Source organism: Lonchura striata, chromosome 7, assembly GCF_050655825.1.
Source record: "Lonchura striata isolate lonStrDom1 chromosome 7, ASM5065582v1, whole genome shotgun sequence".
Taxonomy (NCBI): domain Eukaryota; kingdom Metazoa; phylum Chordata; class Aves; order Passeriformes; family Estrildidae; genus Lonchura; species Lonchura striata.
The window spans coordinates 24247035-24301488 of record NC_140709.1 but is presented as its reverse complement, the minus strand read 5'-3'; the positions used below and the strand labels follow the sequence as shown (position 1 = coordinate 24301488).

Below are 54454 nucleotides of genomic sequence, written 5' to 3'. Positions count from 1 at the left end.
CAAAGCTGGGACCAGAGCCCAGCTCTTCTTGCTGCCATTCCAGACCTGACCTGGGGCCATTCAAACAGTGTCAGAAAGGTCATTTCCTTCTTTTTGTTGTTTGGGACATAAAAGGCTCTCAGTCCTGTTAGTCCTGTAGTGGGTCCTGTATAATTGCAGAGTTCTTCTTTAGTTCTTCTTGCACAGCCTTATTGAGCTGGAGTCATGGATCCTGTCTGAAGTGTTTCTACAGAAAATGGAACCAAAGAGGACAGGATATAGGGATATAGGTGGAGGGAAAAAATGGCTCTTAAATATGAAGAAACACTAGTCAACAGATCCTGTTCTCAGTAGGTCATCGTGGAAGACATCAGATTGACAGCGAAATCACTGTGCAAGGCATAGACAAAAGGCTCTGTGTTTTTCTATATTCAATATTTTTTTGGTTTTTTTGTTCTTTGGGTTTTTTTTGTTTGGTTGGTTGTTGTTTTTTGTTTGTTTGGTTTTTTTTTTGTTACTCAACCCTTTAAAAGAGACTTGCATCAGTGGAATGTTAAAGTGAGTGTAAAACTTTTGTATCAAACAGTTAATACAAAATTACAGTGAATTCATTTAAAAATCTGCCATTGATTGAAAAATCAAAATAATCTCTTAAGTGTCACATTGAAGAAACATAGTTTTCCTTCTCCACCTTATTCTGTTTTATGCCATAGAGTTTGCATGGTCTGAAAAGTAAAAAGGATGGTATGAACCATGCTGATTTCAGCCAAAACTCTGGGAGTTATTCACAAGGTGGATTTGTGCAGCTTGCAGTGCTGTCGCTCACTGACTCAGACTGAGCCAAGCGCAGGTAGGCTGTGACCTGTCCTGTCTGCAGGTGACAAAGGGGGATGTGGCACTTCCCATGGCTCAGCTGGGGCTGGGACCCTGCTCCCAGGCCTTGCACATGCCTGTGCTCCTCACTCCCACACTGAAATGTGTTTTAATGCCTCCAGAGAGCAATGATCTTGTGTAGAGAGAAATTGTTCTGGCTGCTGTGACAAGGCAACCTCAGACCAAAAGCAAAGCAATATTTGAGTGTCACATATCCAGGGAATACAGGGAAGAGTGTCTTTGCATCGTTCTTTAGACAGAGTCACCTCTGCTTGCTTTGCTACCATTTTCTATCCACATCACTGCATGTAACTCTACCAGCAAGGGTTAAAACTGTCCTTAACCAAAAGGATCATTTTATATGAACCCTCTGTAGCAAGACAAACCCTCTGTACAATAGACAATCTTGTCTAAATTAATGTATTATTTATTTTGTACCTTTTAAATCACTTTTATTTACAACAAGCCTTAGATACAGCTCACACGCAGTGGTAAAGCTCTGGCAGTACTGACGTCAGGGAGCTAACACATTTGCAAATTACATTTCTAAGTCATAGAAAATAAAAGAAAAAAAAGACTTTCAAAGATCAGTTTTGTCTCTGGGAAGAAAGGGTGACAGGACAGGTGTGCAGTGCCTGCAGAGCTCCGAGGGCAGGGCAGTGATCCGGGACGGGCTGGGGCAGCTCTGCACGGGCTAATGGCCCCACTCCTCTTCCCTCTCGCCAAGTCCCTCTTCTTCCTCTGGAAACACTGAGTCACTCTGACTCTTCAGATGCTTAATCCCTGAAAATACAGAAGTCATGGTTAAGGTTGCATTTTTCATGCATCAGGTATTTTTTTTTTGTGGAGGAAGAAACAGAAAACCAAAGTAAGGGCAAGTTTAATCCCCATATTTGCTCCTTTTTTCACAAACCTCTTCATTCAAGTCATGTGGTGGTGTATTTACAACAGAGATATTCTCTTCCTTGAATAAAGGTTCTGAACAGTATTTACTTCTTTTTTTCCTTGGTAAGCCTTGCTGAAGTTTGTGTTGAACACGATTGCAAAGCTGTCCTGAGGCAAAGAGAGCCTGGCAGAGCCTCTGTCCTGACAGAGAGGAGACTCCTGGCGCCAAAGCTGTGACAACACTGGATAATTTCTTACACGGAGAATGTGTTCTTTTGGCCTCCAAATACCACGAGGGGCTGGATGAAAAGGGTGAATACCTATCACAGGATATTTGGAAGTTGAAATATCCTGGTTTTGGTTATATCAAGTTTTTGGTTTGAGGAAAGCTATGAAGTACCTACTGCTGGCTGTTTTCAGCCAACAAGTGAAGTAGACTTTATTAACATGAATCAAATTACAGTTATTTCCCTGTCTCATGTTCAGTACAAGGAAGCAGACTTCAATGAAAGGGCCTAATCCCATCTTCTCAGCTCTGCCTTGGTGTGATAGAATTCTAACTAGAAAAGGAAGCAACATCAAGATAAAAAGATGACAGAAAGACCAGAGAGGAAGAGTTGCTATTTTCAAAAAACCTAAAGAGCAAATGTGCAAGATTAGTCTTGGGGTCCCCCAGTTTATGACAAAAAAAGTGGGAACATAACTATTGACCAAAAATGCATGATTTGAACAAAATATAAGCCTGAATTAGTCTATTTTCTGATGCCATTACTGTCACTGCATAAAAATATTTTTTATTTCATTAAAGATCATACATAGCTCTGACAACTATTTCTAACTGTCAGGAAAAACAGGCCCCTTTTATATCACTTCCTCTCTGTGATGAGGAGACATGACACCCCAGCTGCTTTACATAATCACTGCTAGATAATCAAACACCCCAATGTGCACCCTGCAAGTCATGACACTTATACTGGGACAGTTTTCAATAAGGAAATCCAGATTGCTTCTAATTGTGAATAAGAAGAATTGATGATGGTGTAAGTCCAAGAGTTTTGGGCCCAGTGTCCCTTCATCTGGAAGTTCCTACACCTCACTGTCAATGTCCACACCATACCTATCCAAAATACAGGGTAGATTTTTTTTTTTCCAAATACATAATTTGAAAAAAAATCTCAACATAAATTATTCCAGTTGCACAAAGTTACAAATAGCTGACAACAGTATCTTACAATGGCTGCACAACAACCAGCTCCACTTCTAACAGGAGCCCATCACTCTCTGCTGGGCTCTGGGCTCCTCTCTCTCTTTCCTTCCACACAAATGACAGCACACAGTCTCCTGGGAAACTGTTGTTCTGACATAAAACAAGGAAATACATTAATGCTCCAAAGCCACAATTCCTGTAAGTGTGCCCTGCAATAATCCAGCCATTTCCAAATAAGAATGTGATACATGAAGGTGCTTTGCTACTACCAAGCTCTTAGCAGCTCCTCTTTAGCAACACCTTTAACACTTTAAATATTATTTCACCTAATTGCAGGTTAATGCACATTTGTTTCTAAATTATGTTGTGTTTTTAAGGTAGATTTGTCTCCTGTTGTTTCCTCTGCACTTACAGAGCCATTTCTTACACAATTCACAGTACTCATCTAAGAGCTGCTGTTCAGTACTTCAGACAGGAATTGCTAGGAGCTAGAGCAAATTATTTTTTTAGGGAGCTTTTGAAATATGAGAAAGGGAAAGTTATGGACAGAAAAGAAGGCATACATGGTATGATGAAACCATGGAACTATATTTTTTGTAGGAGTGAACACTTTTGTCCATGTGGTTTAATTGCGATAGTAAATATGAAAATTGTAGGAGATGGAGAGGGATTACATCAGTGAGCATTACCCATTGATTTTTGTGTGGCAAGTAGCTATTGATCTTATTTAATGATTTTTTCATAAACTCCATTCTGCAGCCTGCCTTCACCTCTGCCAGTCATTTTATGCTACAGTGTCCCTTGGAAGTGTCCTTCTCCGACCAGTAAGTGCACAAGACGTCATGTACGTATATATAATCCTCAAGATGTTCACACAGCATCAGGTTGCCTGAATGAACTGACCCTTGGCGTGGCATTATGAAATAAGATGCTCATCTACACGATGGAATAGTGTAAACTGACATTGGGTAATGAAATTCCTGTCAGTAACATATGAACATGTATGACAGGAAACGCTGGTAACTGCCCTGAAAATATACATTTCCTGCACAAAGCTGCAGACTTTTACAGTGTAAAAAATGGCCTTGAGTGATAAAAGTACTTAGTTAAATCATAGCAATCATAGTCTTGGATTAAAAGCATATCTAGCCACATAAAATTGCAGTAGCCCAGAGTGGCTGCCAAGGGTGGTCAGAAGGCACCGGGGCTGGGCAGGTGCTCGCTGGCACATTCAGCCACAGCTCAGGAGCAGAGCCGGGGACAGCAGCTCCCCAGCGTGGCTCCAGTGGGGTTATTTGGGCTGTGCCCTCTCCTTTGGAATAGGAGCCATGTGACAAGCAGGCAGTGAGGTGAAGCTCTACCCACAGAGTGTATTGCTGGATCAGTTCAGCATCTCTGCTTATCTGAATTGCTTGCTGAAAGGTTACACTGTTAGAGGCTGAGTAAAAATTCATTATTCAGGTCACCTTAGCCATCTTTACAACCACAACTATGGCAAGGCTAATTTATCAGAAAGGCTATTTCCTTCTCATATTTCCAATCTTTGTACCAGAAACACAGCCCATGCCCTCAGCTTTCTCAGCTAGTAACCAAGAAGGACCAAAATGCTGTAGTTTGGGGATTATTTCTATTCGCTGAGCACAGTGTAAAGATGAGCATGAAATACAGAAAGTAAGATTTTACTCATAGCAAAAAAAACAAAAAAAAAAAAAACAAAACAAAAAAAAAAAAAACCAAAACAAAGCCAGGATATTTTAGAAGAAATTGTTTGTATGTAAGAGCACATCTAAGTTAGAAACATCAAGTTACTGATTCCACATAAACTGCACAAGATTTACAGTATCAGTAGCAAATAGGGAGGACTGCAAATGCTGATCATGGAGACACCCTGTCCCATCAGTGTCCCTCTTTCCAGGCAGTGGATTTGTGGGCAGTTTCCTGAAGAGCTGTGCCTGCACTGCCCTGCTGCTGCTCTGTTTCTCTCACTGGGTGCCCTGCCCTGCTCTGCCCTTTCCTGGGGATGGGGCTCGCAGGGTGACACCCACCCTGCTGTCCCCACGGGTTCCCAGTCCCCTGTGACCTGACCCAGCCCCTGCTCCACTGCGTCACGCTCTGCCTGGGGCTCCGCTCCTCACCTGGGATGTCTGGCAGCCAAATTCCCCTTCCAGACCAAGCACTGCCCCTTCTCACCACTGCCTGGAAATGCTTCATACTCACAATGTGTTCACACTTACCTTTATGCTACTTTAAAGCAAAGTCTGTCTGAACACTGCTAAAGCCAGCAGGACAAGAACTGGTTTTTCTCAAAGGGCTTACATCTCACTGCAGGCAATTTAATACAATTAATGTTGATAAATAAATCCATAATTCCAAACCAGTTGAGCAGCCATTCACAAACATAATTTGAACTGTCAATTCTTTTTAGATTAAGTCACTATTTCAAAGAATATTTGTAGAATTCTAGATTCTTATAAATTATGAATGAGAATGGGAAAATTTTGTGTCATTTTTGTAGTCACATCACATCCATGCTGCTTCATCAGCAGCTGTCTTTTAGCTTCTCTCCATCTAATCAAAGCACCAGCTTAGAAAGCTAAGTAGGGTCACAAGATTTGAAATAACCAAGTGCTCCTGAATTAAATATCTCCTGGAAAAAATTTTAAAAATATTCATGTAATTAAGGCAGCTCCCCATCCTATTTAACACTTCTTCCTTCACTCTGCTTCACTGCCCAAGGAAGGGTGTTGACATTTACCAAACTCAGGATTGAAGTCTGGTTGGCAGCTTGAATTCCCTAAAGTTTGAAGGGTTATTTAATTTTATGATTTGGAGCTGATCCTCTCCCTATCAAAAACACATTTCCAGATTTGCAGAAAGCAGTGAAAGGCACAGATAAAACAGGCTCATTTTCAATGTTTCAGAACTCAAATCACTTTGAAATAATCATGCAAACAGACCTGGCTAAAGAGGATAACAGCCAAATAAAAATGTCTCAGCCAGTGCTAAATTAATTGTTTTCTATTTTCCTTAGCAAAAATGAGAATATCAAAAGAAATATAGACTCATACCACTAAACAGAAAAACAGACTCTTATTTTTAATGGTACATCCTGGTTTGCATTTACCAGTTAAATATGTTCAAGTTATGTTTCTCTGATGTGTGTTCCTCACAGTGTCTTTTTCCCAATTCAAATTTTGATTTAAAATATGACAACAAAACAAATAAACAGAAAACATAAAACCCAAACAAACAACACAAACAACCAAACAGAAAAAACCCTCAAATTAATATCATTAAATCCAGCATCCACCACAGGTCTTTGACTGAGCTGGGTACAATGGCACAATTTGGCACTTGTGAAGAGCCAAATGAAGCTGGCAGGCCTTCCAGGGCAGCCTCTTCCATGTATAGGGATGGCCCCTCCAGTTACAGGAGAACAAGCAGCTGCATCAGGTCAGGGGCAACTCTGGGGCACCTAACAGCAGCCTGCCTGTACCAAGGAAAGCTACCCAGAAGATGAAGGCGTCTGGTTATGAATTGGAAGAGACTATTTTCTGACTAGATATAAGGAAGAAATTATTCCACTGAGTGTATTTAAGCACTGGTGTGATTTCCCAGCGAAAATGTGATGTGTCTCTTCAAAGAGTTGTTCAGTAGTGAACTAGACAAAGCACTGAACAACCTTGTTAAACTTGGTGCTAATTCTGCTTTATGCATCAGGTTGAACTATGGACTTTCCCAAGGTTCCTTGCAACCTAAATGACTATGTGATTTTATGAAATTAAAACTCAGTAAATGCATCTTACAGTTTATAACAACATAGTAACATTAACCGTGTGGGCTACATATTGATCCACCTGGGAACTTCAAATGACTCTTTTCTCTGGAAAAGTGATGCAGTGTCTAAGTGCCCCAGTCAGACTTATTTCAGGAATAAGATTCCTCTTCACTTCCTAAAACCATGGGGCCAGACTAAATCAATATTTCTGATTTTGGAAAGCATACAAACTCATAATTATAAGTCCACTGTGATTTATATATACATGTATGTGATTTTCTCAGAGGGGATGAAAATAATGGGATTAAAGTCAGTGAACCTGAAGCATCTCTTCCATGTGACAGATACACCCATAAGATCCCCAAAATCTCACAAGGAAATCACACCCTGGTTGTGGCTCAGTGCAGGGAACTGCAACAGAAAAATGTAATTCCTGAGAGGGAGGCCCAGAGCTGCTCCTCTGCAGATGAGTCCTGGCACTGCTGCTGAAATGGGTCATCTTCCGTTGGGGCCTGAGGGTGCTGACTGCAACTGCAATTCAAAGAATATGTTCAGCTGCCTGCAGATGTATCAGGTTAAAAAACCACTCTGGGCTAATAAAACCAAGGCCTATGCACCCTGTTTCACAAGAAATGCCTTTATTGCTCAGCTAGGCATCTGCTCAATGGGTGTATCATGGACTCTCTACACTTCACAAGATGTTTTGCCAGATGTTTCCAGAAACACCTGGTGCTCCCTGGGATGGAATGTGCTCCCTTCTGCTGGTCAGTGCCAGTGGGAGAGTCCAGAGCCCCTCCCTGCCATGAGCACCACAATCCAGCTCTGGCAGGCACAGGACACCATCTCCGCTCTGAAAAGCCTCAAATGCTTCCTGCTCTTGCCACCTCCAGAAGGTGAGGACCATCAGAGCCTGCAGGAGCAGCTGCCTGCCAGAAACCTCTTTTGACAGAATCTGAATAATTATTAAAAACTTTTCCTCTCTGTGATTACTTTTAGTTCAACAGAATACAGCTTCACTAGCCTCCATTCTCAGCACTTCCTGATTCATAGAAGTTTAGAAAAATTCAGTCTGATCATCTTCCAATGTTCATTGTCAGCTACACTGTCCAGTTTATTCAAACGCAAGAAATATGTGTTGTCTTCTCTCTGCCCCATTTGGAGAAGATGTCAGAAATACAGCTGTCATTACTGGTCATGGATAAACTCAAAACTTACCCCTGCACACACATCTCCTAGGCATTTTGACTTTCTTGATCAAAAATTTAGTTCTTTGGCTGGAAAGAAATTAAATCCTACTATATTTTTTTTCTTTTTTTTTTAAACAGCTGAAATACAGGACAGCATATATTCCATACAAGAGCAGAACAGTAAGAAAAATGCTATAGTTTCCCAGAACCCTATTTTGAGCTTTCTCTGGTTTCCTCTTTGCATAAATGACCTGTTCTCTCTCTCTTTCATCTGTACAATCAGTTCCTGAAACCTTTAATCCATTTTTACTTAATTGAGTGGTTTAGATAAGCTCGACTTGCATACAAGTCAGAGTTCAGTGCTTAAGCTTTCATTAGCAGCTCTTAAAAATCATTAACCCTATCCTTAATCCTACCTGCCTCTCCTCTCTCTCTACCATTCAGCTCACCAAAAATGATGCCCATTGGTTCCACCGTATCAGCCTTCTCTGCCCCATCTTCCATTTCCTTTGATCCAGTTGCCCTTGGACCCAGTCTCAGCTTTCTGGCCAAGTGCCCAGTGCTCTCTCTCTCCATCCTTTCCAGCTTGCTGATATCTTTGCCTCTGACAATTTTTGCCTTGTTTCTCCTTCCCCCTGGTTCTCCTGTTATTGTAATGCCTTTCTCCTTGCCATTCTCTGAGTCATTTTCCCTTCTGTCCAAATGAAAACTAGAGTGCATCTTCTGTGCAATCTTGTGGAAATCTAAGACAGCACCTCAAAGTGGTCAAAACCAAGCTCTTGATCTGAAGTCCTGTCAAAAACATTCATCTACCATGAACAACACTGTCACTTTCCCCTGATATTTAGGCTTACACATTTCTGATTTCCACTCTTCTCTAGATCCCCATACCCAATTGCCATCTGAGTCTTGCATGTTTTTTCTTGCTTAACGCCTCCCGTATAGTTTTTCACCATTTATCCAGACTTTGAAACTCTCCTTTTTCTGGGGTCTTCGCTACTACCACATCTCCTTCTCCAAGCTTTATAAATGTATCTTTTCTCCTGCCACTGCTTTCCCCCCTGAGTTCTCTCCATTGATTCTCTCCAAGATATTTCAGACTAATGGTGGCTATTTATGCTTTCAAGGAAAATTAAATGTCTTCATATATTATGGGCATCATCCATACCCATCTCAAATCAGGAAATTATACAGCTTTGCTTCTCAAATTGCTAGGCTTTTAGATTAGCATTTTCATTCCTTCTCTTAAAGTTCTGGAGGGATACAACTACCTGCCTTCATGGCTATATCCAAATCCTCAAAATCCTCAGTTATGGAATTTCAGAAACACCCTGAGAACATTTTTGTTGCCAGCCTGCTGAGACAAAGACTGCTGCTTCTATCCCTAACATTCTTTATCTGTTCCTGGCCTTTATTGCTACACCCTAGCTGGTAGTTCCCTGGTGCAAAAACCAGCTTCTGTTAAATGTTTGAACAAGGTTTATGTGGCATGGACCAAATTCCTGGTGTGGGTTCCTGGATGCTTCATTAACCTCAATTCGATATGACAAGAATTGTGTACAGAGATCGGTGGATGATTGCTGAGTATGAACAAAGAGCCAGACAATGGCTGATGTTTGTATGCAAACACAAAATGCATTTTACTTATCTTTCCTTGTGCTTCTTCATGCACACCTAGTAGAATGGCTTCAGTCTGACAAGCTGGCAGCTATTATTTCATGTGCTGATGCTCATGTTCAATAATCAAACCAGATGACCTGTGGCAGGAGTTAATCCTGCTTCCAAGCAGTTCTGGCAACAAGAGCCCAGCCTGTGGGTCCCAAGGCAGCCACTCTCTTGGGTGGTCTCTAAGCTACTGACAGTTCAAAGAATAACAAAAAGTTATCTATGACATGACAGCAATAAAACACAACAAAACACACAGTCCCAGGCCTTGGCCACTCCCATGTATATGAGTGAGTGAACAGAAAAAACACGAGGGAGGGAAGGCAAAATAAAAATAAAGGGTTGTGGAAAATTTTGGTTTTTTAGATGTTGGTAACTGTGAACAGTCTGCTTGATACAGCCTTTGAAAGTTTTATAATCTTTGTTGAGAGAGATTGAAAACTGATGCACTATGCAATGGTCTCAAGGGACTGAGTGGCACCCATGCCTGGGAGTTTCTGTTAAGCAAGGTTTCACAGAAGCTTGAAAACCAGCATGCAAGTGTGGCCCTTAGTCCTGTGGCCAATGAGTTTGAGCATAACCAGGTCTTTTTTTTATTACACAGATCTTGGTCCCACTCTTCCAGAAATTAATGAGATTTACTATTGTTAAAGAAAGAAGAGTCAACATAAATCACTGATGTTAAGTTCCAATTATAAAGACAAAACCCCAGCTACTTGCAATAAATTTATGTAAAATACTGTAAATTACTGTTGTATGTGGCTTTAAAGTTTGAGATATGAGATAAAAAAGCTGATACAGAAAGTAGGTGCACTAGATATTGTCAAACTCCTGTTTAGATTAGCCTAGAAAAAGCAAAGTCAGGCTGTCACTTTGTGATTTTACCATTGATGTAAATGGTAAATCAGCATTCAAACACCAGCAGATACGGGGGACCTCCAACGTTTAGAATGAAAAGAATCTGGAGCATTAATGTGGCAGTTTAAACTAGGCTGACATTATAGCAATATATAAATAATAATAAAAAAAACACCCTCCATGTGTTGTATTATTTTACACCTCAGCTCAAACCGAGGGGAAAAAAAATCTCATATGTGTTATGATTATGAGACGTTATTCAGCCTTGCAAGTTCATTTACTTTTTTTTTTCCTCTCTCTAATATGCATGACTAAACCAAAACAACTGATCTGAAGCATTGGCAAATATGACGGGTTTATGTAGGTCACATATTTGATCTGGAGCAGATCAGATCATCAGCATATTCAGCAGGTCACTATGGCCCCATAGAGGTTTGTGAATGATCATTTGGAAACCCAGCAACACAGTATGACTAATTTTCTAAATGTCTGCTGGTTGCTGCTAACTCTTCTCTTAGCTGGAGTCATACAATCCTCAGTTGTCATGGTGAGCCTTTTAAATGACAAATGTTGAGGCTCATTTGAGGCTGCTTTCAGTCAAAAGGCTCACTGTTAAACTACCACAATGAAGACTGTATGAGAGCAGCAAAAATCATGTTGCAAATATCTGGCTACTTTCCAGTTTGTTCTCTGAGACATCACTTGCTGCTCTCCATTTTCCCTCTCGGAATGGCCTGAAGCAGCGCTGGTTCCTTAGGAGTCGCAAGAGGAGCTTCTTGCACACAAGGGCTTTTGTTGGCCCTCCACAGGCTGGCCAGAACATGCACTGCAGAGAGGGTCAGCTTTGCCATGGCTAAAGGGCTGCACCTCCCATGTGCAGTAGCCTAGAGAGCAAACAGAGAGGTTTTTGTTGCCCCAGGCAACTTCTCCTAGTATGGAGAGATCTTGTTCCGCTTCTCCTTCCTTCCCTCGCTAGCCCTCACACTGCAGAAGGTAGAGCAGAAGCTCATGGAGTCAGCCAGCAAGTGGGTGACTTTACCTTTTGGAAAACCAGAAAATATTTCTTATCTGATTCTGTGGAGGATGGCTCTTGGACAAATACCTCAAAAACTTGATCAGAAAAACATGCAGAGGTGGCTTCCATGGCAGTACTGAACCCAGGCAGTACTGCAAGGCTCTCCTCCTCACGGCTCCTCTGCTGCTCTGACCAGGCAGCTGGGCCAGCAATCAGGAGAGGATTAGAGCTTTGCAGCTGACACTTTTCCATCCCAATTTTTCATAGCTAAAAGACAGACTTACAACTGCTGGTAAGTGTGCTTGAATTCAACTAATGCAGGCAGACCTTCAAAGGTGCTGTGCTTTGACAGGTCCTGGGAAGCTTGTTAGATAGTCAGAATGTCCTTTGAAAAAGCACTTGTCTGGAAGCCAAATCTTACTGGGCAATGTGTTTATTTGCTGGAATTGCTAAGCCCTCACTTTAGCATCAGCACCACTTTCTGCAGCTGTCTGCCTGAGAGTAGGTCAAAATCATAGGACTGGCAGGATTGTTCCCTTATGTCAAAGGATTACAGTAATTCCACCAAATAAAAGGCCACATTTTCAAACCTCTAATCAGCTGCTCCATAATAATAGAAGTCAAAAGCTCTACTACTGTCACAAATTATGTATTAGAACTCACTGGCCTTAAAAGTTTGCAAGTAGCATTTTCTAAACACAGCTTCTTTAAAATAAACCATCTTACACTTTCACAGGCAACTTCTGCCATTCTTAGGATTTATGACATGCCTCTCCAGCCTATGGATCCAGTTGGAGCCACTCTGTAGCCTGACTATCTTAAAATAAGCCAGGAGGCTAAAAGTGGGAAGTAAGTTTTACCACTAGAGAATCACATCAGCAAAGATTTGGGAAAGCTGATGCTAAAGACAGCATGAAACAATGCTCAGTATTTCAGCTACAGAAGACAAGTCTGTTTAGAGGTAGGGACAAGCCAAACTTTAGTTATTTAGAGGGCTATGTACAAAATAAAACAATTATATCATCCTACATGCTGTAAATAAATCAGGGAAAAGTTAAAGAGAATTACATAAATCTTAACTTTTGTAAGTTTTAACTTCTGCATTCTAAAATATATGCCATTGTTCAACATCAAATATGCATCAAGTGTAGCATTAGGTTGAAGGCTGTGCTTTATGCCAGAGGTTCAGTTATAAAAATAAGGGTCCTTTCCAGGCCTTGAAATCAGTGAGCATTCACAAAAGCAGTCCTCCATTTGTCTCTAGGAACAGATGCTATGTTCACAGCTACTATTCCTTTTACAAAAGATAAAACAAGAGAGTTCTGCTACCAAGACTGTAAAATATTAAATGGTAACTATTGTGTGAAGAAGAGAATCAAGTGTCCTAGTTTTATTTCCTCTAATCTGTTCCTGCCAAAAGTGGCAACCAAGAACATTTTTCCTTTTATAATATTTTTTTTATTTCTTGTGTTCTTAATGGGAAATTTCTAACTGGATCTCCTGGCCATTTCTCTTACTCTAGCACAGTTATGTCTGTATGTATTCTTGTTCCTAAATGTTGAAAATAGTTCTTCTTTTAACATATTTTATAAACAACTAGAAAAACAATTAGAAAAACCTTGTATTATTAAACAAGTGATTAATAGGCCAGTGTTTTGCTTATTATCCCCAATGCAGTTGTTTCATGAGTGGCATATAAATAATAGGCCATTACTATCTTCTTCATATTGCCCTAACAAGTCCTAATTTTTGCTTCTGAGACATTTTCCTAGGACACAGTATCACCCATCCAAACTGACACTAGAGAGCTGTCTCACTTAGAGAAGAAGGGAAAGTACTTCCACGAAACATGTCACCCTTTGGACTGAAAGGTGAAACTTGGATTTGGGCAGCTGTGGGATGATGTTCTCACTGTGCTGTCACTTCCATGTTGTGAAAGGTTTAGTCTGTGCCAATCAGCTCTCACCCAGAACATTCCCAGCTGGGTGTAGGCACCCATGATCATTTCCACTGGGCCTCTTGGATGACTCTCCTGAGCTGGGAGTGTAAAAGGGAGCAGCATTGTTTTGCTGCAAGGAACAATTTTAACAGAGTAAGGCTACAAACCCCTTGAATCAAGGGAGACAAACTGGGTTGTAGCAATTTATGGTGTTTTGCACAGTACTATAGGTAGGGTTTCACATCCTTAAAACAAATGCAAGCCAATTTAGTACATAATATTTATGCACAACCAGGGCACTTCTTTGATACAGAAATTCAGCAAAATCAAATTTCTAGCTTAGACATCAGAAAGCATCTGGCATAGTGTCTCTGATTGTTTGGGAGAGGAGAAAAGAGAACAGTTAAAGCTTTAGTTTGACATTTCTAGTAATATTTTAAATTTTAAATGTTTTCATTTTAACTTGTTCAGCTTATAGGTAACCTGAAACCCCACCAAATTATTATATTTAAGTATTTTTGATTATTGGAAAATTAAAACTCAATTTTAAGAAATACATTTTTCAACATTAAATGCAGTCACCACAAATTATTTGCATTGCAGTAGACAAAACCAGTCTCACCTTGCAGTTGCCGCGGGCAGCACAACATTGGGACAAAATCTTTGGTGGCTTTTTATTGTGTGAGTGACTTGAACTTGTGATAAACCTACCTCTTCTGATTTGCCTAAGGCATCAAAATACCCCAGAGCCAGCATCCAGTACAACCAGAAGGCAATTATGCCATAGAAACACACTATGTGACACTCAAAATTGTCAGAGCCTGAAAACAAGTAAAGCTCTCAATTTTCCTGGGAAGCACAGCACAATCAATTTAATTTGGGAAAATATAGACAAAATACAAAAAGGTAAACTCTCATCTATAGTTTCAGACACATTCACATCACAATCACAGATTCGTTAAAAATTAGTTTTTATACTTCTTATTTTAGCTCTTGCTAAGAGTGAGTTCAAATAAAACTCGGCCTCTAACCACTCATGGGAGGTGGGAAATTCTGATGGAATGCAGGTGAAATGTAGTAATAACCTCATATATTTTAAGTTGAAATTAGTCATATTTAATATAATTCTACTCTTTGTAAGGGTTCTTTCCATTCAACAGTGGAGCTGCACTAGGAGTCACCAGAGGGAGCCTGCATGCCAAAAATCCCACTGTCTTTAAAAAACTCTCTACTTTCAGCTTGCAAGGGAATTGAAAGCTGAATTTACATAATTTCCTCCTCATTGCTTAAAAAATACAACAAAATCAAATAAAAAAGCAGAGAGAAGGCTGCTGGCTCCCTTTGCCCCTGTCGGAGATGGGCAGCCCGTACCCCGGCCGTGTCTCCGCTGCCCCGGCTCTCCCGTTCCCTGGCCTCTGCTCCCAGTCCCAGCTGGCTGCCCCTCTCCATCTGCTCTCCAGGGAAGGTGCAGCCACGGTGTGCCCTGTGTCCCTGCCACCTGGAGAGATGCCATTGCAGGGAGTAGCCCAAACCTGCACAGCTCCAGGGTTTACCAGATGTGTGTGCACATCTTTCTGCTTGCAATGGTGCGCCCTGGGCTGGGGGAACCACAGCAAGCACTTCAGGGGAGTGTTTTCCTTCTGAGCAGTCACCAGACCCCACAACTCCATTAATTGCATTGTTAGAAATACTCTGTAAATTGCTCAGAGGCTGCTCATCATCTCTCCTGGCTATAAAAGATCCATGGAATAACACTGGTTGTTCTCAGGTTGTGGGAGAGCTGAAAAACCTGAAGTATCCTCCCTCCTTCCGTTTCAGGAAAATCTAGCAGCTACATCACATGAGAGCTTTTAAACAACATCCTGCTGGCCTGTGCAGCTCACAGGAAAATGAATCCCTTTTCAGATCCATATGCTAGCTGCAGTATTTCCTGTGTTTTTCTGGTCACAGTCACACACATAATTCATGTGAGTGTTCAGTCCTAGCTTCAGGCCTGAAAGGATGTGGTTGAAATCTTCAGGCTGCTCGTGTTCTTGTCTCCATGCCAAAGCTCTGGAGGATGGTTTTGGGAACTCTGTGTTCTTGCTATACTGGGCAATGTTGCATCTCAAGGGGCGAAGGAAGGGAGAAATTATGGAGGGGAGAAGAACCACCTGGCTTTCTGTAGAAAATTTTTGGGTTTTGATAAATTCAAATAGGCATCCACTTCAAAAGGAAAAAAAAAAATCAAATACTAAAAACCCAGAAATATTCCCACCACAAGAAATCCAGCACATATGGTTCCTGAAAATCAGAAGCATGGTTTCTCTATGTTTCTCTTAGCTTAACCACAGAAATAAGGACCACGTTGTTTAGAAACAGAGATATCACAGAGCTAATGTGCTGCTGGGACCTTGACTCAGATCAGGATGAAACCTGAAGTAGAAGAGCTAATGGTAAGTTACTGTCCCTGGAAGAGCAGCTTGTGGCCAGGAGCCACTCTCATGGAAATCATTGCCCTGATCCCAGGAGGCTGTCAGAGCAAGTGGTGAGAGCTTGGCTGATGGCTGTGAGCCTGCACCTACTTGTACATGCTCATAAAGGCCAGCACAGCTGATGGAATCATAGCTGGGAGGCCGTGGGATGATTTTGCTGTGTCAGGCTAATGCCACTGCTCAGTGCCTTTCATGTTATACAAATTCACTATTAACCTTGAGCTTGCCTGTAGTCATGCCTGTAGCCTTTTGAAAGCTTTGCCTTTTGCGGGTGGGGATTTTTATACATGAAATTTGACTGCATGGAGAGCAGCCATTAATGGACAAAGAGGGACTGTAGAACTATGCAGTTAGGTACAAATCCAGGGAAGGCTTTTCTTTTTAGGGTAAATCAAATGAGACAGCAGCCCAGATACTATGGAGACTTTTTAGAAATACACTCTTAGGAGAGGTCCCTCTGTATGTATATACTGCATCTACCTCCAGAACACCCCAATACAGACTGAGAAGCTCCTCCACTGCTCCCCAGCCATGACCCCAGCAATGCTGCAGGAGGAATGTGCTCAGAGCCAAGGGGAGCGAGGCCCTGGCACATGCACTTGCCCTCACTGTATGCACAATCCTGCCCTGCCTGTCTGGGAGATGTCAAACACTGAACAGGAGCAGCAATGTCTAATCCAGGCTTTCATTCTGCCATCTTGCTTGGGATCAAATTCCAGATTTACAATGCTTTAGATGAAACAGAGGGGCAATTATTATTTATTACAGTAGGGCTGGTTGGAGTCAGTGTCTGCCATGTGGCTTGGTTGTTAACCTCCAGCATAGAACATACAGCAAGGAAATAAAATTTAATGCCCTGTCAAATGGCTGACTTCATAAGAATCTTACATCTTCTCCTATAAAAATATTATCTTTTCTTCAAAAGCTGCTTCAATTCAGAACACAACACTGCCAAAAATCTTTGTAATTTCACTATAAATACATCTTGTAAAAAAAAGTAACCAGAACAACACATGCTGCCCTTCCCTGGATTTCTACTTTACACTTTAAAATATGTACTATGTCTCCCATATTTTGTTCTATAGTATTGTATGTTGCTAGCTCTTAAAAGGCTGACTTTTTAATGTCATCTGTTACTGCTTAGAAACTGTAGGATGTTTACACAGCCCTGTATTTAATACAACAATGCTTAATAACACTATTTATAAGTCATAAATGCTGTTTCACAGCATTTTTCTAAGATTAACTTATATCATAAAAATTAAGTTGTACCTTTAGAAGGAGGTCTGTTTAGCATTCATTGCACAAGATGAGAAGGAACTATCAGATATATGGATTTCACATTGAGCCAAATGAGGCCAGCAGAAATACTCCCCCAGACTTTGGTCTGTGTTGGACCTCACGTGGTAATTTAGGAACTGACATTAGTGCTCAACACAGCCCTTTCTTCTTCCCTCCAGGTAATAGTGGCAGATGACAAGTTATAACACAAACATCCCAGTTTTTCTGTGGAACAGATGTCAAGCTCAGTCTCCACTGGACACCTTGGTCTCTCTATAGGTACTGCAATATTTATTCAGCCAAGGCCAGAGCCATTTTGAAGTAGGAGCCGCCAGCTGTGAAATGAAATGTATTCAAAGCTGCCAACAGCAAGAAATTAAATACAGACTACAGCAGTGTCTGCCAACGTGTTGGGCAGTACCACAACAGTGGCAGCCAACTGAACTTGAGATGGCAGCAATCTGATGTATCCCTGTCACCAACTCAGTGATTCACTAATTAATTTAGCTTTTCTTTTTTTCTTAATTGTATCTACTGTTGTCATCCTACAGTTGAAGTCTGAGGAAGGAGAGAGGAGGGAGGAAAGAGACCAGGCAGAGATAGCCAGGAAAGATATCCAGGTAAAGATAGCCAGGAAATCCATTCAAGGCCATTCTGCTTCCAGTGGTGTGGCTGTCTGAGGTGCACTGACTAAGATGTGGATAAGAATGGTATATAAATGATGAGAACAAGTCGTTTGGGAAACAAAGCTGCACCTCTTGTGAACAAGTTAGGGACAAGGGAAAAACACAGTGATGCAAAACTGCAGCATAAATCTTCTATTCCCAGTTCTTCAGAAGGTCCAGAGAGCTGTGGGCCTTCCACCCAGGAAATGAAGTGCACTGATGGCATTTTGTCGCATCACAACACATGAACTGACAAGAGCAGTGCACATGAAGAACAAGGCAGAGCTTAGCCTTCTGTCACCCAAGAAACAGCTTACTGAGACAGATTTTCTGCATAAAAGTAATGTGGTGAAGGACTGGTACTACCAGGCTACAAAAGAGATGTTTCTCCAGGGACATGGCAGCTCTGCTAAGGCATTAGAGGAAGATTCCTTCCCAACCTCAGGAATTGCTCCAACCACTGGACATTACCTGTTTTGTGCAGTAGTCCTAGCCCCCTGCCCAGTAGTTATCACAGCCATTTAGCTTACTGGAAAAGGAAGGAGGTCCAAAATACCACTCAGGACTGAGAGAATAATTGAAAACCATCTCCATCTCCTGTTCTGGCCACATGGCTGATGTGCAGCACAATCATCTTTGAAAAAGGATCGTCATTGGAGAGATTGGAAAAATGTAATAGGCTGAGTCAAAGTGACTCACCCACATAAGAAAAGTTTGACTGAGTTCCAGCTCAATTTGTGAATTTTTACAAGCCTAGTTTTGATGTTTAGAAGACTAAGATGTCTGATGTTACGGCTAACATTAATTTCCTAAAAATTAAATTTAAACCCATGTATGAAACAGAAGAAAAAAACACATGGTATTTTTCTTTCTAGAATAGTGGGATGTTTCATTTTCTTACACTGATTTAGTTAGTATTTAGTTAACACTAGAAGCTCTTTGCAGAGTTTGCCATGTAAGAAGACAGCCTGTAAAATGATACAAGTTTTTGTAGTGACTGCTAAAGCCTTAGAAACTTCATTCCTGTGCCACTTGAAGTAAATTTAGCCTGAGATTTTTGTTCCACAATGATTCTCATGGGCTCCAAACTCAGTGCTTACCGTACTAACAATAATCTTTAATGTCTCCAGACTCTACCCATGTTCGTTGTTAACCTTCAGTCACAAAGTAATGAGATGCATCAGACATCGTCAAGCTGGCCTAAGGGGTTACAAATTTGGATGAGGGCCACATACTGTACTAATTGCTTTTAATAAATTACATATTTCAGGAGGGACATCATGATTTTAATCATTTATTCTGCATGTTGTTTCCTTTGGAGAGAAGAACAAGCAGGCACTAAACAAGCAGAGCATCTGAAATTCATGGCAGGAGCTAGAAAGAGCTCATTTAATATCAACCATCATTGTAAATACTAGAATTATGCATGTATCAAATCCCTGGGTCTGAACACTTTGGGAAAAGCCAGTGAGTTCTGGTTGTTTTAATGACTCAAACCAAAATAATGTCTTTGAATGTTCCTTAGATTTATAACAGCTCTGATTTAATCCAATTACAAATCTTGTAGCTGAGGCCTAGCTCAGGAAAAAGCCTTTGTTTTTATGCAAAGAAAAATACATTAGGAGGGGAATTTAAAGCATTTATTTCCCAAAAGGCTGAGAGGAAAAACAGTCAAATGTATCTCTTACTTGTGTGGGGAATGACTTTAATAATGATTTTATGGCTCCTCATTGCAAAGGTGGTCCAGTGAACACAGACAGCTACAAAAAAATTTCTTTAAAGCCTTCTGAAATTAGCAGGATCTTAATCTGATCTAAACAGCCTCTTGCAGAGTGAACTAAGATGAGTGAAGTTTTCCTATTTCTCTGACATGCAGCACATCCAGGCTGGTAGACTCACTGCTAATGAAATCCTCAAATCACTTGGGAATGTGCACTTCCTTCACAGGGGGAGACCTTGATGGTGCTTAAATAGCCACTAGTATTAATAGCAATGGCTGGTGGATAATGTGGGGATCTGGGACCTCTGGGGAGCAATGCAGGTTTGGGAACAGCTCAGGCTCTCTTCTGTCAGTCTTTGTGAGCCTTGCTTCCTGCCACTGCTGTCTGCATTTCCTTCCAAGGATGAGCTGGGCTACCAAAAAAACACGACTGCCTAGGTGAAAGGAAACTGCCCCAGCACGAAGCGTGCCCTGGCATGGAAAGCTGCAGCTCTGAGACCCAAATGTTCTCTTTTGATTTTCAAGTGGTAAGGAGACACCAAGGAAACACCATTACCTGGGGTAAGCGCAATCCACTTCTGCCTTGGCAGACTGAGATGCCTTCACTCGGTCCCTCTCTATCTGGAAGGGTTATCATCCCATTTTAGACTTCTCTGGCAAGTGTGAGGGTAAAAAAACGAGACCCCAGAAAGACTTCCAGGGTCTCCTCTCGCACACCAAGCAGAATAATGAAGATATTTCTGAAGATGCTGTTTGTGCTTGATGGATGGACGGACGGACCTTTGTGCTAAAACAGCTGGACATCTACTTTGGAAAAGGATCAAAGGATTCTTCTTGGTTTTGTCATAAAGAACAAGAAGCAGATTAGTAAATAGGAAAAAAAGGCCTTACACATTGAGAACTGACTGCAAAAGATTGCCCAAGGCAAAACTGGTGACTATTCAAATTGCAGAACATTCCTGTGGTTGTTTTTATGGTATTTTTCATAGGGAGGTTCAAGCTAACCTTCACATATGAAGAAGAAGACCTTAAAGGATGAGAAAACTTGAAGTTCAGGCATAAAAACCCATGAATAATAGAAGAAAAAGTGACACAAAGAGGGGAACTGAAGGTAATGCTGGGGGAGGGGAACTGGAGGGGAACTGAGGATGAAATCCTCAGTTAAGATTGCTGCTAAACATAAAAAAACTGTGACAAGAGGTGAATCACAACAAACAGAAAATAAGATGGATTCATTTGGTGCAGTATTCAGATACTGACTTTTGCCAACATTGCATGCTACATACCAGCATGGAATTAAACACTAGTGTGGCAGGTTAGGAAAGAAATATCTATGAAAGCAAAATGGAAAACCTCTTTGACATCCATTAGGTTTGGTAATATAATACTAAGAAGCACACCATGCTCAGCTGTTATCTGGTTGGCCAGCTGAGTCCCTCTCCAGATTACCACTTAAATCAATAGCTCTCACATTGATTTTTCCAGCACACTGTATTCCAGTAAAAAGAACAATGCTCTGAGATGAGTCAGCTATTTGCTCTGTCTGTAGGAACTCTGGTGTGTTTTTGTTTAGGAAAATAAAAGCAGGAGCCAAAGTACACACAGTTATACAGTAATAAGAAGCTGCCTGTTGCACCAGGTTTGCTACAGCTTGCTGCAGCAGCCACAGCCCAGCCTTGAGCTAGAGGAAGCTTCTGTAATGATGAAACTGAAATATTTGGGCATGGTCTTAGACAGATCATGATGTTGAATATTAGTTCAATAAGAGCAATGTCAGAGGGAAAAAAATATGCCCCCATATATATCAAAGAATAGAATCACAGAATCATAGAATGGTTTGGGTTGAAAGAGACATTAAATATCATCTCATTCCAGCCCCCTTCCCACTAGAGCAGGTTTCTCAGGGGCCCATCCAACCTGGCCTTGGACACTTCCAGGAAAGGAAGTCATAGCTTCTCTGGGCAATAGGAACCCCTTATCTGGGCAATTTAACTAAGAGGCTGATCTCCATATATTTACCATGATAGGTAAAACCTCAGCAGTACTGTGTTTATTGCATATATTTCCATATATTTAGGTATTTCATCTAATACGTACTATAGTTCTGGTATTGTAACCATTCATCACCATTGTCCCATATTGCTTGACTCTTTTCAAACAAGCCAACAATTTCCCATTTTATATGGGTTCCTATAACCACAACATACACATTATTTTCCTCCTTCTCTCTCCTGCCTTGCCATCAATTCAGAAACCAGCAACCTTTTTCTCACACAGTTTTCACACAGTAATTATTTCAAGAAACTTACAAAAACTGTTACAAAACTATTTTCAGCTACTTGGAGATTTGGAGTCAGGCTGAAGTGCAACTCTGCCCATGGTTTTTCTTGATCCTTTTCTGCTGCAGGCATAGAGCAAAGCTCCTGCCATGGCCCCTTGGCTTTCCCACAGCCCTCTGCACACAGCTGCTGTCTCAGCTTCCAGCCCAGTTCCACTGCCTGCAAGCTTGGCCTATTTCTGGGAGCTTTGAGTTAACAGCAGCTACAAACTACTAAAATGCCACAGAGGTTAACAAATGAAAATATTTGCTCCTCTTCTCCACTCCATTTATTACCTCCAGCTTTAAATGTAAGATACCAGATTACAGTCTATCCCAGCTTCCATTAGTAACAGCCCCAGAGGGTATGGAGCAGACAAGGGGCTGTAAAAATGTTGGTTTTTTACTTTACTCTATGTCAAATACCATATTATGACTATACTGGGGAAAAATCAGTGCACAGGAAATATATATATGTATATATGCTCAAAGTCGAGGAGGAGTGTGGAACTGTGAAGTCTGTTATTCTGAAAATACTGTTGAATAGCATTATCTTCAACTGCTATAAAACCAGAAAATTTAAAAAAATTACAAAAACTCTGTATTTCTCAGTAGAAACAGCTTTGTGTATTGCATAGCACTGTCTATTTCACATTGCTATATATTTGCCTCACAATCTCTCAGTCCAAACAAACAAAAAAATTCATACTTTCATACCAGTGAAAAGGAAGAACAATGAATTTTCCACCAAATAATTTTTAAATTAAAAAGATCACATTTATGACAGTAACAGTATGGTAAATGTGGAGCAATCCAGCCTGTTTACAGGAAGGGTTATCAACTTCCAAGTGCCTACTTGTGTATCTGGGACTATGGTGTAATTTAGGATGCTAAGGCATGCAGTTCTAAAGAGGAGCTATGAGGACCTGTTTTACACTGCACTTCATTTGCACAGTATTTAGCTTAGGCTTGTACAGCAAAATAATACAGCAATGAGATCAATAGGTATTGCTATCCATGCAAAGCATTTTCCTTCCAGAAAAAATATTGAAATTGGATGTTATAAGATTATTTCTAATATCCAGCACACAAACTTCAGCCTATTTTGGTAAACAGAGTCTTGTGTGGCAGCTGAGTGATATTTTATTTGAGAACAAGTTCTAGAGAACTGCAGCTACAGAATGAGATACACAGAGCTGGCTGATACGGTAGATTACCTCATGACAGCAGCAGTATTTCACACAACTAATCAGATATCCCACCTTTTCTGTCAGGTAATAAACTGTGTTAAGAAGACAAATGGAAATTTATGTATTCATTATCTATCAAGAGACACCTGGCAGGATGGCCTTTAGACTGCAGTCTGAAAATAATCCTGCTCTGACAAGTGTCAATCAGAAGTGCTGGTGAATCACCACAGATCTTGCTTCACTGCAATCACCATCAGGTCAAATTCTGTTCAGAACTACATAAGAAGCAGGGCCTAAATGTAGCTGTTCTGATCCCAGGTGATATTCCTGCTGCTTTTGTGTGTATTCCTAAAAAGCACGTTATCCCTCAAAAGTTTTATCAAGACTTTTCATTTTTCCTTATCTTCCCAAGAAGGTCTTCACACCCCCTATTGTCACATACCCAGACCACAGTCTTGGGTGTTCTTTTCACAGCTGCCTGGAAATGAGAAGCAGAATATGGGGGGGGGGGGGGGGGGGGGGGGTGTTTGTTTCAAATAAGAAACATAGTATTCTATGGGGACATCACCTGTTGGAACTCAAAATGTCTCTCAGACATTTTTAGAGGTTCCAGGCCTCGGTCAGAAGCATTTTAGACCCTGGCAGGCAGCTGGAAACAGCTGTGATTTTGAGTTTGAGCCATGGAATGAGTTACCAACTTTGGAGGTGGAACAAGCAGTGACAAAGGGTTAGATAGTATAGGAAAAGTAGTTACAAAACAGAGGGGAATTTTTTTTTAGTATTGTACAGTGGGGTTTTAGCACCTGTACAGGGGGGGTTTTACTTTGTACATGGGGGTCAGAAGTTCTAAGATAGAGGAAAGTGGGCTGATCCTGTTCTTCCTCCTTCTTCTTCCTTACCTCCATGTTCTTGGTGATGTTGGCACTCACAGATTGGTTGAGTAGAAAAGCACTTTGTAATATAGATAGTAGGTATTGGGGGAAAACTATAAACATGTAATACGTAATATATCATATAAAAGATAGCAGCAGCCCTGGGCAGGGGGAGAGAAGAAGAAGAAGAAGACAGAGAGGATGTGAGGGTGTGTGTGTGTCTCTGCCCCGGCTGCTGACCAAACAGCCGCAGCCTGAGAAGACAATCTTTTAGATAACTCACAATAAACTGCCTTGAGACCGAACAGCAAGAGCCTGCGGAGTTTTTGTTTGGAAGCACGAGTCGGAGGAGAGACTTTAAAACCACCACATGAGACCCCAGACCAAGCCCGGGGTTCCCACAATCACCAATAGAATTTAGATATTCAAGAAGCTCTGTTTGTCGTTTGGCATTGCATTATCTGTTTTAGCAAACTAATCAAAGCATAAAAACTTTTTTTTTTTTCCCCTCAAACAAATACGATTGCCGCTGCAGCAAGATGGTGTGCTGAGGGTGGTGGGATGGTCAGCATCGGGATGCGGGCAGTGCAGGCAGGGAGACAGGAGAGGCAGGCAGGGATGGCCGGGTGTGACCCTGGGGCTCTGCTCGGGTCCCACAGCAGCCACGCCAGGGCCGAGTGGGGCTGACAGTACCTTTGAGCGCAGGTGGGGTGAAGACGCTCTGCTTCCTCTGCTTGGGAGAGGCACTCTGCGACTGCGGGGACAAAGCAGAGAGGGACAGTGAGGCACAGAGAGAGCTTTCTGCTGGTGGCAGCCCCCTGTGTGCACCCATCCCAGTGCCCGGCAGAGCTTCTGAGAAACACATATTGTGTACAGCTGATGCTGCTCCCCGGCTGGCATGCACACAGGATAACTAAGACAAAAATATGGGTTCAATGGACAACCTTTATGACTCCCAGGCAAAACAGACCCAATACTACTGAAAATTACCCTTCGTTCTATACAAATATTGTTAAACACAAAATTAGGATAGCCTGTGCTTTTAACAGCCTGTGCAATTGATTCTCATAAGGCGAATAAATGTCTACGCATATTAAAATAGTTGCAAAGTTTACATTAGCCAGCATTCCAATTACTGTGATTATATGCATGTGTAAGATAGCACTGAAATATTAATATATACATTTTAATACAAATAAATGGAAAATCCCTCCCTTTTCAATGTGTCCTATTAAACCTAAGACAATAATTTCAGCAGCCAATCACTCAGCCTTTAACTGAGCCTCATTTGAGTGTTGTATTTAGTTAAAATTTTTGTGGCCACATCTATACACAGAAGAAAAACTATTCCAATATAATGGTAGTAAAATTACATGTAGAGTAATAATAGCATTATTATATTATACCAATATACATAGAGTAATAATAGCATTACTACATTATATCAATGTTTAGTTAGAAAAAGCTAACTGGGGTATATTCATTCAGTGCTAAAGCATAGCAGCTTTTGCAAAATGAAAGCAGCTAAATTGGTGTCAATATTATACCAACATGAATTATATCTACACAAAAAGGACAAGAAAGCCTCATACAGTACACCCTTAGCTAGCTTTGGAAGACATAAGCACCATATCACACTTCTAACCAGAGGGTTAAGGAAAAACTGTGTGTAACCAAGCTTTTTTTCTCCGTTCATTTTATCAATTTCTAGTTGTAGTAATGATGTTGCCTTTACCCAAACATTTGCTAAAAATGTGTAATATATTGACTATGAATTTTAATCAGATGTATTTCTTCATGGAACATTTGAGACATGTTTCACACAAGCAGAGCTAATCCTATCAATTTAGCTTATCACAATGGATAAAATTATAACATTTATAAATAAAATATTGTCCTTGGAAAGAGAAAGCTATTTATAAACACTATGCGATAGTTGGTGAACCTCACACCAGTAAATCTTTATATGTTTGTATTAGAGCTCAAATTTGAACCAATCAATACCTCCTGCTGCTATTTAAGGTGCTGCCCTCTGCTCTGAACAGAGGAGAGGAGAAAGAGATCAGGGAATCGGAGGAACCGTGCAAGGGGAGGTCAGAAAACAAGATCCGAGGAGCCAGGTCCCAGCGGAGAGGTGTGAATGTGACCGCGCTGGGCTGCGTGAGCGGGCAGGGTCCCCTTGGCTTCGCTGCGCTTCCACGGGGCGCGGCAGCAAGGCGGAGGGGGAGCTGGCCTCTCCCGGCTCCCTGCTACGGGGGGACGGGAGAGCTGGCAGAGCACACAACACGGCTTTACCCAGCCCTGCTTTGAACATGATGGCTCTTAAAAGGCTGTGTTACCGCAGGTGGCATGAGAATGTAAATAAAAGTATCCACAGGGTGAATTAGTGAGTTTCCAAGAATTTTTAACAATATAATTATTTTAGCAATTAATATGTTAAAAAAACCAAAATAACTTACCTCTGCCTGTGAGATATTTGTTCTCTTCTCATCTTTTTCTAGAGAAGAACATATGAAAAGAGAAAAGTCAATACAGAAGTGTTTCTCCATGCTAACATTTGTAACTGCCATGAACCTACAGCACTGCTGTAAATAAGAAATTAACCTCCTAATTTACAGCTTTTCTTTCTCATTTGTGTGTCTCAGAAAGCCAGAGGCCCTGATTAGCATTTAGACTTAAGCACTGGATCTGAAGCACTTAACTCCCATTTTTGTCTGTGAATGCCAGTGAGCGATGGAGCTCCTCCAGCAGCAGGTCCTGTGTCTGGCTGGCAGCCGGGCTCTGCGGCTGGGGCTCCCAGGGCTCAGGGCTGCTTTGCCCGGGGCTGAACTTTCTCCCATGGTCAGGTTCGCAAATGGTGTGAAGCAAACTCACAAGGGGTTCTACTGCACTCAGATAATAGCAAGAACCTCGCTTCAGTTAAGTTACTAATATACCAATACTGGTACTGAAAAGTGCCTTGCAGTAATATGTAAAATTAACAAAACAAGACTTAACAAAGAGCAATCGTTCACCTTAAAAAATGTATGATATCACCAGACTCAATTTTTTCCTGAAACTTTTTACTTTTGTTGCCCTAATTTGCTTTAGACTATATGTATGGCAGAATTGGCAAACTTGAGACTTCTATTAAAATTAAGGGCCTCTGAGAACCTGTATGAACAACTAAGGTTGTGTGGCACAGAGGAGGCTCAAGGTTCTTCTTAACCACAGCACATAACCAGTTTTTGTATGAGTTCATTATTTCGCTGCTGTTGTCTTCATGTGGTTAATGGCCAGAAAGTATCTGTCTTCTGCTGATGATTTCACAAATATTTGACAAAGATCATGCAGGATATTTGATACACAGTAGTTTGGAGCTCTAAAATAAAATGTCATGAAAAACATAGACATCAATCTCTCACTGTAGCAATGGGCCTTCTAAAATTTTCCATTTGCAGATATCAGTGTTTAATTTTCACTGAGGTGGGACCAATCTGTAACCATAGGTCTGAGCAAAGAATTAGGCCTAGGCAATATCATTTCATCTGACTTATTCTCTACATATTGGCCTCTTGTAGTGTGCCGTGTATGAAGGGACAAGCCAGTCCATGCAGCTGGATCAATTGATTTTCTGTTGCATTCTTTACCATTGTCTCTGTGCATCTTGCAAACATTAATTAATTTACCAGATTTTTCAATATAAGTATTTCTCAATATCTCTCTCTGAAAGATATTCAAATCATTCATACTCAAGGTTAAAAAGTGCAATTGAAAACAGGGCTGATTACTAAAGAATGAGCCCCCAGATACAGAATTAGACAAGACAATCAGGAGTTTCCTGCCATTGACATTTGCATGAACTTTGGTAAGGTCACTGATGTCCTCCTGGATTTCTCTACCTGTAAATAAGTATAACAGTATCTATTTCAGTATAGAAGTGTCTATCCCAGTCCATAAAACACTTTGGGGTATGAAGTCAGGCTGGCTAAATGGGTGATTATTTATGTGCTTGCAGCCTTCCTTATTGGTTGCATACCAACACATCAATGAGCCAACGCTGGACTTTTTTTTTTTTTAATGCAGGATACTGGATTTAGCTTGAATGCTGAAATTTGAATAAATCAGGGACTTTCAGCAAAGAACAATGAAGAGTAAGTTACATCCCATTCCTTCCTGAAAATCTAAAATTGCCCAGATTAAAAATATATTTTGTAAACCCAAGCTGACACTTGCATAAGGAAAAAGAGCTGACATCATTAGCTTTGTTTGTTTCAGGTCTTGATGCTGAGAATGTGCAGAACTCCAGCCCTTTGGGCTTGCACATTTAGTGTTCTGAGTGATGTGACACTAAAATTGCCAGAACATTTGCAACCTTTCACCCAGCAGCCTTTATATGACAGGCAACTTTGGGAATAAGGACTGGTCCTGTGTGGAGTTAGAGAAACCATTCATATCCACAGGGCAAATAGTGCCAATGAGAAGCATCAGACAACGTGGACATTTAAGAAGAACCTGTAAAATCACATCAACAAACGGTTTTCCAGATACAAACTCCAGGCAGGAGCCATGAAGTGTTTCAAGTGAGTTGTGAGATGAAGGGAAAGGTACAGCTGGCTGGAGATGAAGGTTGGGCAATGGTGCATTTTGACACAAGTTTCTTTTTGAGGACAGAAGGAGCATCACATGCTAATTTTTGACAGGTATTTTGATGGATAAGATTCAATCAAGAATTTAGATTTTTAAGGAGAGGTGACAAGGAATAAGAATAAGGGAAGCCTAAATCCCAGAATGCCATAGACCGAGGCAGAGAGGATAAATCAAACAAACCCTCTATGTACAGAGGACAAGGAGGAGAAGAAAGGCAAGGGGAACACGGAAGGAAGATAGAAGAGCTTGTGAGTAAGTGAAGTAGTAATGAGAGAAGGGACATTGTACCAAGAGTAAAAGAGGAAATTTAGGGATGGCAGAGAGCTGGAGTGCAGTGTGGGCAGGAGCTCAGTCAGGAGTTCTCTGCCTGGCTGGGTATTTGGCCAGGCAGAGAAGGATTACTTTAATAATTGTGTGAATACTCTTCCTTGGACAAAGAGGGATTTTCCAGTGTAACTTACAATTCTTCATAAAGTTACTTTATAAAGCAGTTTAAATAACTTAATGAAAGCATGTTGTTACAGCAGTCTTACTAGGAAGCATCCTTGTGAGAGTAAATGAAAGTAAGAATTAGTGCTCTCCCTGCATCAAGACATCATGTAGAAAATTTCTGTGACAACAGATTTCATTGTGAGAATGGAAGGTACAAGGTAAGAAAAAACATCAGTTACCAACTACAAATCAGACATTTCCACCAATGGAAGTCAAACAAGCCATGAATCTCCCACCCTCAAATTAATCTCAAATGCATTGGCAATTATAAACTGAATTTCTTTAGTGAACTCTTAGAGCATAAATTCATCTTCAGAAGGGTCAGGAAATAATCAGAAGCTGAATCACAAATATCAGAATGTGATATTGACAGGGCAGAATGAAATCTCTGGTTTGTCTACTCTGTTGACTACTGTGCAGACTCGGCTCATAAAAAAAATCATAGTTATACAGAATGAAAAATTCACTTTTCATGTTTATAACTTAGCAATTATATCATGAAGAGTGTGAAGATATCAGCTATTTCTCTTATATGTGAAACAAACTCCTAGCCCTCAGTAGGTAATTTCTTTCTACAGGTTTGCTCTCTTTTTGGGGCCAGAAGGGAAGAAAATTATATTCTATTTTCCTTCCTCACAGACCATAACATTGTTCACAGAACACAACATAACTGTATTGTATTCCAAATCTGAACCTACAGCTTTTTTCCAGTTTAACTTATTCTAGGCTGCTCTAATTACTAACAGGACTCTAATTAGTCAAGAAATTTCTTGACAGTTTTTGTGGTTAATTTTTTAAAGAAGCATAATAGAAATTATATGGAGACCTGAGAATGGGTTTGTACATACCCAAGTGGAGGTAAGTAAAACCAAGACTGGAGCTGTTTTAGAAACTTCTTTACATACACGCTGAGGAAAAAGTAGTGAGGACTTTCCCTTGTGCTGGGTGAATAATGTTTGAGCCTAATGTGAGCCTTACCTCATGTAGGCTGGAGCATCACCTGGAATAATAAACAGGATTCAAGGCTTTTTTCTGTATCCTCAGATAAATAAATATGCAATGAAAAGTTCAGTCTAAAGCGTATTCCCATCAATCCAGATATGTGCACAGACTTTCTGAACCAAAGCCTTAATTTTTTAAGGAAAGCCACTTCTGAGAGCCCATCTGCCTGCACAGACCACTTTCAGAATCAGAATTCTAACCTTTAGCCTTTACCCAGGGCAAAATCTCACCCACTTGCAGGGAAACCTGCAAGACCCGGCCCCAATATGTTGCTGAAATAGGTTGAAGAAGCACCAGGGGGTCTGTCTCCCAACAGGGCTGTTAGCAGAGGTCTTTGAATATTGGTACATCCCCCTGCCCAGCCGATCCAAGGAGCTGAGCTCCCCCAAAGGTGTCCTCATTTGGAGCCAGAGAAGAGCCCAGTGAAGGAGCTGGGCTGAAATCTGCTTGGTGGTGCAGATCACTTCTTCCACCATCTCCACTGCTGTGCAAACACCATGGCCGTGCTGAGGGAAGCTTTGTGGTCGTTTTAGAGTGAGATCAAAGTTCATCTGCCTTGCTTCTCCCCCTGGATAATGTTAATGCACTTGGAGCAGCCATGCAGGGCAAGAGGTGACCTGTTTTAGAAGAGCTGGCCTCTGATGTCACCCATGGGCTCTGCAGTGGTCTCATCCAGCAAAGGCTTATCTCATCCAGATAAGTGCCCTGCTTGCTTTCCCCTCAGCAAGAGCAAATAAAAGCCTTTTCTGTGGGGTTTCAGTCAGGCACTGGAGAAACAGAATAGGTCAGAGAGGCCAGTTTTTACACAAAAGAAACTCAGTAAGAGGCTGGTATAATTGTTGGAGAAAGCTTCTTGTAGAGAGTTTGGAATTTTCCTTGGGAAAACATAGCTGAGCAGATAAAAATCACAGGGGGCTGATAGATTTGTGCTCAGGCAATTTTAGAAACTAAAACCAGAAAATAATCCTTCATTCGGCTGCTATTTAATGACAGAATAAGATGAAGTTTTTGAAAATTATGTTTCGGCCATTTCACATTTCAATTTCTCCATTAGTAAAAGAAAATAAATATTTTTTGATCAACCAGTATACTGGTGTTTGACCACCACAATCTGTATTAGTCATGGTATTTGTAAAACAAGCTCACTGAACTCTGAATTAGAAACTGACCGACATAATATTTGGGTTTTCTGCTATCACAACTGCTTTTCCTATCTTCTAGAAGACATAGCAAGATCAAAAAGCATGTAATGCTTTCTTTTTGCCAGAGTCCTAATTACACATTGCCACATCAGCTAGCATCTCATCACTTTTTACTAAACCACAGAGGTAGGAAAAGGAAAAAAATTCAGAAAAGACCATCATAAAAATTCTTACATAGATAATTGTTTGATTTTCTCTTGCTGGCTTTTATTTGCCAGTGTCTATCAATGAGAACTTGACTACGTGTTTAGATGGGTAAGCGTAATCTATTTTGGATGAAGGTGGGGACATTACAAACAATCTGAATGTATTTGTTTAGATCACATCATTCTCAGAAAGGAATTATACTGCCTGATTCACCATCTTGTTATTCCAGCTTAATGCCAGACTCATGGAAATCAGTCTCATTTCACTGGCATGAAATTAGAATACAAGAGTGATGAATCAGGTCTGTAGCCTTACCACAGAGCAATCATTAATTATTACAACAAGCACAAAAGTCATCCTTCTCATAAGCATTTTTGTTCCAAATTTTTCATTCTCCTTCCCTAAAATACATGATAAATATTAATATAATACAAATTCTAAGAAGTACCATAAATCAAGTATAGGTCCTCAAAATATATTTTGAAAGAGAATTAAAATTTGATTATTTCCTCATTTCTTAAAAAAGGACTTACTTTTCTGCCTCTTGTCTTGATGTTGTATTTCTGCCTGAATTTGTGGCCTTCCAGTCGCTGCCAGTTCTGTAAGGCTTTATTCTGATCTGTCCTGGCTTTGAATGACCGGACATGAAATGGATTTTGTGGAAAAACCTGTCATGAAAAGAATAGTTCCATGCAGAATTTTCTTTTTCTGAAACACAAGAGGCCCTGTTCAACTGCATGAGAGAGGGTCAGGTGAGCAAGGCACTGGGAACAGAATTCCTGATGTGAAGTCCTGGATATAGGGACAATTCCAGAGCTGGCAGGTCTTCCCAGAGGTAATCAACGCAGGGATGAATGTGCATGAAATAAATATTCTGTTTTGACAACTAATGTAAAGATTGGCTTTAATTCACAATATAAACAATGCTTGAAGATGTTTTCATCTAGTTGCTTTCTAAGCAGCACAAAATCCTTTTTGGTGAAGGAAATGGAGATGGCTTCCAAAGACTGACTGACTAAATAAAATTAACCAGGAGGAGGTGTTTTATTTTTTCTTTTGATCTCTCAGATGAGACATTTTCTGGACCAGACAAAATTCTCTGACTAAATTTCCAGGAGTGACTCTGAGCCAAACTTTTCATGTAACTTGCAGCTGACCAGTGCGGGCTCCTGGCATAAGAGCTGGCAGGAGCCCCTGGCAGCACCACAGGGTGTCACCACGGGCAGAAACTCTGGATCAGGGTTTGCCTCCACATTGCTTTGAAGCTCCCTAAAATTTACTCATCCCAAAGAGTAACCACTTATTTAACAGCAAAATATTTCCTTCTGTTTCCAGCATGCCTGAGTTAAGTTCAATCAGAAATCAGAGGTGTCTGCTATGGTCTGACCCTTGGCAAAGAGGAATTCATCAGAGCCTGGTTCTGCTGGGTGTTGAGGGGAGCTGAGGGGTGTCACAGGCAAAATGAGACCCACAGGAGTTCAACACGTGCTCAGTGCAAATCCTGCACCAGCAAAGCAAACTGGGCAAAGGGGAATGTCGGAGAGAAGTGAAAGACAATCATTTTATCACTGGCTTTATTAGCTCATAAGCAACAGCAAATTTTGCCATCGACTTAAAAGTCAGCATTTTATCCTATATATACAGCATGAACTGATAAAAAAACAAAGAGAAAAGGCAAAATATCTTCTCATTTACTAAATAGTTCTAGAGTTAGTGCAACTGGGAAAGAACTTCATCCATACATAAATTGCCTCCTAGTCAAAAGTCTTGCTCATTTTCTATGCTAAGTAATAACAGTCATCTCAATATTCACTACACCATTGAAGGTCCAGGTTAGTACATTCAAACAAGTAAAAATAAATGACACAAACAGAAGAAAACTGCTGAGATTACTGATGTGAAAATTAAAATCCTTGGTCTATTGGGAAAGCTGTTGATAAACTCAGGTTTCCAAATGAGTAAAGTAAGACTTAAAGATATGTGAGGGTCAACATCTGACCCTTTTATGAACAGCTACTTAGAATGATTAAAATCTCCCATTTAGATTGAAACACATATTAGAAAAACATCCCTTATTCTTCCAGCAAATAAATGTAAACCAGGATGATGCAGATTTTCCGGAATGAACCAGCAGGGAACTGGACAGCCATCTTTTCTGGGCACCCCAAACAGTGTTAAGGAGACAAACTATGCTACAAGGAAACCTTAGAAAATTAGAATTTCACAGGCACACAGAACGAGGAAAAGGACAAAGACTGCAAAGTAGACCTAAATCACAAAATGTTGTCTCAAAGTCGTCTGACTGTGTAGAAGGAGAACTCACCTCATTGTGAGGTTACATTGACATAGGGGCTATTCTGACACGACAGACATCACTAAAAACTGCATCTTTGCTGTATGGACCAAGGGCAGTTTCCACACTCACAGCATACTCCCACCTGGCCTGAAACCTGGCAGTGAGAGACAAGACTCACATGAAGGAAATAGGAGAGTAGTGGAGATAAAAAAGAGTTTTGAGAAGTTAGAAGGCCAGAGCTGTGGAGAGCTGGCAAATACTCAGAGGAACAGGTTCAAAGATCAGAAACATGAGTCTGCAATGAGTGTCCCCAGGTAAAACAAACTGCCAGACTACTATTTTTTTTGTTAATGATTGCTACTGTTTAACCAAATGTACCAAACACTCATACTCAAAAAACTTCCCAAGCAGCTTGCAATTATTTTTTTACATTGATGAAGTCATAAAAATATTATTGGTTGTGAAAAGACTTAATGGTGTAATTAAGTACTTTCAAATACAGGAGGAAGAAAAGTACCTTGAGCAGAGAGCTACCCAGGGCTGTGAGTCCATCAGTAACACTGCATAGTATTAGTAAAGTGCTACTTTGCATCTGCTTGCTTGCTTTAGCTTCAGTCTATGCTCAAATGACTGAAGAGGCTGAAGATCTAACTACAATACTGAGACAAAGATCTTGAAGTAAAATTAATTATTACCAGAAATATAGTGCTAGCAAATCCAAGGATAAACTTTGAAGTGATTTTCTAATAACTTCATGTGCAGGAATCAGTTGTGATGGAAAATGGCTCAGAATTGACCTACCAATCATAGTCTTTGTATCAGTGTTACAGCTGCAAATGCCATCACTGTGAGTGGTTCCTTTCTTGGCTGGGAGCTGTAGGAATATTCCAAGCTCTAAAATAAAAACCACCAGCAGCAGCCAAAATCAAAGAAACCCCATCCAAACATTTCTTAGCATGCTACAGCTCATAAAACCATTTAAAATGTATCCTATGTGAATGTGTTTGTACATTCTGGAAAGTGGCATTTGCCATGGGAGAAGAAAACATACAGAACAATAAAATTTTTCCTCAGCCAGTGATTATTATTGCTGTCCTAGCAATTTTGTTCCTTTTGGAATAATACCTCAAGGATTTCAGTAAGAATGCATTGTAAAGCTAGTCCTGGCCAACTGCTTGTGGCTTGCTTGTGGTTAGAATGCACATGCAGGGAGTTCCTCACATACATGTATCATCTTACATGGGAATCAAGTCAGCTACTAATAATAGTTCTTCTGGGGGGTTAGGACCCTTTTTTACAAAAAAAAAAAAAAAAAAAAAAAAAAAAAAAAAAAAAAGATGCAAATATCAGTTTTGCAAAGCCATTGCTGGGTTTTCCAAGCTTTCAAAGAGTCAGCAAAACCATAATCCATAATCTCATTCTTGCCTTAAGCACAACTAGGAGGGCTAGAACAGCCCAGGGCAATCATCTTTAGCTCAGAATAAATCAGCTGCAATTTCCAAAAGCATTTTTCAGAATTTCTGCTAATCTTACTACATACCACAGACAGAGGGGACTGTGGCTTTTGCTTTATGCATCTCCATCCTTACTGTCACAGTCAGAAACACCTTGCTGTGATTCCTTTGGAATGAACCACATGCTCCTATGGGATAAGCTGAACACATTAAAGCTTGAGTCACAAACCAGCATCAGCATTTCAGGGGGCTTGAAAGTACACCTCTGAACAGGAACAGCCTGCTTGCTGCCTACTGTATTTCAAAGACAGTAAAAACCTAATGTTGGTTAGGATCAAAAATCGTTCAGGTCACAATTCTTTAAAGGAGAAAGAGAAACTCTTTATTCTCCCTACCCAGCCCCATCCCCCTCCCCTGCCCCTTCCTTTTGGTTCATCAGTACAATTCCACTTGGAAGAGAAAAGGATACAAATTAGCACTTAGTAATACAAAGGTGTTGCTCCCAAACCAACTGGGCTTTTAGGTTAAATGGCTCCCTGATTCTGCAGCTGTCCCGCAGATCCTAATACAAAAGGGAAAAGGCAGAACAAGTGTTTCAGCTGATCCCAGAGGAGCTTCCCTGTGGAGGTGGCCAAGGAAAGAGCAGGACAGGTTGATCCAAAGCTTTGCTTTCTACCACTACCTGAGAGCAGCTATGGCAGGGAATGTCAGAAAGACTTGAAGGGATGCTATCCCTACATGCCACTGAGTGCTGGAGGCTCAGTGCAGCCATGTGTGGGCTATAGGATGTCCAGGTTCCAGGATAAGCCACACTGTAGGGTGCAATTGAGCTCACTGCTATATTGAACTTTCCATCTGCCTTGCTCACATGCATTTCTGTGTGACTTTGCTTGTCTTATCAGAACTAAGGACGTGGCCTCAGGTAAAAATCACAACCTCTACAATGCTCCTTCATCTACTTAACACTGCTGACTCTGTTAGTGCCATGTGGTTCCACAAGATGAATAATGCCAAGGTATCAATTCTCTGTGGGACGTCTGCATGCTGGGTATCCCATGGAAAACATGAACAAGGAAGGAGCTGGTCACTGTGCTTCATTCTGCTACTCCGATAGTCTCGTGATCCTCCAGTGAAGACATTTGAGAAAAAAATCAGAAGTGATTTTAGGTACAGACACAGAAAGAGGAAGTTTTGAAGGGGAGAAGGAGAAAACAGAGCTCCTTTCGATAGACATAAAGCTTAATTCTACCCCAGAACTGCTTTGGTTACTGTAAAAAGAGACTCGACTGGTCCATCAGATCTTGTTTCCATCAGCTGATGACACAGGCAGCTCAGACTCACAGGAAAGCAAAGCTCTGCAGCTCCCTGCACTCTCACTGAGTTTCTGCAGCCATCTGCATCTGGCAAAGTCTTTCAGGACTGATGGGTTCCCTTTGTTTTGTCTCTGCTAGCTTTAGGTCCAGATTCATTGAATTCCCACTTTTGATGCATTTTGAAGTCAAGTTTCAACATCAGTTACGCCATACAAAGAGTTAAATTCTGTCTCTAAAAGCTCAATAAATGGGCTACCTTGATTGATGTTTTAAGTGCAACCCCTTCCCAATATTCTGAACATAATGAGGTTAGTGCTAAAAGCTGGATTCTCTCTCATCTATCTGCATTATCTATTTATTCCGCACACGTCACCATGGTAAATGAGGGCTGCATTAAGTACTAAATAGCAGAGGTCAGAAAAACCCTGTGTTGTATTCTTTTCCCCTCAGCAAGGCTAAAACATCTATTAATGGATTTTAGTTTATTACCTGATGTGAACTAAAAAAATACATTGAAAATACTAGTATTAGCACATTACTGAAGTTTGATTTAAACATAATCTCAAAAAAACCTATCTTGACATTCTTATTTTGAAAAATTTATCCTATGTTATGTTTAAATAGACTCAATTTCAAATATTATTTGAATATTTTTCCATTAAATACTCCTCCCCACAAAAAAACCAGAATCTTTGCCACAGGCTAAACTAGACTTATTTTGATCCAAAGTCTTCTTTTAAAATGCCATAACACCCCAAATTGTATGCTCATGTAGTTGTATTAAATATAGCTTAAGTATTTTAGCTATAAGAATTAACTACACTTAAGCATTCCGGTTTTTAACTAGAAAACTCACCATTTATTCCAAACTCTCAGCAAAACAAGCTATGTGAGGTGCATAAGTATTTGGAACAGTGCAAATCTGTAAAATATTTTCCTCTAGCAAAATATTTAGCCTTATGAATGCAAAGAAGTTAAGATCTGTCCCGCTGACTTCCTCAGCAGGCCAGGCAGCCATGCCCACTGCTATTCCCTACCCAGGGCACGGCTCTGTTGCTGTATACACAGAGGTGATAACAAGTGTAAACATTCCAAAAGCTTATCAGGCCTGAGCTGAATGACCAAGCAGCTGGAGAGCTGTAACGTGAAGCCATGTATATTAAAAATAATTTGCAAATAATCTCCTGGGGTGCAAGAAGGCTGTTTCTATGGTGCTTTTGTATAAGGAACAAGGAAAACAGATGAAGAGTACAAAGTTCAGCCTCTAAAAATACCACATTCACTTTCAGAAAGTTCCACGGACATTGACCTTTCCAACACAAAACCAATGGGAGGCAGGGAGCAGGAGGAACAAGTAAAATCATGGCACACATTAGAAGTTTAGCTGCACTGGTAAATAAAAAACTATTTCAATTCATTTCTTGGGTATTCAAGGCTGGAACAAGAGTAATGGATTAATGCAATTCCATCCATACTGGGAGCAAGTAAAGCTTTTGGGGTATTGGCTTCATGTCCTCTCAGCTGCACCACTTCTCTGATGTCGGCACAAATCTGAGTCCTGGCTGTGAATATCCAGCCCCTTTTTCCATCCTCCAGAGCTTTCCCAGGCAGTGTTTGCACCCTGGACTACTCCATCTCACAGAGGGACAGTAGGATCTGGTGAATGTGAGGGACGCGTTCTTGTTTTGACTAAATTTACTCACTTCAATCAACTAGGAGAAACTATTTCATGTAAAATGTACCTGTACAGTCAATTAATAAACACTGAAAATAGAGAATCATGGATAAAAACAAACACAAAAAATTCAGTAAAATAAGTGAATTTTGACCAGAATATGCACAACAGCTTTTTGTTTTGACTGTCCTTGTGTAGCTGTCAGACCTTTCACTGTTACTGACTGAAGAGACAGCCCAGGCTCTATTTGGCCTCTCTATGAAACAGTACATGTTTCCTACTGTTCCACACTATAAGATTTACACAATTGCTAAAATATTCACAGGGAATGTTTGTATTTGTGAATTACTGTGTGTGTTCAGGACCGCAAGAACTGTGAACATGCAGCTGACTGCTTTGGTGATGACCCTTGGTCTGGGCACTGCATCCCAACCAACTCAGGCCTGCTGTCCTTACTGCACTGCAGAGAGCATGACAGCTCTTCAGACAAGTGATGACAGTAAAATCCTCATCCTCTCATGAAAATGGAGCACCTTCATGAAATGGAATGTTTTCATGAATGATGAAAAAAATCCCTTTTTAAAATTCATTGTTTCTTTGTTTCTTTCTGGAGCCTGTGAGCTATTCCTTCTGTGCTGAATAAAGAAGAACTCAAGAACAGGCTCTTGATTTTTGTTTTTTTTTTAAGTCCTTGAGCTTTCCTTTTAGGTTTCATGGAGTCTGTATTCACACTGCATATATGTGAGGAACTTTTGCTGCGCCTTGTCCCAGGGAATTCAGTGGATCTGAGGAGCAGAATAAATTCAGAGTAACTCAAATGAAAAAGCATGTGAGCACAGTGAATATAGGTGAGAAAAAGGGATGCTGTTTGCCACTGAACATTTGCAGCCATGCGTCATCCTGCAAACAGCAGGATATTTTCAAGCACAGACATTTTTATCTCTGTTCTGGAACCCCTATCACCCATCAGGTCTTACACAATGTTTACTTTACATATTTCATTGTTTGACTGTGTCAGACAGTCATTTCCAGCACAGGCTGAAAGCACACGAAGGCCCTCATTGCCTTGACAAGATGTGCCTAAACTGTGAACATCCTGGTGCCTTCAGTAAGTGTACTGGGCTATACCAGCCCTCTGCTGTGAGGGGACACAAATGTTTTTCATTGCTTACTGAAATACCTCCACAGACTCCTGGACCAATATAAAAAGAGACAAAGTACTTAAATGGCATATACATTTAGCATATAGAGAGACTAACTACTTTGACAAAAAGAAGTACAGCTAATGACAGTTTTTATTCATGTACTGCTTTTCTGAATACTCTATTACCACATTAGAAACCTAAATTTGCAATTGAAAACAGCTGCTATTTGGCTTACTCACTCTCTAGTTCTTGGACCAAAGTAAGCAGTATGTCCTACCAGAATCTCAATAGTTTGAAAAACATATCAGTTTCCATGAACTCTGAGACCAAGAGTTTTCTGCTGAGATTTTTCCCAGAGAAAGTATAGCAGAACTGTTTGACAATGCTCAGAAACACATGCCTCCTACTAAGTAGGTCTTTTCTTGAGCTCAGTTTATTTTGTCTTTGAAAGAAAATAAAACTGTGATCATTAGATCTAAACCCAAACTTACTCATTCACCTAGAAGCATGATCCAACTAATATTAGTCACAAACCTTAATACTGGGCAAAGTGACTCACATTAATCCCATCAAGAATGTGTTGCTGGTACAGTTTGCATCAGCAGAAAAGCACATCTGTCTGTGGTAATGAGATTTATTGTGCAGGGAAAGTCTGGGATTGTCTAAAACCAATTTAGCATTGAAACCTCAACTACTTTGGGTTGTCATGGAATTGACAAAGGTGTAAGGACAGATTTTCCTCTCACCAGTCACCTGGCTGTGCTGTTTGCTCCTGCACTAAATCTGAGATTGCCCATGAGGCATCTCAGCAGAGCTCTGGGGAAGTGACAGTAAACCAGAGGATTGGTTTGGATTACTTCTGGATAACCAAAAATCAGCTAGGAATGAGAAAGCAAAACTGCTAATGCCCAAACACAAGCCCTGAGTACCTTCCTTGTTCAGAGACAGGTACAGATTTCTTCAAGTTATGATTTCCAGCATTCAGTAAGCTCAGATGTACTGTGCTATGCTGGGAAGGTATGTTTGATATTGCTTTTGCAGTTATAATATACCCTGAAATGAGATTTGCAAAGCCCAAAAAGGCACCTGTATTTCTAAACACAGAATAACATTTACATTAAAAGCAAGGAAGTCAAAACAGGCAACAAAGGAGAAAGGGGAGCTGGAAACAGCAAATACATAGAAAATTTAAATACACAGAAGTTTGTCCTAATGTTTACCCATATTCCAATGCTTCAAGAAGACTGAACACTTTGACATAAGTTGAAGAGCCTTTGCCAGCCAGACTGTTTGATGTTGTGCTGGCTCTGTGACAAAGGCAGTCTGTACAGAACACTGGCATTGTTTCCTGATCAAAGCGAGCCCTAATGCTATTACCCCTGAGCTGTGGTCTGACGTGCTTTCTTCCCTCAGCTATCAGTTCTCTACTCTGCTACCAGCCTTTTCTTGAGCTATTGCATTTTGATATTCTGCTGTTTTAAAGCATGCTCAGATGTTTATTCCATACATAATAATTTCAGACAAATAGGAACTGATATTCCTATATTTTTTGCTATGCTGGGCATGGAGACAGGAGGTTGTGCATACACAGAAAAGTCTGCTTGTGATGGTGATACTCAGTTTCTGTTGAAGTTCTCCAAGGATATTGCAAGGGAAAAGGAAGGAGGAGAGCTTTAACAAGTTTTGGATTAGACACTTGTGCAATGTAATAGTTAAATATGTCTTTAAAACTAAGGATGTGTTTATGTTCCTTCTATAAGAGGCTGGTGTAGAGCAACTGTGGCTATAGCAGGATGTGAGTGGATCACCCTAGTAACCCATGCACCACCATCACAGGATGAGATGCTGCCTATTTGTGTAACTCTCTCACTTTATACTTGTCTTTGCCTTCACAGATAGTAAAAGGGTCTTATAATTTCAAATAAAAGTAAACTGATTTGATATTTCAAAATCAAACATCAGATGCTCAGAAAATAGAGCTCCATTGATGGCAACTGAAGCACAATAGATTTAAGTGGCTTCATAACCCAAGTCTCAGTTTGCTAGTGCTAGTTTCTCTGCTCAAATGTGACACAACCCATCTAAGAGCCCTTTACACAGAACTTGCAGGTAGAGTTAAGGGTTTCTTCATTGCTATGTTGCTTCACAAGGTTATATTGTCCACTGCAATCACTGTTGCTGCTGCAACTCAAATTTCTCTTTTGTTGACTGTGATTGCACTTATCCATGATGCCAGCCAGAGTGAGCATGAGGAAATGTGAGAGTCAGTGATGCTGCAGGCTGGATATGAGCTCCTGTAGCCACATTTCACCTGACTTTAAAACCTTCAGTGTGGTCTAACACTGCCTCCTTGAAAACAAGGAAATCAAGCAGACTCTTCTTAAAGTTTTTGAGCAGCTGTCATTGGCTTAAAATTACTTAGGCTTAGTAAATATTCCATCTTCACTTTTTAGCACAATTGACCTGACCTAAATAGGTGAAGACATATCCCTACCAAAGCTGTAACAGGCATCAGGGATGGATGAGAAAACCTAATAGAAAACAACTTTTAGATCTTTTACAGAATAACTCAAACTGAATTTATTATGAAGTTCTTAAATGTCCAAACACATTTTATTGCCCTCTGGTTTCCAGATGGGTGTGCATCCAGAACACCAGAATACCACAAATATGCTACTTTTTTTTTCCCAGCTGCAATCAGAAACAGCTGTAACAGAAGGCTATAGAAAAATCTGATTCTTAGAGTATGTCTGTCTCTGGTTTTCTAAAAAAGAGACATTTAGATAATTTGGATAAACTTTGCAGGGGCATTCAAACATTTAGGATTGCATTAGGACACATTTCAAACTCTTGGAAGCATACCCTTGACTAGCTCCTTGCTCCTAATGAAGGAAGTTGAATACTGCAGTGGGTAAAATTCAGGGGACAGGACTCAAATTTAGCCTAGCTTTAATAAAAAAAGGGTGGCTCTGTTAGTATCACTGGAATTCTCTACTGCTCAGTTTTCCCATTTTTCTAGGGAATCACACTTTTAAAGCAATTTGTTGGATTGTGAAGTTAGCGCCCCTACTTTTTTTTTTTAATTAACTGTATCCATTTGCAGTGATGAATTTACTATTTTTGGAGACAAATTTTATTCATCATCCCCCTGAATTCTATTCAAAATCCAGTAACTGATCAGTATTTTGGGGTTTAATCAGCAAGGTGTCAAGAGGCCCTAGGACCAGCTGACTCTGAAAGTTGAAGGCACACAACCACCTCAGAAGCTGTACAGCACCTTGCAAGAGGAAGGCCACAAGGGCTTTATTTAGTATTTACACATCCATTGAAACCTATTGTCTGCCTCTCCAAGCTGGCTTTACAGTCCTTTTACTCAGCAGGCTTCCAGAGCTACCTGCACACACCCTGCTCAAAACACTTGCCCATATTAAGCAAATGACCCCCTGTGGAAATCTGCATGAACCTCATGGTGAAGGGAAGGAAAATGAAGCTGCTTTTAAAGTTTCAATTTTTATTCAGTTTTATGGAAAATTTTAAATCAGAACAAAGTTATAGTTTAGCCAAATAATAAATTAATTCCTATTAGTTCCAAGTATCTAGAATGAACAAATAATATCTAAATAAACAAATCTAAGTAAGTGAAGACAAATATTAACTCATGGGCTTATATGGAAGTTGGCTGAAACCTGCAACAATCCTGACTCATAATAAAAATGATTTATTTAAAGCCTTATTATGAACATTGCAGGAAAGGTGAAAACAGACATGTACCACTTTGTTTACAGTAAAATTTCCTGTAAATTAAAGAGTTCTTATTCTTTGTTTGCTTTTGATTTGGTATTGTACCAAGTATCTGTTTATAAAAGGAAATATGACAGTACAAAGTGTACAAAGTGAATTGCAGAAGAGATTAACAGTCAAGGTGAATTTGCTTTAAATTAAGTCCTAGCAACATAGTATAAATCCCATTATTATCCTATATAGGTAAAGAAAGTCAGTTCAAAGCAGATCATGCAGAGTTTGTGAGAGCTGAATTACCTGAAATTCAGAACCAAAAGCTACTCCCCAAAAAGATTTTAAAAAATATTAAGGTGACTAAGATATTTGGCAGGAAAAAAATGTTGCAGAGAACAACAAAGGAAAAGTTTGGTATAAATGAGGCACCATGTTCCAAGGGATTAAGTATTGAGGATTTTCCCCTTCTTGTGGTTTTCTTGTTTATAACACTCCCTAAACAGCTTATTAAGGGATCGTTCTGTAGTCATATTTATATGATAAAGTATGTCTCAACCTCAAATCATCCCATCCCGCAGGGAATCTTCTGTGGGGACTCCTGGATGAAGATAATGTGTTCACAGTTGAAAAAGAATAATGAAAAAACACATTATATATTTTATCAGGAAACTAGAAGAGAATCTATTTTGTAGAAACAACTCATTGGGTTGAATTAACATTGGATCCAACCTGGCATCTCTAGAGATAGAACTTCAGGGTCTCCAACGTCTCCACCCAGGGAAAGGAAATATTTGTGGGTGGAAGAACTGGATCTGGGTCATATTAATTCTCCTTCTACATATAACCAAGATTGACATGGAGGATAAAATTGTGAAATCAGTGACATTATCTGAAGGCCAGGATTTACCTGTGTTTGCGGGGTTTACTCCACACAGTCCTAGGACCCATTGTTTGATATTTAGAGCTAAAAAGTTAATACTGGATTTTTAAAATCCTGTAGTTAATTAAACCAGTTTGCAGCCAATCCTGTGTGTACAAGTTCTGTGGTTTAGAAGGTATGTTAGCACTCACCTGGGGGCATGTGCTCATTCATGATGACGAGTGATGCTGGCGTGGGCCTTCTTTTCCTGATCTGTAATGGATATAAACCAAGGAGAGTCATTAGGGCCCATCAATTGCCACACACACAAAGCAAAGCAAAGCAAAAAATCTGTCTGGTGTCCTCCCGAGTATAGACTAGGCAAAGTTACAAAGGAAACTATTTAAAGAGCAGCAGCACTTCACTGTCTTACTGACAGCTTGTCTGGTCTGACACTAAGCAGGGTCATGCTGCTGCTTGTTCAGGGAGAACAAAGACATGGGGAGAGCTGTCCAAAATACCTTTAGGATTTGTAATAATCTTGACTTCAGTTTTTTGGATATTTATTGCTGAAAAATATCAGTTGTATCTTAAAATTTTGACATTTAGCTTTGCATCAGGAAGATGATTTCATAGTTTCTGATCTTGTATGTTCAAATGCTTAGTACTGCCATAGCTCTCTCAAGTAATAATTAACATTTTGCAGGCACATTTCAGAATTTTGCAGGTATGCCTTCCAGTGAAGTCATGTTTATAAAATGTTGTCAGAGGTGTTACTACAGTAACATTCTTTAACAAAAAATACTCCAGTATTAAAAGAGTATTTCCAATATAGCAGATTTTACATACCAATACATAATCCTGAATTGTATACAATTCTTCAGAGTTTATCTGGGTAATTGCTTTTGTTGCATTAACAGTGGCTGAACTACATGGTATTGGAATAATGCACACATTTGCACTGAAAACTTTTTTTTTTGCTTCACAAAAGCCTCCAGGCCTGATATTCTATTGAATATAAGACAGGGACCAGAAGCATTTAAGCTAGAAATGGTTCTGACACAAAACCTCAATGTCAGTGCATTTGTTCTTTTTTATTTGCTGAGCCAACATCTGTATTTAGCGAGGTTCAAATTTTGCTTTCAGAGGTGTAAATGGAAAGTTACATCATCAGGGTTAATGGGTTTATTCTAGATTAGTGTAACTGTAGCTGACCGTAGAATTTACTATTTTAATTTCATCACACACCCACAGTGAAACTGTATAGCACTTGGAATAAAACTCATAGCAGCAAAAAAAAAAAAGGACTGCCCATAAATACCAGGCAGAAAATAGGCTACAGCATTTCAACAGCAATGGGAATTCCAGGAAATCCTAATCCTATGGTTCTCACAAATATCAGAAAAACACCAGAACACATTCTGCTTGAATTCATTGTAGAACTGTTCTATGAGGTATGGACATCTCGCAGCTCAGAAGTGCCTAGAGAGAAAATGAGGATCCACAACAATTCTTTTCTTTACCCTTCTAATATTTTGCATTAATGGTCTCTCCCAACTCATTGTTTTCTGGAAAAGGTCTCTGCCTTTTAGGAGACACAACATCAGGATATTCAGGAAACCCGATAATTGTCCTAAAGGTGCAAATAATTTCACGGCTACTGGTATGGAACTTTCAAGGTTATAATGTTCCCCTGGTATCATCTAAAATCAGACGTACCCAAATAGAAGTAAATGTTGAGGACAACTCGCACAGAGAGAAATATACTGGGTCACCTAATTAAGATTTATACAGTTTTCTCACAAGACTGCCTGTGAACTCTTATTAGGCATATCTACACATATCTGCACACAGCAATAGATATCTTTTCCTCCTTAGATGTCTGTACTGACATATATATACTTATATATATATATATATAGATTATATATATATATTATTATATTTATTTTTTGGGAGTGAGTTGAAACCTAAAATAGCACACACATTATTCCAGCAAGGACATAAGTGTGGCATATTGCCACATGTATTTTTTTTGAGGCATGTACAATACTGTAAAAATTACTTAAAGACTGTAAAAAATAATGAGAAATACAGGAAGTAACTGAAATTATGACTATTGTGCAAAACATTAGTTGTACTTTCTCATGTTAAAATGAAAAGTGAATAAGATGTTTTCCTGGTATTTCTGTTAGGTATCTATTATGAACTTTATGCTTTGCTTTATGTACATGTAATAATAATAATGTACTTATGTAATTAATGTACTTATGTACATATAATAATAATAATGTACTTGATTTGTTGAGAATGTATTCATTGAGTGTATTCATGTGAAATGTAAGTATTAGGTTAGAAGTGCAGTTACAAAAAAGGCACAACAAATATACATTAATAAACCTACCAAATGTGCAGAAGCCTTGTTCTGGCTAGAGGACATATCCTTCTCCCTCTTTAAGTACATCAAACATCACTATAACCTCTAGAGTATTTCATCTACAGTTTCACTAATATAAGCTGGAAAAGCCTTTAGGCCAGAAGTATCATTTGTGCTCACCCACGTCTTGCCCCATTCCCTCGGAACAGCGAAGGAAACTCATCCTCCTTACCTGCTCAGCTGCCTCAGGGTCTATTTGGCTCTGGAACAGGGGCACAGCAAACTGTATTTTTTTGGGGCTGTTGGGCTCCATGGTGATGCTGAGGTGAGACAGACGAGAGGAGAGGTTGGAGCTGGAGGCTGGGTCCGTGCCTGTGCCCGGCGCCGTGGCCACGGCCAGGCTGGGAGCTCGGCAGGAGCAGCTGCAACTCCCGACTTAGCCCGGGAATCTGCGCCAGCCCAGCGGCTCCCGTATTCCACATCCACAGAGATGCCACTGCCTTGGCTATTTGCTTTTTTTTCCCCCCTCTCCCCTCTCTTCAGCAGCCCTTCAGATCCTCTCAGCAGAAAGCTGAAAGGAACAATAAGCTAATTGTGTACCAGCTCACTTCCACATATGCCAAGCATTCACTCAGAAGCTAATTGAAAATGCAATACTAGCATTGCATGGCCTGGAGCCTTGGGATTTGAAAAAGAGGATCTCTCCACCGTATATTACTAACTGGCTGCTCAGAAGTGCAATGCAAGCTCCCTCTGAGTATTGCTGATGGGCTCTTAATTATTGATGAACACAAATCAGGAAGTTTTCAGATTTTGGGGGTGGAGGTAGCAGAAGGGGTGGATTCAAAAATTCGATCTCTGTTACAGTGTGCCAGAACCGCTCTCCTCTTTTCACATATCAAACAATTCCCTTTGCTCTATTTTTTTAATCCTACACTTTTAGACTCTACTAAATATTACAGGGAGATTTTTGGTGATGATGCTACAGAGTTGCCCACAATTTCTTGACACTTTTCTGGTGGGTTTGCACCTTAGGCCTGGTTTTCATATTTAGACTGTGATTACTTTTGGTGGGCTCCATTTCACATGATCCAGATACTGAGAACACTCACATTTGAGCCAGCTCTCTGGGCTCCCTCATGCTAAGCACATCAACAGGCATCTCGCTCTATCCAAGTCAAGTGGGATATAGTGTTTACTTAAGATTACATTTTCTCTCCATTAACTCTAGAAAAAGGAAAGATGATTCAGACTAGTTAAATCACTTTTGGATGACAAATTCAGAGGCTAAATCCTACTCAAGGGTACAAAATCTGTGCCTGATTCCAAGACCCAGAAATTAATTTGGTCAATCATATCAATAGTATTTATTTGTGAATATAATAGATTTTCATTTGTTATTTCATGTGAATTCAAAAGAAATGTGTGAAACAACATCCAGCAATCACTGACCTAAGCTACTTCTTTGCAAAACTCAGAGGAATTTGAAAATATTCTTTGTTCAGGCCACTGAGAGCACTAAGGATTTTCACAGTTCACCCCAAGCTTACTGAGTCACTGAGTACTTTCCCACCTGTGCCGGTGGAGGAGGCAGGGCAGGAGAGGTTTGAGGGTGAGAACAATGCACTGGCCATACACACAGAACAAACCAGCAAGTCAGACATGAAATACTTGTTTGGCTTTGATTTCTGCAAATTAAAATCATTACACATTATCAGAACACCTGTTTCTGAACAGAGGCAAGCCCACAAGCTAGCTGGTTTATGAAGGACCTGATAAAGCTTAGGAGGTGAGGATACACTTTAATCTAAGGATCCAGTTGGCTCAATGATCCAAAATAAATCTCAATGAAGGCTAAAATTCCCTTCCTCATCCAAGTCAAAGCTACTGTGAACCAGCTGACAGCTAGTAGCTGGCAACTTTCCTGTTTGATTTCTTATGACAGTTTAGGTGGCAATAATTTAGACTTTTGAATCACAGAAGAGTCTGATTGGTCGGGACCTTCTGAAGATACTTGGTCCCACCACCCCTGCCTGACACCAGGTTATTCTGGGACTTCTCAGCCTGTGTCCTGAATGTTTTTGGTGTTTAAGTGAAATACTTAGTTCTATTTACCACAACAAATAAAAGAGATGCACAAAACACTGTTATTCAGTGTTTCATATGACCATTTTTAAGGCTTCACTATTCCTATGAAGACAAAGCATAATTTGTTTTATAGACTTGTACAATTAGAGCAAGAGTGCAATTGTAAAAGTTGTGGTGGCACAATGAAGTCTAAGGCACTAAAGTAAGAGAGGCACACTCTGCTTTCACCAGGACAGGAGCTGTTTTCAGGACAGTCTAACTATCCAGTTTCACCAGTCCTTCATGCACAGATGTGCCATTGTCTTCAACAACAGCTTCAGAGATACCAGGGATGTATATACACACCAAATACACAGGGTTACACCTGGGGGAGGACATAAGCAGGGATCTGAAGTTGTGGCTCTCCTCTTGAACTTTGGTACTTGGAAGAAAATAATTGTTTTTGCAGTCCCAGATACTGTGAGAAAGATATTTTCCAGATGCGTTGCTACCATAAATATTAATAAAATGTATATTTTAAATATCAAGTTTCTCTAGAAAATACCTGTTTTCCATAAAATATCTATTCTAAATGTCTATGAAACTTCCTGTATTAAATTGTAGAATTGCAATTCAAATACGTTACTGATTACAGGAGCCATAATTATCATTGCAAAGGCTTAACATTTCTTATGCTAATGATAAAGTAATTTAAGAAAACATATTCAGATAGTAAAAATTTAATAAAATATTAAGTTCTCAAAGGATTATAACAATGTATTTCATCTTTGTATATAAGAAAAAAGCTCAACAACCTTACAAATAAAACTCAAACCAACAAAACCATTTTTTGGCAGTTTCTGAAGGGAGACAGACAACAGGACAGACCAAAACACAAGGACTTAATGGGACTGGCTAGGACTGGGCGAGAGGTCCCCCAGCAAAGTGATGTGGAAGTATTTGCTTCCTGCAGCTTTTCTCCCTGTGCCTATTTGGAGCAGGCAGCCCAGCAATCTTCACATGCACTAATACAATAACAGTATTTTTAAAATAGTATAAGAGGCATAGTGAGAGAGCACTCAGATATAGCATTTCAGGATGCCTTGGCTCCCTCTTACACCCATCTGCAGCATTAGGAGTCTGCAGGCAAAGTGCACTGACATTTTCTATAGACTGCATCATAGTCTGGGGAGAGCTGAAGGACATTTAAGTACTGATACATCCTTGTAGCTCATCTTCTGTTTTTAGTGCACTCCCCACAATTTCAGTTTCAGGGGTGTTCGTGATTCAGCTAAAACTATAATGGAATTAAAAATAATAATAACTGTCCAAGATCTTTCCTTCCTATGTCATTCACTATGCTCTGGTATGAAGCACTACCTTTTGAAATATCCTGCTGTAGGGATGAGCTGTGGAAGCACTCGTGGCATGGCTCCTGCTTGAGCTATTGCCCTGGTGTCTTAGGAAAGGTTTTTATCTTGTTTCCTGCCAAAGACAAGGCTTCTGGGATGGCAATTCAAAGGTGTGGGTTCTGCACCCTTTGCACAATTTTTGTTGTGGCTCTTATCTGTCTCAGCTCCTCTGGTGTGGTCAGAGACTACTGCAGCATCACTCTGGAGAGGAGGGCTGGAGTTCCTTGTAAAACAAACCTGCTTAAGGGTTTGGCTCCTAAATTCACCAGTGCAGATGCAGAAAGCACTAAGTTGCAGTACCCTGATCCAAGGGGCTGCCTTTGCAGAGCAAGGGCTCAGCTTGGACGTGGCAATTCTTTCAGTGTGTCTCTCAGACACAACTCTAATCCCCGTTGTAGCCACTGATATATGAGTCACTTAACAAAGATATGTTGATCTCTGCTTTCCCTGGGCTGTCCAGCTGACCCCTCTCCCCACAGCAACATGTCCCCAGCATATTGCTGGGCAGCCCCAGCAGCATCAGAGGGCCTCAATGTGCCCCCCTTTTTCTCAAAAACTGGTGAACAGCTTCTTCTCTGGCTTTGCCCAGACAGGGGCATGAGCTTCACAGCTCTTGGCGCTGGCCATGAGCAGAACGAGAGGGAGAAAGCCTGAACACTGTGCACACCATGGCTCTTCATGGACACGTTTGCCCTTTGGGACTCTGAACTATGCCTCACTAATGGGTGCTAAAATCAGATAGAAGCCTTCCAAGAATAAAAAATTACATATTCAAAATGACACTGAAATTTTCCTTTCAAAACAGCATTGCAAAGAGGGTGACTCCCACTAAGCTGTTGGAAACAGTCTGCTATTTATATATAGAAAATGCAAAGAATTTAAAATTTGCCTGGGCGGTAGAATGCAGAGCAGATCTCATCTGCCTCATGAGTACCAAGTGCTGCCACAGGCAGGTCAAGAAGAAGAACAGAAGGTCTTTCTGAGCAGTCACAGAGTCAGTAGGACATTCAGTGGGAGCTGCTGGCCTGGTAACAATCTAACACAAATTCCATTGCCAGTTTTTATCCATAGAATATAAAGTTTGGACTTGTTAATGTACTAACTATATATGTGGATACATAAAGCCTAGACAAGTAAAAAGATACAGCTATTTCTATTTATGCAAGCCCTTTAATTAAGATAACAATTCCTCAGAAATATGTTTTTAATCAGAATCAGTTTAAAGTTACTTTATCTGAGCACGGAACTTACACTGTCTATTCCAGTCTTCCTCTGAAATTCACAGCTCTCCAGAATTTGAAGTAATGTAGAAACATTTACTGCTAGATCCTATCCACAGAATACACACATTCAAAACATAGGAAATGAGCTGGATTAATGGGACATGACCTGAGTAGGCAGTCAAAAGATTCTTGCCTAATATAGACTATAGTTCAATAATGCAGAAAGCAAAATTCTGGTACTAGTTTTAAGAGGGTATTCCAGCAGGAAGAGATGCTACAATTTGCCTCCTTAACAAGAATAGGGTAAATCTAATATATCTGTCAATAAACAGAACTGTGTAGTGTACATAGGTTTTAGAATAAAATTATATTACATTATTTCCATATTAAATCTTTAATGCAAAAATTAGTCAACTATATCACTGAATTAAACAACTGAAATATAAAATTCAGTTGTTACTGTGATTTTTAAAACAAAAGTTAAAATATAGAACGCATAGAAGATAAACCAGTGAATGAACTTCCACAATTTCAGAGTCTGAGTTAGAAAATTCCTATGCCAACACACTTTCCCAGGCATAAAATGAAAAGTCACCAATTACCTATAAAAGCTCAGCATGCCAATTTCAGAACATGATCTTAAAATTCTCATTTTTGAATTTGAGACTCTTCAGATGTCCCTTCTTTCTTGCCTCCTCCTTCTTCCCCTCTGAGAACATGCTAGATCAAAAGATATCACACCAGTCCTCAAGGTCCCGCCTGCAGCATCTGCAAGGGAGGGACTGAGACACACCTGGAGGCATGCCTGGAGGACAGGATCTGGGCTTTAGAGACCTGGGCAAGGTGGCTGAGGCACATTTGTTTGCTATTTTCTATATAGGTGTTGGGAGTAGCAGGAATGGGGCTGTCAGGAGCCAAGGCTAAGTGGGCTACCTGGTATAAAAATATCACAATGCCTAAGCAGGACCTACCTTTCCTAAATCCATACTGGCTGGGCTTGATCCTTTGGTTGTCCTCTATGTGTCATGAGATTAACCCAAGTTAATCTGAACCATAGCCTTCTCTGGCACTGAGGTCAGGCTGACAGGCCTCTACTTCCCAGGATTCTCCTTCCAACACTTCTTGTAGGCGGGTGTCACATTGAGTAGTCTCCACCTGGGACTTTTCTGGTTAACCAGAACTGATGAGAAATGATGGAGAGTGGCTTGGCAAGCTCTTCCACCAGCTCCCTCTGTACCTTCAAGTGAATCCCAACTGGCCCCACAGACTCATGTTTACATGGCACAACAGGTCACTAAATGCTTCCTCTGGGATTGCATGGGCCTATTCTGCTCCCTGTCCCTATCTACCAGCTCAGGGAGCTGATTGCCTGGAGCATAACTGTCTGTTGAAGACTGAGGGAAAGTCTAAGTACCTCAGCCTTTTCTTCATCCTTGGCGACAATTTTACCCCCCATGTCCAATAAATGATGGAGCTTTTCCTCATTCTGCCTCGTTTTTAGCGTACTTATAAAATCACTCTAGATCTTTCACAGCAGTGGTCAGATTGAGTTCTAGCTGAGCTTTTGACTTACAGTATTTTTCTACGTGACCTTAATGACATCCTTGTGCTCTTCTTGAGTTGCCTGCTCCTTCTCTCAGTCTCTCTTTTGTCCTGAGTTCCAGTGAAAGCTCCGTGTTCAGCCAGGCCATTCTTCTTCCCCATCAGCTCTTCTTTCAGAACATGGGGATGGCATGCTCCTGCATCTTTAAGATTTCCTTCTTAAAGTATATCCAGCCTTGCTTGACCCCTTTGTTATTAAGGACTGATTCCCACTGACACTCTCTGAACCAGAGTCCTGAACAGGCCAAAGTCTGCTCTTTACACAAAGGCAGGTTTTGTTGAGGTTTTGTTGATCCCTCTCCTCACTTCACCAAGAATCAGAAACTACCATTTAGTGGTTCTCTGTTTGAAGGCTGTCCTGAGCACAGCATCTCTCACCAGCCCTTCTTTGTTTGTAAACAGACACCCCTTGTGGCCTTACTTACCAGCTGTGTCAGGAAGTTCTCTTCTGCACACTCCAGAACAGCCCCTCTCCTCTGCTGGAGTTCCCAGGAGATATCTGGCAAGAGAAAGCCTCCCACAAGAACACAGGCCAACGATTTTGAGACATCAGCCAGGCACTCATCGAACAGTTCATCTGCTGCCTCACGTTGGTTGGGTGTTCTGTAACAGACTCCCACCAAGATTTTTGCCTTGCTGGCCTTTCCCCCACCGATTCTCACCCACAGGCACTCAGGCTTATCATCACTATCCTTGGCTCTGCACAGAATAAACACTCCCTACAGTACAGAGCCACCCTGCTGCCTCTGCTTCCTCGCTCATCCCTTCCGAAGAGCTTAAACCATCATGGCAGCACTCCAGTCACATGAGGCATCCCAGCACATTTCTGTGAGGGATTCTATGTCATGGCTGTCCTGCTGCACAATGGTTTCCAGTTCCTCCTGTTTGTTACTGACACTGTGTGCATTGGTGTAGCAGCACATCAGCTGAGCTATCGATTCTGTCCCAGCACGGGCACACTGCCCCTAGGCCCATCCCTACTGAGCCTGGTCTTATCTCCCTCCCCCTTCCAAGCCAGCTTAAAGCCCTCTCACATCACCACTACCAACCCATGGGCTAGAATCCTTCACCCCTTTTAGCCAGTGAACCCAACCTGAACCCCTACAAGCCTGGTGCCACATGGACCAACCCATGACTGAAAAAGCCAAAATGCCACCACTGGTACAAGTCTTTAAGCCATGCGACCAGGTGGGTTCTCCTGTTACTCCTACAGCCAACAGGCAATGACAAAGGTCACTGTCATAGCAAACTTCAGAAAAGCATGCAAAATATCTCTGGCAATACTGTCTGTCTTTATTCACTGCAAATTTGGTTGAGCAATATTTATTGGCCACTAATAAAGCCGTCTGAATCTGCATATAATCCATATCAAATTCCAGGCTTGCAAAAAAAAAAAAAAAGACAACACTAATTTGCAAGGAAAGTAGCAGTTTGAATCATTAAGCAAAATAAAAAACTGTCCATGCTCAGAAAACCATTATGCTAAGTCACACAGGATAGGCATGTGTTCAATAATGATGGCTTTTCCTAAGGCACAAACAATTGTCATTAGAAGTTGATACCAGCTCAACTTAACCTATATGATAGATCCAATAAAACATTTTTTTAAACAGTTTATAGGCATTCCTATATATAAGTGTCACTCAAAAAATATTAGCTGGAAATGCCTCTAAAAATGCTTAAAATCTGTTAACCAGATTATGGAAAAAGAGGTGCTTTTATATCCATTAGTTTTAGTACAGTTTTTAGAAATGTCATTTTGAAATGTCTTTATTTTAAATTATAGCAAAACCTCAGAAATCTGACTTCCATCAGTTGGATGAAAACTTGGCAGTACTTTTCATTTCTCAGGATATATTAAACACTAGGATTTGAACTGCTGAGATCAAGCTACAAGCTTACAAGTTCTTACAAGCTAC

The 54454-nt window shown here is 40.5% G+C and overlaps 1 protein-coding gene across 1 annotated transcript; it reads right to left on the bottom strand.

The window, feature by feature from the left end:
* Positions 1-1256: 1256 nt before the first annotated feature.
* PPP1R1C (protein phosphatase 1 regulatory inhibitor subunit 1C) lies at positions 1257-50261 on the bottom strand. The gene is made up of 5 exons (XM_021531329.4): positions 46464-50261; positions 44067-44127; positions 26365-26402; positions 24599-24659; positions 1257-1635 (listed from the first exon to the last, which is right to left on the bottom strand). Exons 1-5 carry the CDS (start codon positions 46542-46544, stop codon positions 1547-1549), a joined length of 330 nt encoding a protein of 109 aa, XP_021387004.4. The 5' UTR covers positions 46545-50261; the 3' UTR covers positions 1257-1546.
* Positions 50262-54454: the final 4193 nt, after the last annotated feature.

What these genes read in the sequence shown, in the direction of transcription:
- PPP1R1C (XM_021531329.4), bottom strand. Translation starts at nt 46,544, where the DNA reads ATGGAGCCCAACAGCCCCAAAAAAATACAGTTTGCTGTGCCCCTGTTC. An exon ending in ACCCTGAGGCAGCTGAGCAG is followed by an intron (nt 44,128 to 46,463) that starts GTAAGGAGGATG and finishes TATCCATTACAG; the next exon opens with ATCAGGAAAAGAAGGCCCAC. An exon ending in CACCCCACCTGCGCTCAAAG is followed by an intron (nt 1,636 to 24,598) that starts GTACTGTCAGCC and finishes CTGTATTTTCAG; the next exon opens with GGATTAAGCATCTGAAGAGT.